Source organism: Pan paniscus, chromosome 15 (genome assembly GCF_029289425.2).
Source record: "Pan paniscus chromosome 15, NHGRI_mPanPan1-v2.0_pri, whole genome shotgun sequence".
NCBI lineage: Eukaryota > Metazoa > Chordata > Mammalia > Primates > Hominidae > Pan > Pan paniscus.
In genome coordinates this window covers 23421747-23493835 of record NC_073264.2, presented here as the reverse complement: position 1 = coordinate 23493835, position 72089 = coordinate 23421747, and the positions used below count along the sequence as shown (strand labels likewise).

General features: G+C 38.3%; 2 protein-coding genes, 1 pseudogene and 3 gene segments (V, D, J or C); all 6 read right to left on the bottom strand.

Annotated features, from left to right (window-relative positions):
- Positions 1–3966: 3966 nt before the first annotated feature.
- On the bottom strand, positions 3967–5242 carry LOC117975765 (T cell receptor alpha variable 20-like). The segment is given in 2 exon segments: positions 3967–5036; positions 5191–5242. Coding segments are annotated over 2 exon segments (399 nt in total).
- A 23848-nt stretch (positions 5243–29090) lies between these two features.
- LOC117975760 (sal-like protein 4) lies at positions 29091–34070 on the bottom strand (annotated as a pseudogene).
- Positions 34071–37593: 3523 nt separating this feature from the next.
- Positions 37594–38360, bottom strand: LOC130540821 (T cell receptor alpha variable 19-like). The segment is given in 2 exon segments: positions 37594–38102; positions 38306–38360. Coding segments are annotated over 2 exon segments (564 nt in total).
- Positions 38361–41996: 3636 nt separating this feature from the next.
- On the bottom strand, positions 41997–42931 carry LOC130540820 (uncharacterized). The gene is made up of 2 exons (XM_057299824.1): positions 42781–42931; positions 41997–42652 (listed from the first exon to the last, which is right to left on the bottom strand). Exons 1-2 carry the CDS (start codon positions 42824–42826, stop codon positions 41997–41999), a joined length of 702 nt encoding a protein of 233 aa, XP_057155807.1. The 5' UTR covers positions 42827–42931.
- Positions 42932–47835: 4904 nt separating this feature from the next.
- LOC130540819 (uncharacterized) lies at positions 47836–55650 on the bottom strand. Its single transcript, XM_057299823.1, has 3 exons — positions 55518–55650; positions 55047–55403; positions 47836–48179 (listed from the first exon to the last, which is right to left on the bottom strand). Exons 1-3 carry the CDS (start codon positions 55627–55629, stop codon positions 47836–47838), a joined length of 813 nt encoding a protein of 270 aa, XP_057155806.1. The 5' UTR covers positions 55630–55650.
- Positions 55651–66862: 11212 nt separating this feature from the next.
- On the bottom strand, positions 66863–67350 carry LOC130540818 (T cell receptor alpha variable 8-6-like). The segment is given in 2 exon segments: positions 66863–67217; positions 67301–67350. Coding segments are annotated over 2 exon segments (405 nt in total).
- Between the last annotated feature and the right edge of the window lie 4739 nt (positions 67351–72089).

Sequence of the window (72089 nt, the reverse complement as noted above, 5' to 3'; positions counted from 1 at the left end):
TTCAGTTGCTGCTTTTTACCTCTACAGAGAATGTCCAACTGTGGGTCATTCTTTTTTTAATTTTTTTATTTAAAAAAATTTTTTGAGATGTGCAGCTGTGCTTAAAATGTGAGCCATTCTTAATGAAAAATAGTGGCTGCCTAATGACTCTTGGTTCCTAGCTTTGGGTCCTATTTGCCAAATTCATAACAGAAAATGTCCCACAATATGTCCTATTGATCTCACGGGAAAAATAAGTCTGTTTGATTCCATAACAAATGCTCCAAAAGACAAAATAAAAATATATTCCAATAATTAGATGTCATATAACATATAAATAAATATAAATGTGTAATGTGTAACATATAGATTATAAATATATAAAAGTAAATAGACATATTTGTATTCCAATAATATTAGGAATATAATATTAGGTGAGCTTTGGGGACAAAAGCCAATTACAGTCCTCACACCAACCAAACTCATCATGGATTCAGGAAAAGGAAAGCCCGGCTATGAGGATGCAACAGAAGATTAACCATGGTCATTAAACAATTATGAGTATTAGCATGGTCTATACTGGAATTATATGAGCACGTTAAAGGTGGAGTTTAGAGCACTATCGTGCTATATTCTGTAATAAACAGAGCCTTAACAGTATTGGAACCAACTTTCTTTAATAGAAAGTTAAAATGTTGTAAAGAATCCAGGCAGAGTAAAAAGAGTAAATAAAATAATTAGATAAAACTTGTCTAAATTTTAGAACATTGAAGGAAACACTAAGATAATTGGTTCATGGCCTTTAAAATATATAGAAGTTTTATTTTTTAATTGACAATAAAGAATAAAAAAGTTTAACTCATAGTGGAGAATCTCATGTATTGTTTTAGCCTATTTTCTTCTTGGAAAGTCTGCAACTAAAAGGCTTGTCTATCCCCTAATCTCTCTGCTGCTTTTCAAATCATAGATAAATTTCTGTTGTTGAAACAAAAATCATTGCCTTCTTTATCATCAAAACAAAGTATCTTCTACTAATTATGATAGGATGTAGTTTAATCAGAATAGGCATAACCCACACTAAGGCATTCCCAGGTGTGTTTCCTGGTTCCCTAAGCCCTGTTATCTAAGTTAACACAAAATCACCTGCATGTCTATATCATCCATCCTCCTGAAATGCAGTACTCTCCCAGTTGCAGTGTTTTTCAAAGTAAGATCTCCAGATCTAATTATCAAAATCATTAGACAACTCACTAAAAAAAGCAGACTCCTGACCCCGTATCAGACCTGTAGAATCAGAATCTATGGAAATAAAGCATTTTTAAAATAAACTCTTCATGTGTTTCTTAAATGTACAGTAAAATTAGAGAAGTGCTGTCTAGTTGGTTAACCCTGAAGTTTTATGTGTTTTTCTTCGTCTTATTTTATGGTACCTGCAGCATTTACTTTATCTCAGAAATGCTTTCATCTCAAAACTTATGTAAGCCTCAGTTTCCCAATCTGAGAAATGGGTTAATATTACTTCATAGTTTTTGTGACGATAAAGATGATGATGAGAATGACAAAATTGGTACCAGGTAAAGCAGGAATCCTTCGGTGATTTTTGTATCGCTTCACCTGAACACATTGGGCAAACTGTAAGGCTGTAAACCCAAAGGGTTAAATACAACAAAACCAGATGACGTGGGTAAAATAACACTTGTGCCTCTCTTCCTAAATCAGGAAGCTTCTACTTCTGCTCCCTTTTTTCTAGGCCTCCCTGCATTTCTTCTACACAAAGCGGAGGTGGAAAGAGCCGATGCTGTTGTTTAGAGTCTATTTATAAGTAGGGCATTAGTCATTACTTTGACTCAATAGCTAGAACTCCATAAACCACTCGCTCACTTTATATCTTTTACATTTTTAAGTCCCTGCCTCCCTGGGATGATAAGCAGATCTAAATAGAGTGGCCAACTCTTCCACTAAGTCTGGCCAATAAGGAAGGACAGGAAAATAAATAAGATACAGAGATTATAATGCAAGAAACAAATTTTTCTTCATTTGCAGATGGCATGATTGTGGACTTAGAAAATCCAAAATAATGTATGACCAAATGATTAAAATTAGTAAGTGTAGCAAGTTCAATGAATATAAGGTCAATATGTAAAAACCAATTGTATTTTTATACACTAGCAACAATTAGAAAATAAAATTTTTAAATCTGCATGAAATGTCTATACATGGAAGTAAATCTGATACAGGATGTGCAAATCACTACATTGAGAACTAAAATCATTGCTTAAGACATTAGATGACCTTAGCAGGTAGATAGTCTATATTTTTGACACAATGACTCAATATTTTTGAGGTAGCAATTCTCCTCAAAGTTATCTATAAGCTTAATGCAATACCAATCAAAACTGCAAGGGCAATTTTGTAGATTTGAAAATGATTTAGAATTTAGAAACTAATTCTAAAATTTGTATGGATTCAGAAAGGACATAGAATGGATAAAATAATAAGGGGAAGAACACAGATGAAGAAAAAACACTGATGAGTTTCAAATTCTATTCTAAAGCTATATTAATAAGCACATTATGAGATAGCTGGGAGGCTGAACTAACAGATGAAACAAAATAGAGTGCAGAAATAGAGCTATACATGTAGGATCACCTGATTTGTGACCCAAACACCACTGCAATTCAGTGGGGGAACGGAAGATCTTTTCATTAAATGGTCATGGGGCAATAGGAACCTGGACACCTTTTGCATAGCATCACGAAAATTGATTTGAGGTGGCAAATGGACCTACATGAAAAAAAGTGCGTCTGTTACTTGAGGTAGGCAAAGATTTCTCAATAGGGCACAAAAACTACTAACCAATAAAGAAAAATAAATAGTTATTTGGACTTTATCAAAACTAGGAATTTCTGTATCTCAAAGAAAATCATTATGAAAGTGAAGAGTCAAGTAATGGATTAGTGGAGAATTCACAATAGATGGTTTTGACAGGGGCTTATAGCCAGAATCTATGAAGAATGCCTACATATGAACAATAAACAAATAAGCAAACGACTTGAACAGGTACTAGACAGAAAGGAATATCCAGATGGACAATGAGCACATGAAAAGGTGCTCAGGATCATTATTCTTCAGGAAAAGCAAATTAAAACCACAATTTTATGAGATACCACTGCATGTCACCATAATGGCTTAAATTAAAAAACAAACAAAAAGAAACCTGATACCATTTTTTGGTGAAGACACGGAGTAACTAAAACTCCCATACATTGTTCATAAGAGCATACAACTTGGTAGCCTTTTGAAATACATTTGATAATAACCACTAAAGCTAAATACATGCCTATTTTATGGCCTAGTTAAGTCCATTCAAGTCCATTCCAGTGGAATTACCCAAGAATAGTGAGTTTATATGTCCACCAAATAAAATTTAAATCAATGTTTATAGCAACCCTTTCCATAATGGCACAAAACTGTAAACAGTCTAAAAAACCCAAAAGTCTATTTCAAGAAGAATGGAAAAATAAATTATTACATATTTATACAGGGGAATTTTACATATAAATTTTAAAATAACATGCTTACAGAAACATTAATGAATTTCAAAGATATGATATTGAGAGAAGAAATTGAGACAGTAGAATATAGGCTGCACAATATAATTCCAGTCACACAAAGTGTAAGACCAAGTGATGAAAGGCAGAATCATGGTTACTCCAGGTGGAGAGTTGGGGAAGGGCCGTTGAATTGGAAGGGGCATGTGGAAATCTTCTGGAGTAATGGAAAATTTCAATATGTATGTCTGGATGGTGTTACCCAGATACAAAGAAGTGTAAAATTCCATTGAGCTGTAAGCTAAAGTTTTATTCACCTTATTATGTGTTGTACCTCAATTTCAAAAAGAAAGAGAAGAAAGCGAAGACACAGCATTTTTAAATGTTCAGATAAATGTGAGTACCATCACCTGAGAATGGGGAGACATGACTGGGGTGTGAGACAGTGCTGCTGAGTTTTGTAAATATATGTGAGTATTATTTTGATTAAAGTAACATTTATTTTAATGAGAAGGGAGGAAAGACTGCTGCAAATCTTAGACAAGATGAGTACTGAAAAATATCTGATAGCCTTATCAATACCAAAACCGCTGGTGTTAAAGTGAGAACTTCCCTTGGAGTGATGCTAACAGGGGCCAGGTTTGAATGAGACTGAAGAATGGAAATTAAGAGAATGAGTCCAGACAATTCTTTCAAGTAATGTGATGATGAAGGGATGAGAAATATAGAGATGTGGCTGGTGGAGATGTGGGTTTCAAGAAGACTATATTAAAATGAAAAAGATTTACTTATATTAATGTGACCAGATTATCGTGAGACAACACAGACACATACACACATTTTTTTTTTTTTTTCGGCAGGGAGTGTATGCACCTGTGCGGTCTTTTTCCAAGTAGTCCGCAACTGGAAACCAGGACTCTTCATATTGCATCTGGCCCATCTGAATTTATGTGAGGGACGTTCTGGGATGTTATTAAGAGTAGACTGACCCATGAACATGCACAAGGGACTGTCTAGGATGCCTGGACAGAATGAACAGTAGTCCCTGCCCTCTGGCTTTGTCTCATGACTTCATTCTCCAAAGGACCATTTGGAAAAAGGTCCTGGGCATTAAATAAATACTCCTTCAAGAGGAAGAACAGCAGAGATACCTCTGCCATCATTTCAGATCCCCAGCTGCAGGGTTTTGATACAAGTTGCAGGTGCCTGGGGAACACTGTGCCTGCACAGCACAGAGATAAGTGGCTGAGTCTTCAGGTTTAGGGGCTGTGATGTGCAGAAAGCTTTCCTTCTTTGTTAATGTGGCTTTTAGCCTTTCTTTCTCCTTTTCTTCCCCAGCTGAATACAGGGTGAAGAGGAATTCAGGGCCTTTCCCAGGATCTTGCCTATACCAGAACAGCCCTCTTAAACCGCTGACTGTGTAACTGCAGTTGAGACTGCTACTCTCTCCCTCCTGGAGTCTCAGGGCCTCGGGACTCTGCGTCACCTGGTCTTCTCCACTCAACCCTGTTCAGGAAAACAAAATCAGAAATTATACAAAGCTTTTAGTTTAGCAGCTTTGAAAAATTCCAACAGGAAAACTGAATGAGCTGAGATTAAATCTTCATCTCTCTTCCTCAGCTTTGCACGAATGGTTCTCATTTCTTAACCTCCAACTTACAGCCGAGCTGAAGCCACAAGACTATGAATGCACACTCCAACATTTTCTCCATGCTGGTATCTCAGCCTAGAGACAAATTACGATAATTCCAACCTTCTTTTCTCAGAGGCGCCACTTCTGTATCTTAGTTCATATTCTCTAATGCAGGAAAGAGCCTTTCTGTTGGCTGCTCAACCAATCAAATGCAAGTCCTCTAGTAATTTTCATGCTTTTGAAATTAAAGGCAGTTGTAGAATGAGAGTAAGTTGAACCACTGCCACCTCGTGGCCACAGTTCTGTCCCACAGTACCCACTTCATGCCACCTACAAAGAAAAATATTCTTCATACTTGGTGGGCATAGTGCATATGAGGTTTAAAGTGGCAATCAGAAAAGCCTTATTTTACTTGGACTCTTAATTCTCTAGATTGTTTTTTGAATGGTTTTTAAAGCTAAGCTGCAACCAGAAGTTACAAAGGAGTTGAATCCGACTGGTAGCTGTAATTATATTTCTCACTAAAATATATTTCTCACTAGAATACACAAGAACCTCAGCAGGGGAAACCTTAAAACCTTAAAACCTCAAAACCTCAGCAGGTGAAACCTTAAAAAGACTAGAGCTCTGAAAATAAAAGATGGAGTTGAGGGGATCAAATAGCTTGTGGATGTGTCTGGAAACCTCTCTGATGCAATGTGCAGAGAATTTGGAACATAAATTAAGAAATCCATGTCTTCAAATAATTTTCTGTGTGACTACAGGATTGAGACCAACTGTGACCAAAATTCAGGGTCACAAAATTGGTAGATATTAGAAGGAAGGAAGTTTTGAAAAAGCATAGCAGAGAGAAAAAAGAGGTCTCCATTTCTGGACCTCAGAGAGACCTGAAAGTCACTGTGTGTGTGTGTGTGTGTGTGTGTGTGTGTGTGTGTGTGTGTGTTGCGAGGGAGATTATTCCATGCAAATTATAAATATTTTACACAATATAAATAATACACAGCAAAAGTAAGTCTTTCCTCCTCATCTGTCCTTCAGTATCACAGTTCTCATTATAGAGGCATCTATGCATCTGTTCTTTCAAACACTCTCATACACGTACATACTCATTATTTTCAGACAAACATACATATCATTCTGTGCCTTGTTTTTTGTCCATGCAAAATGGCCACGTAGTATTCCATTGTTTGGCTGTACTATCTTATATTTAAACAGTTTTGCATTTTTGTATTTTCATTTCCAGTCTTTTACTACCAAAGATTATGCTGAAATGGTTATCCCCATAAAAAGATGTTTGCCAACATGAACAAATATATTTATAAAAATTATTGAAAATATGTAAATGATAACAGAGAACCCATGCATTTTTCATTTAATAAATATTGCCAAAATGCCTCTAACAAGCAGTAGCACTTTACGTATTTATAATGTGTGAGTGTCAGCTTCACTTCCTTGCCAACACAATGTATTATTAAACATTTTAATCTTTCTGAAGTTAATAGGTGAAAAATGCTAATTCAGAATACCACTTCAAAATTTTCTCTATTATTACTGAAGCCTGGGTTGAAAAAATAATTTTTAAATCCATTTGTATGTCTCTCTTTGAATAGTCTATTGAAAATTATGTTTAAGTGTTCATTTTGGAGACAGAATACCAGTGATCAAACTCTAGCTCTATGATTTATTTTCTATGAAAAAATTGCCCAGAGACTTTCTGTGACTTAGTTTTATCTTTGAACTTAGTTTTATCATTGGATGGTGGAGAAAGAACAGTACAAACCTTAAAGAATTACTGTGAGAATCACTTGAAATATGTATTGAAACCAACAGATATATATTGATTGATAATGATAGATACATAGGTAGATAGGTAGATTACACACTACCTAGATAAAAATTAAAATAGTGGCTACAACATAACAAATAAGTAACATTAGCTATTATAGTATTAGCACAATTTTCTTTTGGAGAGTTAATTTTTTGTTGGTTTACTAAAGCTCTTTATATATTAAAGTCACGTTTTATGTGACTTTATATTTTGAATTTTTGTTGGTTTACTAAAGCTCTTTATATATTAAAGTCACGTTTTATGTGACTTTATATTTTGAAGCTTTTTACTCCATTTTGTCATTTAGTTTTTGCTGTTTTATTGTATTTTTGCCACGTAGAAATATTTGCTTTCATATATCTCTTACTTATGGTATATTCAAACGCATTCATCTTTATAATGTCTCCTGAAATTTTGGTCTTACTTAGAAAACCTGACTCACTCTAAGCTTACTTTTTTAAATCCTGAAAATTTCTGGTATGTTTTATATTTAATCTTTTAAGCCTATCATTTGGAGTTATTTTGATCTAAGGAATAAGGTAAGGGGTTAATTTTTTTCAAGTGGCTAGACAATTGACTCAACATTATGCGCTCAAAAATCTATTATTTTCTCCCTGATTAGTAATATCTTTGCAGTATAGTAATTTTCTCTATGTAATTTGTTTCTGTCTTCTATCAATCTATCTAGTTATACTTTCACTATTGCCAACTATTTTTAATTATTTTAGCTTAATAATATTATTTAATGTATGATCGAACTTGTCTCCACCCTATTGCCCTTCTGTTTTAAGACTGTTTCTCATTTTCTACATGTTTAGTCTTCATTTAAGTTTTTGAGTGAGCATGTCTAGTTTCAAATAAATGTATAAACATTTCAAGGTAATCGTAATTTAGACAATACCCACTACTATAAAAATAAGAGTTGCTGAATTAAAAGAGTAGTTACCTAATGAAAATTAACCTCAATAATATTCTGACATAACTCCTAAACTGTTTTTCCAAGAACATTGAAATTAGCAATACTAGGCTAAGATATCATGGCAAAACTAGTATTGCCTAATTAGTTTGATTCTATGACACACCACTGGATTTTATAATTGAGATGTGCTTATCATACGCCAATAATTTTGTAGGTAAATTTTGTCATTAAATATGTGCTCATCTCGTTGAATTATCTATCACTTATACGAATTCTCTTTGGATTTGTGCCAATAGCAGTCTGCTCCTAGTCCCCATTAACTTTGATGCTCCTCCAACCCTTCTTCCATTCAGCAGAAAAAAAAGTTACCGAGCATATACTGTACTAACAGTATAAACACGTTGTTCATTGACTTTTTTTGAGAATAAGATAATTTCTCAGTTATCTACAAATCATTACACTAGCTTGCATATAATTCAGCATTCACTGATTTGATTTATTTTACCCACATTAGCAAACTCTGACTCTTACAAATCATTTTCAATAGGCAGTTTTTCTCTGTTTCTGAATATATGTACCTAAGAAAAAAGGCGAAAAAGACGAAAGATAAACGCAAGATTGGGGCAGGGTTATTTATAATGCAGAGACAATTTATATTTATATGTATTAGTGCAGGAACTAAGAGAACCTAGACTGAATGTGTGATAGATGGGTAACAGAGCCACAGAAGGTGATTTAGAATTGTGAGTTTTATGCAAAGTTTTGTTTAATTTTTAAAAATATTTTTATTTTTTATTTGAAATAATTATAGTATTAGAATTTCAAAAAATGTACAGAGAGTTCTCACGTATTCTTCACTTAGCATCCCCAATGATAACAACTTGTGTAGCTATAGAACAGTTTCTAAACCAAGACATTAACATAGGTATAATCTGTAGAGCTTATTTAGGTTTCTGAAGTTGTACATGCACTAATTTGTATGTGTATGGTTCTATGCAATTTTATCGTATGTATAGATTCATGTAACCACGGCCCCAATCAAGACTCACAATGGTTTCACAATCACAGCTTTCCTCATGCTACTCCTTCACACAGCCACACCCATCCCCTCCCCACATCATTAATCCCGACAATCACTAATCTGTTACTTACCCCTACTATTTAGTTATTGCAATAATGTCATATAAATGGAATTGTACAGTAGTAACCTTTTAAAATTGGCTTTTCTCACTCTGCATGAGGGATAAAAGCATGATATCTATGCAAGTTATTGTGTGTATAAATGCTTTTGTTCCTCTGTATTGCTATATAATAGACTATGTTATGAATGTGCCACTGTTTGCTTAACCATTCACCCACTGGAAGACATCTGGGTTGTTTCCAGATTTCGGCTGTGATGAATAAAGCTGCTATTAATATTCATGTACAGGTTTTGGTGTGAATATAAGCTTTTGTTTCTCTAGGATTAGTCCCAAAGAGTGTAATTGCTGGGTCATGGGGTAAGGCATGCATAATTTTATAAGAAATTGCTAAACTCTTTCCAGAGTGTTTGTATCATTTTATATCCCTACCAACAACATATTAGTGATCCAGTTTCCCTAAATTTTCAACAGCATTTGATGTTATCTTTATTTTTTATTTCAGCCATTCTGATAGGTATATAATAATATCTCATTGTGGTTTTAGTTTGCATTTCACTGATAGCTGATAATGTTGATCATCTTCTCATATGCTTATTTGCAATATGTATATCCTCAAAGTGAAATCTGTTTAATGCTTTTTGCTTATTTTCTAACTTTTTTTTTTTTTTACTGTTTCATTTTGGGAATTCTTTATATATTCTAGCTACAACTCTGTGTCAGATACCTGGTTTTTAAATATTTACTCCCAGTCTGTAGTTTATCATTTGATCTTCTTAACAGGATCTTTTACAGAGCAAAAGTTTTAAATTTTGATGAAATCCAATTTGTGTGTGTATATGTGTGTGTGTATTGTGCTTTTGGTGTCAAACCTAAGAACTCTTCGCTGGGCTCTGCATCTTGAAGATTTTCTTTATTTTTTCCAAAAGTTTCACAGTTTTACATTTTACATTTAATTTCATGATTCACTTTGAGTTTATTTTTTATGATGTTTATTTATAAATAGATTTTTTGGATAGGAGGAATAGGTCATTATTTTTATCTTAATAGCCACAGCTATTCCTTCTCCCCAGTCATAACCCCTGACAATCACTAGTCTGTTATTAATCCCTACAATTTTGTTATTTCATGAATGTTATATAAATGGAATTGTACAGTGGTTATTCTGCTTTGAATAATCAAAATGTATATCAAAGACTTTTAATAGATGACTTTAAAACCTTTTATATTTTGAGGCTGAAAAATTTCCTTTTTATCTCACTATGATTATTCTACCTGAAAATTTAATTTAGAAATATAGGGACCACATCACACCCTTTTCAACCCATCACCTTCGGAAATTTCCTGTCATTTATCACAGGGCAATTTTGTATTATAGATTTGGAAAATAGTTTTATATCTGTCTTATTATTGAGAATAACTGGAAACTTTTCCTAAAATTTATGTTCTTTTAAACCTTAATATTCCCCAGGAAAATTGCCCATCCATCTTTAAGTCATCAAAATGAACTGAAAACGAGATTTTCTTTCTTCTTCTATGACTTCTTTTCTGATATTTAGGCACATGTTTCCTGAAGAAAAGACTAATTCTCTCCAAATTGTCCCAAGAATAAGAAATCCCTCTTCTTGTCATTACTTTTTGTGAAAGTCATATGCTTTCATCTACGTCTTTTCACAATCACAGTTTCATGGCCAAATGGCCTGGCTCCCTGGGACGTAGTCATGCTTCTTCCCAGAACAGGGTCCTCATTTTGCTCTCATGGGTGAATTTTGAAAAGACCAATATTACAATTGAGGATAATACTTTCTAAAAGTCTCCTTAAGGGTTAAGAATCAAGAAGTTTTTATTCCAATGGAAATAATACGGCCTTTGGAACCAGAGTCAGGAAAGTAGAAAAGCAAGCTCATTTTCCTTAAGTCTTAGGCTAGGACTTGTAATGGAAGGAATATCCACCCAGAAATTAAATAAATCAAGTAGGTCACTCAATGGGAAAGAAAAAAATATAAAAAGAAGAAGAGCAAGTCATGGCAATATACAGACAAATCATCTAACAATTCGCATATGGATTTGGCCAAGTGTTTCTTAACTTTTTAAGAGTCAGTTTCACACTTTAATGTAGTCACCACAAATTTCTAAAAAAAAATCTTTTGTTGGCTTGGCGCGGTGGCTCACGCTTGTAATCCCAGAACTTTGGGAGGCTGAGGCTGGCAGATCACCTGAGGTCAGGAGTTCAAGACCAGCCTGGCCAACATGGTGAAACCCCACCTCTACTTAACAAAAAAATACAAAAATTAGCCGGGCATGGTGGCGTGCACCTGTATCCCAGCTACTTGGGAGGCTGAGGCAGGAGAATTGCTTGAACCCGGGAGGTGGAGGTTGCAGTGAGCTGAGATAGTGCCATTGCACTCCAGCCTGGGCGACAAGAGTGAAACTCCATCTTGGAAAAAAAAAAAAAAATATATATATATATATATATATACACACACACACACACATATATATATATATCTATTGCCGAATAATCTACTTCAAGATAAAGAACTGAAGATAAACACGCTTTTGATTAATGACAATTTAAGATATGTTCTCTGAGCCAGAGAGAACATTTTCCTTAGAGTGAAGTTTCTCCTAAATCTCCATCTCCATTGACAGTGCCTCCCTGCCTCTTCCTGTTCACACTGTGACTCTTGCCCAGGTGTTTATATCGGGGGACATTGAGATATGAATTTTTTAGGCCCCCCTCAGGTGAATATTTCACTGTAGTTTCACTCAGGGGATGAAAGAACATTGCCAAAACCTCAAGCTGTGAGGCTGTGAAAATACAGCTGATGGAACTGGCTGGTTTCTGCAAGTTCAGAGAATACCAACCCTTTCTTCCATTCTGCTCATTAAAAGACTCCTGATCTATAAGGAAAATAATTCTCCCACTTGGTGGATGTCTGTACCAGAGTAAATAATAATTAAGTTTTAGCTTCTTATACACAATCCAAGGTCACAGCCTCCTTCTGCAGCATAGAAATTGCAGCCTGGGTTTGAGTTACCTTCTGGGATTGGCTAGATCTTGAAAAAGAGAGAAAAGAGAGGAGAGGAGATGAGAGGAGAGGAGAGAGGAGAGGAGAAGAAGAGTGAGAAAATTATAGTGATTCTCCTGGTAGTATAGAAATTCCCATCAAGACACACAAGCAATGGGGAAACTATTCCCTATTTAACAAATGGTGTTGGGAAAACTGGCTAGCCATATGCAGAAAACTGAAACTGGACCCTTTCCGTACACCTGATACAAAAATCAGCTCAAGATGGCTCAAAGACTTAAACCTAAGACCTAGGACCGTAAAAATCCTAGAAGAAAACCTGAGCAATACCATTCAGGACATAGGCATGGGCAAAGATTTCATGACTAAAACACCAAAAGCAATGGCAACAAAAGCCAAAACTGACAAATGGGATCTAATTAAACTAAAAAGCTTCGGCAAAGCAAAAGAAACTATCATCAGAGTTAACAGGCAACCTACAGAATGGGAGAAAATTTTTGCAATCTATCCATCTGACAAAGGGCTAATATCCAGAATCTACAAAGAACTTAAACAAATTTACAAGAAAAAAGCAAACAACCCCATCAAATAATTAGGCAAAGGATATGAACAGACACTTCTCCAAAGAAGACATTTATGCAGCCAACAGACATATGAAAAAATGCTCATCATCACTGGTCATTAGAGAAATGCAAATCAAAACCACAATGAGATACCATCTCACACCAGTTGGAATGGTGATCATTAAAAAGTCAGGAAACAACAGATGCTGGAGAGGTTGTGGAAAAGTAGGAATGCTTTTACACTGTTGGTGGGACTGTAAAATAGTTCAACCATTGTGGAAGACAGTGTGGCGATTCCTCAAGGATCTAGAACTAGAAATACCATTTGGCCCAGTAATCCCATTACTGGGTATATACCCAGAGGATTATAAAACATGCTGCTATGAAGACATATACACACGTATGTTTATTGCGGCACTATTCACAATAGCAAAGACTTGGAACCAACCCAAATGTCCATCAATGATAGACTGAATTCAGAAAATGTGGCACTTATACACCATGGAATGCTATGCAGCCATAAAAAAGGATGAGTTAATGTCCTTTGCAGGGACATGGATGAAGCTGGAAACCATCATTCTCAGCAAACTATCACAAGATCAGAAAACCAAACACCGCATGTTCTCACTCGTAGGTGGGAGTTGAACAATAAGAACACATGGACTCAGGGAGGGGAACATCACACACTGGGGCCTGTTGGGGTTGGGGGGTAGGGGAGGGATAACATTGGAAGAGTGACAGGTTGATGTGTGCAGCAAACAACCAGGGCATGTGTATACCTATGTAACAAAACTGCAAGTTCTGCACATGTAACCCAGAACTTAAAGCATAAAAATAAATTTCGGTCAGGGCTTGAGTCACCCTCTGGAACTAGCTAGATCCTGAAAAAGAGAGAGAAAAGAGATGAGAGAGGGGGAAGGGAGAGAGAATTATGCTGATTCTCCTGGTGGTACCCATGAGGTTGTAAGGAAATAATGTAGGACGGGGCTGTGACTCCCTGTCCGTTACCTCTTTCCCCTAAACCCCATCAGGTTTAGGAGAAAATAACAACCTGCTGCTGCCCCCAGATTTTAAAGCTGAGAAAAGCCGGAGTCCTGCATTTGTGGCCATCTTTACCATCCTTTGTCAGAAAGAGGCTATGACTATCCTCAGTAGGCAGAGGAGCAGAATGTTGCAAGTTCTTCTGAGTACCGAGCTGTAAGGTGCTCCTCTGCCAGAAGAGAAAATGTGATCTGGTGATATCACTTTGCCTGTGTTAAGCCATAGCTTTTTGACACAGTTGGAGATTCTAACCTGCCTATTTGGTCTTATTTTAATTTAATAGACAGAAATTATATCTGCATATACATGAGTTAAATTAAATTGAAGGTTTTAATGATTCAACCATTTGCTACATTCAGCCAATGCATCAGAGATAGACTCATAAGTCTCATAAGAAATAACAATTTATTATGGGTTATGATGACTACTGAGAACAAGTTATCATCCATCTTTTTGCATGGTGTATGCTTTTTGGTCTCTGGCTGAAATCTACAGTGAAATATATTCCCAGATTTTTCTTCCAGACAGGGAGACAAAACTTTTCACTCTCAATCATTATAACTCTTTCTTCCTGTGCACCAAGCCATTGGATTCTGGGAAAATTTATATTAGATAAAGTTTCTTGTTTGCTTAATGGCATTACAGCAAGTTTCTTGATTGACAAAATTTGTCCCATTGCATGTGCCCAATAGCAATCAATAGTAAGTCTGTGCTAGGAAAAATCTGGCTTTCAAACATTGCACCCGATAGTCTAAATGAGTGCAGCCAAACTCATCAGAGCATGCATTCTTATTCTCTTATATCATAAATAAAGCAATTGGAACATTGCAAATCCCTCTGTCAGCCCATTGCTGTGGCAGATGTGGCTGAAAGACTTTTTTCACTGGGGGCAACTCTATAGTTTTACCTTTCAGCAGCATGAAAGTTGGTGACTGATTTGTGTGGTGTCAATGTGCAGATATGTGAGTGTGGTTCAGTTGACTGCAGCTTTTAATTGTCTGTTTATGCTCTCTTCTTTGAGTGAATATAATTGCATATAATATAATGACCTAAAGTCCCTCTTATGAGAAAATTAATTTTTTTTAAGTCCAGGATGATTTAACTAGTGATAAAATTATCAGAAAGTGGTTGTCTGTAGGAGGAAAAATTAGACTGGAAAGGGGCACAAGGGGACTTCACGGATGTAGGGAATGTTTTATATATTATCTTGTTACATGGGTGTATATGGTTCTCAAAACACATTAAACTAAACATGTAAGTGCATTTCATTGTAGAAAAAATTATACCTCATAAAAAAGAACCAAAATAAAATAATATATACACATAGAAAAATTAATATTTTTAGCTTTCTACAGTTGTTGCAGGAATTTGTCTATACTTTTCTAATTGCTAGAGCAGCTGTGGTCTGTCGTGATTATAGTCTACTCTGATAGCTCTCTGAGACTTGGAATCAACAAAGACTAGCTGGTCGTTAATATGCCCTGGGATGCTAAATATACACAAATGAAATGACCAAAGACAGTAAAATGCCCCAAAGCTCTGAGAATGAAGATTTATGGCTACACATAATAATACAAATACATCTCATAAAGTTATGATTGTGTAAAATTAGCTAGAAACCAGAGTACATACTAAATGATCCCATTTAATTAAAGTGCAAAACTAGTCTGTGCAGTTAGATGTCGGGATAATGGTTACTTGGGCTGGTAGAGACAGGAAGCAGGTACAAGAGTGGCCTGCCATGTGGGTAATGCCCTTTTTCTTGATATGGGTGCTGGTTACATGGGCTTTTCCAAATTGTGAAAACTTACCTAGCTCTACAATTGTGCAGGGGCACATTTCTTTCTATATAGGTTATTTTATTTTATTTTGGTTTCTTTTATATTGAAGAATGATTGACATAATAAAATGCACAGATACAATATATTCATTTCAATGAGTTTGAGAATTTTATACACCTGTGTAACTATCACCTAAAACAATATGTAGAACGTTTCCATGATCGCAGAAAAATCCCTTTGTGCCCCTTTTTAGTCAACTCCTCCTTCCCAGAGGAAACCACATTTTTACTTCTATCACCATAGTTTAGTTTTTGTTCTTGAATTTTATATAAAAGGTATCATGAAGTATTTTGGGGGAAGGACCTGGTTTCCATTGCTCAACATAAGGCTTTAGAGATCCATTAATATTGTTGTGTGTATCAGTCAGTAGTTCCTTTTTATCTCCTGTTGATGGACATTTAAATTGTTTCCAGTTACAACAAATATAAATGAGGTGCATACAAAATTTTTTGTATGGATCATTTATGGGCCTATGTTTTCACTTATCTTTGCTAAATATCTGTGAGTGTTCTTGCTGGGCCATTGCAAGACCCCAAAGTGATTGTGCTGTGCCATTTTACATTCTCACCAGCACTGCATGAACTGTCTAGTTGTTCCACATATTTGCCAATATTGGGGTTGTCAGATGGCTTGTTTTTAGTGCTTCTAGTGGGGATGAATGGCACCGGAATGTAGATTTTATTTGCATCCCCCTAATGACTTATGATGTTTAACATATTTTATGGATTTGTCTTAGTCTATTTGGGCCACTGTAACAAAATATCATAGATAGGTGGCTTATAAAAACAGAAACTCAAAGTTCTGGAGGAAGCATAGTCCAAGATCAAGTTCCCAGAAGATTCAGTGCCTAGTGAGGGCCTGTTTTTGGGTTGGTAGTCATCTTTGCGGTGTCCTCACATTGCCAAAAAAGCAAGGAAGCTCTCTGTGACATCTTTTATATGGACATTATTCTCATTACCTAATCACCTCTTAAAGGCCGCACCTCCAAATACAACCACACTGGTAATTCAGTTCTGTCATAAGTTTGTTTAATGTGGTTGCTGCCTTGGCGTCCATTTTCAGGCCTGACATAAGTCATACTTCATCTCCCTTGGCCTAGTTAGAACTTCCACTCCCTTTGTGGTTGTTCTTCATCTCACTGACCCAAAATCCAACACTTTCCACAGCTGCTAACCATGATAAATCTAACGGCCAACGCCAGAGTCGTGTACATAATTTCTCCCCTTTTTATGTGTTTTCTTTGAACTAGACAGTCCTCAATACCCATGGATAAGCCTAAGGGATAATACCCATGAACCTTAATAAACATATAATCCCACAGGCCTCTCTCTCCCTCTGTTTCTCTCTCTCTTCACCTACTGGTTGAGCTCCCTGCTGCCTCTGAACTTTCCATCAGCCTCCCACTGGCACCTATAACTTCTCTGGGACCTGTGAGAAATAAATTCCTTCTATTTTATGCCTTTTCGCTTCACGTCCTTATATAGCATGTTGGGAGGAGGGCCTGGTTTCTATTGCTCAACATGAAGTTTTAAAGATCCATTCCATTTTACCTGACCCACACACCTAAACCTAATTTTTCCCCTAGTCAAGGCTGTCCTAGGCAGTGGTTATCTTGGCTTATGGTCATTCTCAGGAGAGAGACTTCAAGTCCAAATTAAGAAGACACAACAAATTGGCCACGTGAGGTGGCTCAAACCTGTAATCCCAGCACTTTGGAAGGCTGAGGCAGGTGGATCACGAGGTCAGGAGATCGAGATCATCCTGGCCAACGTGATGAAACCGTCTCTATTAAAATACAAAAAATTAGCTGGGCATGGTGGCGCACACCTGTAGTCCCAGCTACTCGGAGGCTGAGGTAGGGGAATCGCTTGAACCCGGGAGGGAGAGGATGCAGTGAGCTGAGATCGCGTCACCGCACTCTAGCATGGCAGCAGAGCAAGACTCCGTCAAAAAAAAAAAAAGACATAAATTAAAATCACAACAGATTTCAACATATGAATTTGGGGGAACACAAACATTCAGTCTATAGCAGTACTCACTCGTTACACCATTAATGTATTTTATTATTGTGTAATTTTTAATTGTTAATTTATGGGAGGTTTTAAATATATTCTGGAAGTAATATTTTTTCAGCTGTATCTTCTTGAATATTTTTTCAGAATTTAGGTTGCTAATTGACTTTCTTAATACTGTCGTTGGATGAGCACCATTTTAAAATTGTATTCGTGTCCTATTTGTCAATCTTTCTTTTTGGTTAGCATATTTTGTATACATATTTTTAAATATACTGGTTAACCTATTCCCTATACATATGTTTGTTCTTCTCTCTCCAAAACTTACATATCTCAGCATGCATATTGTCTACAATTTCTATTAGATCCATTGGTATTTTATTATATTTATTTTAAAGTACATCCGATAAATCCAACACCTGGGTCATCTCTTTTTGGGTTTATTAACAGTTTTCTCTTTCGACCATGGGTTACATTTTTGTGTGTATGGTTGAATCTCCCAGTGATTCTTTGCACTTCTTGGATTTGGATAGACCATTTCTTCTAATTATTTTTGAACTTATTTTTTACTCATTTATGGGTTTTTTAATTTCTTTTTTGCCCCCTTGAGGATGTGACTTTGATTATAGTTTATTATAATCTGGTTTGGCTCTGGGTGCTTTCAGAGATGGATTCTGTATGAGCTCCTTGGTTATAGAGAGCCCTTGTATGACAGCTTTCTTGGATGCTTGTTGTAGTAGCAATGTTCCCAGTATGTGAGCAGGTTCATTGTCTCCTGTGGGGCTTGAATGGCAGAGGCGTCTTGACGCTTGTCTCATTCTCCAGTGGTGTGCACCCTTTTATTTATTTACTTTTTTTCCCCAGTATTTTATTCACTGGGTGGAACAGTTCAGGCTTCAGACCAGTAAGAGATGTCCAAGGGGAACAAAAAAACAACTGTGGCTAAAGCAGATGGGTAAATGCAATATTTAGAGGTGGGCAGAGGTCCCAGCCTTGACAGAAGCAGCTGGGGGAACTCTCAGGGTAATGCGCTGAGTCCTCTTCAAGGGGAAGGAGAGAGCCTCCTCAGCTACCCCGCCAGCCCAGCAGGAAAGTGATCCATCTCCCAGTCATACTGCTGGCCCAGTGTTCCAGCTATACAGATCATATAGGCACCGCTTCTCACCTGCAAGAGTGCTGATGTTCCATGTAGACAGGGATTGTGACTCTCCCCCTTGTGTAAGACTAAACCTGGAAGGCATTTTTCCTGTGGGGATGCAATTACCTTGAAGTGTTCCGGAAAGGTTGTCTATAGATGCACCCACACTGAGCTTCCGTGGGAGAAGTTCCAGCTGTGTCTGCAGTGGTGGATGAGGGGGAAAAAGAATTCTACTTTTCAAGACCCTTCACTAGCACCAGGGCTGACTGACTGTTTAGTTAGAGCCACAAGCTTTCCCTGCTGAGCCCAGCACTGCACCTGTGACTCTGTTGAAAGAAACTTCCCCAAAGCAGAAAATTCTGGGACTCAAGACCAGCCATCTGGGTTCTTTTGTTCCACAGGGTGCTCCCTTGATGTAGTGCACCCCCTTTACCCCTAGAAGTAGGAGTCCCTGAGAGCCAGACTACTGTGAATGCTGCTACTCCTCTGGATCTGGCCACCCAGTGGGACTGATACCTCCAGGCTGGTGCTGCAGAATGTCTGCAAGGGATCTAGTGACGTGACCTGTTCTCAAGTCTCCCAGAAGTGGCTACCAGCACTAGCTCTGATGGGAGTGGCAGGAGAGTGACTTAGACTCTGAGAGATTGCTTAGTTATGAATAGCTTTAGTGTGTTGGCTTCCTCAAATGCCAGTTATACTAGTAAACGAACTGATCATGTGGACACGCTGAGGACCTCCTGGTTAGCCAGGGTGCTGCAGGCAATTGTGATAGTTGAGATCACACTCAAGTTTCCTCTTTCTTGGTGCTGTTTTATTCTGTCTACAAATGCTGTGAAGGACTGTGTTGGTTGGCCTCCAGTCAGGAGATAGTGCTTGCAAAGGACTACCAACTGTGGTAATAATGGTGGGATTTGTGCTTGCCTTATGTTACTGGGAGAGGTACTTTGGTATCTCAGGCAATGGGAAGGGCGATATAGCTCCCAAAAGACTCAGACCTTTGTGTTAAGCTGGTGGAGGGGCAAAGCTAGGTGGGGCTAGGTCAGGGAAGTCCGTGTTCTGCGTGCTGGCACAAGTGGAGGCACAAGCTGGCATAAGCAGAGGAGTACAGCTGCCTCTATTGCACAGAAGGCACTTCCCCATGTGGACTCTTCCATATAGGGAGTGGGGTGTAGCAGGCAGCAGTAAGCCTCCCTCAGCCCCCACACACTTGGCAAGGCAGGTCTCACACCTGCAGTGTTTCACTATCAGCAGCTAGCTAGATTCCAAGCAGTCTGCACTCAGAACTCAAAGCTTCTCCAGGCCACAAGGCTTCCCCATAGAGACAGAAACTGTGGTTTTCAGGCCATGCCCCTCCTGATCCACCTGCAAGGCAGGGGCATTTAGCTCCTGTGCTCATGGTTATAGTACACTTTCTGCTTGTCCCTGAGTTTGGGCTAAAGGAGTTTATCCCCACTCGAGATTATATTGCAAATCTCAGTTGGGAGCTTCTCTCAACCACCACCTGAGCTAGCTGGCAGATGTCTGCGAGGTCCCCTGTGAGGATCAGAAATGGCTTCTCTCTGTCCCCACTGGAGACTGGGAATGCATGCAAAGCACATCCCAATGCTGCTCCTTCTCATGTACCCCCTGCAGCTCACTAAATCAGCTCTAGGGCTTGGTAGGATTAAGTCTTTCCCCGTAGCCTGGATTGCCAGGTTCCCCAGTGGGCATGTGTATCCCAGAAGCAGTTTCTAACCCTCTCACACTCTGGGTACTTAGAGTGTTCCAACTAGCTCACAGTGCAGGCTGCAACCTGCTGCTGCTTTTTGTTGTTGTTTGTTTGTTTGAGATGGAGTCTTGTTCTGTCACCAGGCTGGAGTGCAGTGGTGCAATCTCAGCTCGCTGCAACCTCCACCTCCCGGGTTCAAGCAATTCTTCTGCCTCAGCCTCCCTAGTAGCTGGGACTACAAGCACGCACCACAACGCCCAGCTAATTTGTGTATTTTTAGTAGAGATGGGGTTTCACCATGTTGGCCAGGATGGTCTCGATCTCTTGATCTCATGATCCGCCCACCTCGGCCTCCCAAAGTGCTGGGATTACAGGCGTGAGCCGCTGTGCCCAGCCAACCTGCTGCTTCATTCAAAGGGTATGTGGTTTCTTTCCATTTTATCGTTAAGTTCCTGTGTTGCTTCTTGGAAGAAAGTTCACAGTGTGAGTCTCTACACACTATTTTGTCTTCCCAAGTGGAAGAAGCATGTTGATGATGCCTCCAATCCACCATCTTGGAGAAAATAAAAACCAAAAAGAACCTTGACCCTGTTTTTAATAAAATAGCTTGAAGGGAAGGTAGATACCTAAGAAGAATGGAATAGGACTCTAAGAAGAAAGCACTAAACATTCATTTTTTATAGATTCACAGCAATAATTGGGGCAATGTTCAATTATTACTCGCATCATTTTCTCCTTGGGTACAGATAATAATCCCAAATAATTCCAGGCACAACTTTTAAGTGGAAAAATCTGAGGCCTCCTCCTTGCACATGTCTTTATAGTTCTCATGGGACAGAGAACATCTGCCTAGAAAGTCCTCTCTACTCTCCTTTATTCCTTTATCTGAATCAGTTCTATTAAGTCCCCAAGACACAATCAGCATGCCATCTTATAAACATGATAATGCATGTTAGAAACATTATCTAATGTGGCTCTTTTCAAATAATCTATGATAAAGAATCAGTGTTTTCACCAATTTATCATGGACCACTACAACTGTAAAATACAACACAAATAAATTACTTTGGCTTTTGTTTCCTTGATAAATGTACACTGCTACAGAAATTGATCTTCAAATTAAAAAGCTGGACAAAATAAAGGAAATTTTCAGACCTTGAACTACAGATAATGCAGAGATAATGAAAATAAATGAAGTGAGTCCTAACATTGCTTCCACTTATTTCCTGGAGGCAGTTTCTAGGCAACAGCACAGGGAGGATTAACCACAACACAGCACAGCTGCCTCGTTGTGTTGAGGAATAGAATAGGAGATTGGGGATCCTAAAGCATCTAGAATGTATGAATAAGTGTACCAGAGAGGAGGGATTTGGGGAGAGAGAAAAAGAGAGAGAGACAAAGAGAAAGAGGGGGAGAGAGAGATTCAGAAGAGAACTCTGGCTCTGGAGGGGTCACTCTTTGTCTTTGGCTGATCTGTACATACATGAGAGGCAACTCAGGCAAAGAGAAGCAACAGGCCAAATAATTTCCAGAGTTCACATAGTGCTGGGCATAGTTTGTATTACTAGGATCCAGGATTCAAGAGACATTGTAATGCACGGGGCAGGCACTAGAATCCTCAGAAAGGTGATAAATTAGTAGTGAGTTTAATTAGTCCCAGAATAGAGGCTGTTCAGATAAAAATTAAAAGAAGTCTCAAAAAATCAAAATGATAAGCAAATTATTTAATGATCAGTACAATGTCCAATGGTGTTTAAAGTAATATAACAAAATTGTGCATCCAACAATGTAAAATACATAATATCTAGCACCCAATCAAAATTATCAAGCTGGTGAAGAACCAGGAAAATAAAGTCTATAACCAGGAGAAAGATAAACAGAAACGGAATTTAAAATGACACAGATTATGTAATTATTATAAAAGGACTTTAAAACAGTGCATATACACTACATACATACAATAAAAATGAATTCAAAGATGTAAAAAAATATAGAAACGTAAGGAGGAGAAAAATGGAAGGCATAAAAAGATCCAAGTGGAACTTGTAGAAATAAAAAACAATTAAATAAATAAAATGAAAAATAAATTGGACAAGATTAACAGCAGATTAGAAATCACAGGAAAAAAGCTTAGAGAACTTGAAGAAAAAGCAGTAGAAATGATCTAAACTGAAGCAAAGAAAAAAGATTTTAAAAAAAGAAATAGTGCTCCTGAACTCTACAAAATCAAATAATCTAAAATAGGTGTAACTGAGGCCTCAGAAGAAGAGAGGGAGAGAAAGAAAGATACTTAAAGAAATAATGGCTGAAAGTTTTTCATAGATACAGAGAAGAAATGTAGAGAAAATTACCCCAAGGCTCATTGTAATCAAATTTCTGAGAACCAGTAATAAAAAGGAAAATTTTAACAGCAGTTGGGGTGACAGGATAGAAAAATGAGGAAAGACACTTTAGGTATGGGGAGTCAAAGCTAAGAATAACAGCCAGCTTTTCCTCAGAAACAATGTATGTCAGAACCAAACTTTAAAGTGCTAAAAAAAAAACTTTAAAAGATAATTTTTTAAAGGAAAAACCATAAAACTGCATTGTGGGGCTTTTAACTTATGTAGAATAAAAATGTGTTGACAACAATAGCACAAAGAATGGTGGTGAAATGCTGTAAATTTATTACACTGTGTGTGAAGTGGTAAAGTATTATTCAAAGTCATATTGTGATAAATTGAATTTGTAGCCTGTAAACCATCAGTTCTCAAACTTGTTGGTCTCAGGATCCCTTTATAGTTTCACTGAGAGATTCCAAGAAGACTCTAAAGAGGTTTTGTTTATGTGGCATAGAGATAGAGGTAGAGATATATTCCATTAACCATCAGAGTGATGACCTTATCACATATCATGTAGACTGGAAACCTTGCATATACACCTGCGAGACTTTGAAAGTAAAAAAGGCAAATAATGTCTTATTATCATTATAAAAATAGTTTTGGAATGCCAGACTCCCTAAAAGGTCTGTCTAGGGTTCCCTGGATCATACTTGGATGACAGCAGCCTTACACCTTTAGCCTTATGATAAATAGGTAAGCTTACTTTAGTGACTTGGTTTTCGAAACACCATCTTTTTACTTTTTGTTTCTTTTATAATGCCAGGTTTAGATGCTTACTATTACACACTTCTCTTCATCACAGAGGCATTTATTTTATTATAGCTGTCTCCTGTTTATTTGTTTTATTAGGGATTTCAGGAATCTCAGTTAAAGGTTCTGTTTGCTCGACATCTGTTGGCCTGTTTGTCTAGCGCTTTTAAAATTATTTGTGCTAATGAAACAAGACCAGCAGAATTCATAGCTCATAATTGCTCTAGGATTGGATTTACTTTATGCAAGTTATGGTTGTATTATAGTAAGAAGTTAAAGCATACTTCTCTGCCTACATAAACCATTTTAAAGCATTGGGACTTTTTTACTGAGGACCACTATATTATTTTTTTTACACGGGCTCTGATTGGAAGTGCTGTCAGTATAGTAACAATAGCTATGGCAAAAATAAAGTGAACATAAAAATAATCTTCAAATAATAAATATTTATCCTAAATGAATTTTCTCACCAATTAAAATTACCTACACACTTCAACTCTTAGTAAAATTATGGTCTTGAGTACAGTTACATGCTGACAAGATTCTCTGGCTAGACAGCTCACCTAGCCACTCTTAAATGTTTATGCATGCTCAGGAATCCCTAAGCTTAAGTACTCATTCCAGAAATTCAGACTTACATGACGTGTAAAGCTCTGCAAAAAACCACATAAACCAAAACAAAACATGATTCCTGCCTCAAATTGCTTTCACTTGAGTGAAGATCAGATAGTAAAGCAAATTCTATTTGCTCTCTATGCTCCCGTTAGCCCAGACACAGGCATTTGGAATGAAGGGTCAGACTAGAAGTAGACACTGGATGTATTTAGCACTAGGCAAATAAAGACTGTGTGAATACCTTCTTTACAATATTCAGATTTATTTTGGTCCCTCTATCTCCCTCTTCTTTTCTTAGTCTTCATATCTACCTGTTTAACTTCCAGTGCTCAGGTGTCTAACACCTGAGTTTGTGGAAGTCACGAATGTTAGGGTAGAAGGTAGCATTTACCTTCAGTTTGGGGTGTCCAGACATCCACCTAGTTTGTTCCCCATTCTTTCAATTTCATCACATTAGTTCTGTGGTTAGCTTCCAGAAAGATTTAGTATAATATAGCCTTTGGAATAAAGAAAATTAAGTTTTATATTAATATAGTTTAAATTCTGTTAAACTGGGCTTCAAAATCAAAAAGTTCTCCATTTTGCTTACTAGTTAAATTATTTGAGGAGTGGTTTCTGGAATGTGATCAATTTGAAACTTATTTCATTGTGATTCATTTGTAGTTCTTGAAGCCCATTGTCATTACCTCTGATAGACTTCTTTGAAACTTTTCAATATTGGAGCCTAGGATATAAAGGTAAAATTAAGGCTGCCCTGACCTTTAAAAGATTATTTTTCTTGTCTCTTTCTTACTTCCAAAAGCAGATTTTTTGCAGATGCAGTGATTTTTTTTCTACAATTCAGTTTTTGCTACAGTAGTCCCATAGAGCAGAGGTGGTACAGCTTTGTCAGTCCTTGAGCTTGCTGGGAACAATATTGAAATAAAATCACTCAGCTCTACATAGCCCCATAAATGTCTTGTCCAGTATTATGAGACATACAAACGTGTAAGAACATTTAGAAAAAAATGTATATTTGGGAGGAGATAACGTATATACTCATAATAAGGTAATTTTGTATAGAGAGCTTGGGTGAGAAGAGTGAGCTTTACCCTTGGCTGAGCACACTGGCTTAGGCCCCTTCACTTCTCTGAATCTCAGTTTTTAAGCTACAAAATGAGATTAATTCTTTGTACCTTGCCTTGTTCACAATGTTATTATAAAGAGTGAATGAGATAATGCTTATAAAAGTGCACTGTAAAATTAAGTGAACTATATTTTAAAAACATACATAAAATATATAAAAATACATTTCAAAAAGATTTTTTGAAAACAAGATTTTTTGAAATATATTTTTTAAAAATTTGGGGTAATTTATCAGAAGGAAGAGATCACTGTGAGCTGGGGTGACCAGAAAATTCTTCACAAGGTAATAATGGTCTGAGATAGTCTCTAGGATCGGGAGAAAGAATGATGGTAAGCATTCAGACAGGTGTAATCATGGGAGCAAAGGACTATGAGCAGAGCTGTTAATGGAGGACAGTAAATGTTTCCCAGCCTCATTCACAAGTTAGACTTAATCTGATGAAGCAGAAAGTTCATGACTACAGTAGAGGCCATCGAGAGCTACACCATGAGTTTTAATTAACCTTACTCCTACAGGACAAGGATGGTCATTGAAGGTTGTTAAACAGAGGACTGATGTGATTGATGCTGTGTTTCTTAAAAGAATAAGTCATTTGTAGGGTATGGGAGTGGATTATGGGGAGGAAATGCTGGAAGGAGGGAGGCCAGTTAAAAGCCTGTTACAGAAAACCATGTGTAACATACTTGTATTAGACCATTCTCACATTGCTATAAAGAACTATTTGAGATTGGGTATTATGAAGAAAAGATGTTTAATAGACTCACAGTTCTGTAGGCTATACTGGAGGCATGGCTGGGAGGCCTCAGGAAACTAAGAAATTCATGGCAGAAGGTGAAGGAGAAGCAAGTACATTTTCACATGCCCAGCAGGAGAGAGAGAGAGAGAGAGAGAGCAAAGGGGGAGGTGCCACACACCTTCAAACAACCAGATCTCTTGAGAACTCTATCACGAGAGAGCACTAGGGGGTCGGTGCTAAACCGTTAGAAGCCACCTCCATGATCCAATCACCTCCCGCCAGACCCCTCCTCCAACACTAGGAATTACAATTCAACATTAGATTTGAGTGGAGACAAAGAGAAAAACCACATCAATACCAAAGGTCTAAACTCAAAGCAGTAATTAGAAAGCTACACGGGGAAGTTCAAGTCCATCTAATAACATACTAGATCCTAGGACCTGGGACCAGAGCATCTTTTTAAACATGTAGCTCAGTCCTTTATTGAGAATACAATTATGAAGCATGTTTTAAATGAAGGCTAATGTGAAGGGCAGTGGGGCTATGAAGATGGATTGAATAAGAAGTATGTTCTCAAAATTTAGTCAATGGGATGGATAAGGTTTCTTTTAAAAACTTTTAAAGTATAATATAGATTCAGAATAGTGCACAAAACTTAAATGTAGAGCTTGGTGAATTTTCACGAAGTGAAATCGCCTATGTAACCAGCACCCAAATTGAGAAACAGCATTGCCAACATCCAGAAGCCTCCCTTGTACTCTTTCTGAGTCACTATCTCCTTGTAAAGATAGCCCCTATCCTCACTCTCCTGACTTACAACTTCATAGATTAGTCTTGCCTTTTCTTGAATTTCTTTTGCTTTCATTTTTCACTCAGTAATATTTGTGTGATTCAATCTGCCTTGAGCATATGGCAAGTTTATTCATTCTCATTGCTGGGTAGTATTTCATTATCGTACTTTATTTATCTTTGAAACTGCTGATGTGCATCTGAGTTGCTTTCCAGTTCTAGGATGTTATAATCAGTGATGTAATACATGTTCTTATTCTTGTACATGTTTTACAAATAAATACATGTAACTTCTTATTGGCCATATACGTAGAAATGGAATTTCTGCATTACAGGGAATGCACATGTTTAGCTGTAGTAAATATTGCCAAATGTTTTTGAAATTGTACCAGTTGACATTCCTTCCAGCCGAATATGTGAATTTCTGTTGCTCCATGTTCTTGTCAATATTTTGTGTAGTCTTTTTCACTTTAGCCATTCTGATCATGGTATAGTTATAGATATGAATTTTCAGAAATAAAATGCAACATATCAAGTGGCAAGTAGCAACAAAGGTTAAAGAGTGATTGAGAAGTTTAGAGAAGGAAAGATTACACACGTTGTATCTTTACATCAGGACAGCTATGTCTTGTGAGATAAGAATGGTGACTATACATTATCCAGGACCACTGGGCATTTTAATAGTTGTTCTTATAAATTATGAAATGACAATAATTCAATGTCTAGACCACATCTTCCAGACTATCAACCAGCAAAACAGATGTCTTTTCTCACCTACTGTGTTCCCCACTTTCCTTTCCAAAAGTACAGTCATAGGAGGTTGAGACAGAAGTTTAGCCTGTGGAGATGGAGAAAGGACATTTTGTGCAATGGGGACAATTTAAGCAGAGACATAGATCTGTGACCAGACACAGTGGCATCCATATTACTGTTAACAAGCAGAAGAGCGAGGAGGTGTCTGCGCTTTGGGGGTGGATGAAACCTTCTCCTAGCTTCCTGGAGAAGGTTATAAATCTCCTCTTAAATCTCTTTTTTGTATGACAGCTTGCATTTAAACTGAATACAGGATGAGAATATCTTCTTTGTCAATAATTACCTCATCTTACAAAATATATTAATTCAGCAATCAATAATATCTCAAATACATTTTAAAGTGTTTATGTACTCTTAGAGTAAGAGGGGAAAATCTCCATAACCTATATTTATTGCTTCACAAGTCATCTTTTAGGTGTATAGTTGCTCAAGGGAAAAATGCCATTTCTTTGTTGGCTTTTATCTTGATGTGTGGGACTTCACAGGGTTGTTTATTTCAACAGTGTGAAAGACTGAAATCAAATTGGTTTGAAGGCTGATGTGAATATTGATTACATCTTAGAGCATTTCTTCTTTGGTCTGTTGGCAAATATGAGAAAATATACCTTAAATTACCTAGTTAGGGGAATTAAAGCAGCCCTGCCTGCCCCCTAAAAACACTTTTATGTTAAACATCCGTCATGTGCTGCTTCTCTGACAGGGCCTGGGCCTTAGCAGCAGGGTAGGTACTGGTGGTGGAGCAGCTGCAAATGGGGATTTAGGGACATGTTGGGGTGATTTTCAAGCAGTGCCAAGATGTCCTTTCCTTGTCAATGAGTTTTGGCTCTTTCCTTTGAAAAACGTGTCAAGGAGCAGTGTGGTGTTATGAAACTAGCACATGATTGAAAATCTGATTTAGGCTCTGAACAAATTCCACCCTTTCCATTAACATTGGCTGTCACAGATTGAGTCTCTACTGCGTCGACATGCCATGCTATGTACCGTGGGAAAACTGTCTGTATAAAATCATGTGTAGTTTAATTTAAACATATAGGTGTATGTAAATATGTATAATTTTAATTCTCAACTCGACTTCACGAGGTAAATTCTATTATCACCATTTAATGGATGAGGAAACTGAGACATCAACAGGTTAAAGAATCAAAAGTCATGCTGCAATGGAGATGACAGGATTTGAATCTAGCCAATTTCTATTTTTAATTTTTTTAAGGAAAATTTCTCAAGCATATAGAAAAGTATACAGTATGGAACAATGAAACCCCATGTACCCATCACCCATGTTCATCAAATATTGATTCTTGGTCAATCTTGTTTTATTTATGCCCCAATTACATTTATGCATTCATTTATTTTTTTAAAGCCATTCATATATTTTTAAAATATCATATTATTTTGCTTTTGCTTATTTTAGTACTATCACTAAATTTTGACTTTTTTAAAACACAACCAAATTGGTAAATGTGTTTACATTTTCAATTATTTTACAGCTTATCTGATTCAGAATTCACCTAAGAGTCACATATTGTGATTTGTGGACATGTTTTCCAAAGAGAAAACATTCAAAATTTATTTTCCAACAGACAGACAGCATTAGCAGCACAGCTGTAGGAGTTTCTCCAAAGATCATACATTCACAAGGCATTATTAGCTCAACAGTGAAAAAGCCACTGGTGTGGTCTCTGTAACAATATCCGCTTCGCAGTATAAGCAGATACCATTATTGTGTTCACTTACAATTCCAGAAGGAAAGGCACAAATGGCAAAAAAAAAAAAAAGGCCTAAAATCAGGTGCAATAACCAAGAGGCAAAACATTAGCTAACAGTCTTGATCTACATTTCATTCAGGGCCTTCCACATAGAAGGGATAGACTTCTCCCAGAAGTTAGGGTTTTTCTTTCTCTTTTCTTGTTAAACCATTAGAGAGATGTTTCATTTGCTCAATATTATTACATATACAAAAGGAGATTACAAATAAAGGAATCACAAAACACCTTGAACATCCAACTCTTTCCACCAATACACTGACTTTTAGGTTTAAGACAGAACCTGGGAATACTTCAGTAGTCTTAAAATAGGAAAATAGAGACTATGGCTAAAAAACAAATAAATAAATAAGGGAGATAAATAAAAGCTTTCCTACCCAGGACTCACCTGTTCCAACTTCATAGCCTTCATAAAATCCTCAAGAAAAAATAATCTTCCTAAGTTGCACCAAATAAATTAAACAAAACAAAAAAATAGTGTGTGAACCTATGGCAGGAAACACACCCTTCCATGAGTTTCTTCTCAAGAATGAAAACCCGGTTTTTCAATAGGGTAGGCACTGACAAACTAAATTAAGTCACCTGAGATTCCCCATTCAGGTGTCCACCTCAGGTTCAGGAAGAAAAATGCATTTGGGAAGTATGAGGAGGACATTGGCACTCTTGCGGTTCTGACTGAACTGCATTTGAATAAACAGCAACACACACAATGAATCCCTAAGCACTAACATAAGTCCATCTGAGGGCATCCTACTTAAGGTTCTAAGGTTGAAGCAATTTTATAATTGTACAACCTTAGTTTTTTGTTCTTTTAAAAGTATATTTTTAGAAAGAAAAAGAAAGATGTTAACAGGATTGGGGGAATATAAAACAGTTCCCTAAATAGATGACAGATCTTGTCCGTTTACCTGCATACGGTTACCAATACCCTTCACCCCAATTAGGCTAAGTAGTTGTCTCTTCCACTGTGGTTCAATAAGTTCCAATGATTCCACCTTGAAATAGATAATGGTCTTAGAAAAAGTCACTGTAGGTTTTACGAAAGTCCTATGTATATAGTTTGTCACAAGTAACAAGGCTACTTTGCAAAACCTGCTGCTTAAAAAAAAAAAAATCCAGTGTATATTTGTTTTGGTATAATTTTTTATTCATTTTTTTCATTTTCATTTCAATCGTGCTTGAGGTGGTGGTCACAACCTTCATAAACGTCATTTGCATACCAGTAAGAAAAAGAAGGCTGAGCGCGGGTGGCTCACACCTGTAACTCCAGCACTTTGGGAGGCCGAGGTGGGTGGATCACGAGGTCAGGAATTCGAGATCAGCCTGGCCAACATGATGAAACCCTGTCTCTACTAAAAATACAAAAATTAGCTGCGTGCAGTGGCACATGCCTGTAGTCCCAGCTACTCAGGAGGCTGAAGCAGAAGAATTGCTTGAACCTGGGAGGTGGAGATTGCAGTGAGCTGAGATCACGCCACTGCACTCCAGCCTCCAGAGCAAGACTCCATCTCGAAAAAAATAAAAATAAAAAAGAAAGAAAACAGGAGGAGATGGGCCTTTACAAAAAAAAAAAAAAAAGGCAGATTCTAGAGATTTAACTCTGTCTGCATTTATCCTTCCATGCAAGTTAAGCTAAGCTGGAAAAAAAGAAAAAGAAAAAGAAAAGAAAAAAAAAGACTGCAACCTTGTTTTCTTCCAGGAAGTAAAGGAACTGGTGTTTGGGAATGCTGTCAATAGCACCTGGTTTTTCCACAACCGCAATGACACCTGATTGGGAGCCATCATCTTGGAGATGGTGGTGTTATTCATGATGGAGACAGCCTCCAGGGAAACCAGGAGGGTAGGAATACAGCTACGCTGGATCAGAGAGAGCTCACTGGTTTTCACTGCCAGACCACAGTCAAGTGTGGGGGTATACTGATTCCTTACAACAGTGTCCACATTCACCAAAGGGGCTGGGATTTCCTTAGGAAACATTTCTGAGACTCTTTTTCCTTTTGTACCTAACAGAGACATGGTGTTCTCCAGGACCAGCTTCCTCCCATGGTGTGCTGAGTTATTGTTCACCCCATGTGTCATATAGTAGACCCTCAAGTTGCCTTTGGTGGTAAAAGCTGTCCCACAAATGTTGCATACAAAAGGCTTCTCTCCAGTGTGAGTCTGTCTGTGAATCTTAAAAGACTAGTGGACAGGAAGTTCTTCCCACACTGGGTGCAGCCGTGTTGCTTGACCTGTCAGTGTAGCTGGGCCTCTAACAAAGGGGTCATCCCTGGAGACAAGATTGAGGGTCCTACAAATATACCTGGAACTTCAAGTTTGACATAGGTTGGCTGGGCTCAGATAAACGTTGAAGAGAGCCTGCTCCGACCTTCCATCCCTGCATCTGTTCTCAAAGCTCTCTGATTTGCCCCCAGCATCAGGAGACATTGACTTGATGATTTGTGCCTCACTATTGGCCAGAGAGTACCTGGAAGGACCTAGTTTCCATGGTGTCTGGACTTTGGTTCTCACACTCCTAGTCTCATTTCAGTGAGGATGAGTGGTTGGTCAAGCCATTGCTCTCCACTGAACCATTTTTCAGCTGCTCTGGCACTGCAGGCCAAAAGGGATAGGACCCACTCCCCCTACCTGGGGCATCTAAGGAAGCCGTCATGGAAAGAGGTACGGGGATCTTTGAGGAGCTGCTTGGGCCCTCCTGGGAGCTGACTTCTACATCGGTGCTTTTGGGGACATCATCATAGCAGATGGCACTTGTACTGCCATCCTCACTGACCATCATTGGATCAGGATCATAAGGTCACAGGGATCCTCTGGCAAGGGAATATTGGGAATCTGACTGCCCGTGTGCATCCGAATATACTGTTGCAATATCACGGCATTGGTAACTCTGGCAGATGAGGCATGAATGCTGCCTCTTTATGGGTGTGTTGGTTCAGTGAACCCCAAGGTGCATCTGCAAGTTGCCTTTGGTAGAAAAAGCTCAGCCACAAATCTTATACTGGAATAGTCTCTCCCTGGTGTGTGGGTGCATGTGCAGTAATACATTTTGAGAGAGCTTAGGAATCAGTAGAATCAGTAGAAAATGAAGCCAGTGGCGGCATTGTGGATGTTCTCAAACAGCTACAGCAATTTTAGGGTCTCTGGTCCTGGCCACCAATACTTGGTGAATTATTGTTTGTCCTTACCTCAAGGAGTGTAGGCCTGCCCTCACTTTCTGCAGAAGGACTGGGCTACAGGTAATTGGGCAACAGGCCATCCATGAGGTTCTTCGGGTTAGTCTCTGAAGAGAGATTCTGAGGTAGCCTTAGAGAGGAAGTTACAAGAACAAGTTTGCTGTTTAAAGAGAGACTCGATTCATTGATGGGGGCAGGTACAGAGTGCATATGGGTTGCCATTGCCTGTTGCCATTTTTTCCTGGAACTCAGCAAACAACTGGGGGTTCACCTTCTCTTGGAGATGTTTGTGAAACTGTACCCTGAGGTTTCCCTTGGTGGTGAAGTGATGACTACAGACATAGCACACGAAGGGTCTCTCTCCAGTGTGGGAGCAGAGGTGGATCCATGAGAAGCTATCAGTCCCAAAAACCTTGCTAGAGTACTTACACTTGTGCTTGGAGATGTTCCATAGCCTTCCTTTCCCTTTCTTGGACGGGTCTAATGCCATAGTGGAGAAAGTACCCTGGAAGAGCACCAAGCCCAGAGCCTGAGGGAGCAAAGCACTCAGTATGGGAGACATGATGTTTTCCCAAACAGGGAAAGGGAAGAGAGTACCCTTTCCCCATCTGGCTTCAGAGCAAAAGGCATCAGTCCTGGGGCAGAGTGCTGAAGGTAGAAGGGATGTTGGTGTGCAGTATCTTGGCTTGTTTCAAGGCATCCAGAGACAGACCTTGGCTTCCAGCCTTCTGGCTAAGCAAAACCACAGCTGCAGAAACCTGCTGGGACATGTGGCTGCTCAAAGTCTTCTGGGTGTCAGCCCCTGCCCTGCCACAGTGGAGGAGGTGGGAGGCCCACATGTTTATCTCAATGTAGATCTGCTTGGTGAGCTGGATCTGCTGTAGCTGCTGTTGCAGATACAAGATCTGCTCGAGGACCCATGGGATGCTGTGGGCACTGGGCACAGACTGGCAGTGCACCTGCACTCCACTGATTCACTGCCACCTTGGTGCCCCAGAGAGCCTGCATGGGCACATTAGTGTTGGCTACTTTGCCTGTGGGTAAATAGCCTATGTCCTTAGGTGTGGGTGGCAGGGCCATCTCTGTCTGTAAGTGCACTACAGACTCCACACCCAGCTTCTCTTTCATGTCCCCTGAGCTGCCACTGTTCTCCTTGTGGCCATCTTTATTACTTGGACTGGGTGGCTGGTATGGCTCAGTCCGGCTCCAGAGAGCTGTCATGGCCTCTCACTGTCATTCCTGAAGAGGACAGGGGGATTTTCAGTGCAATTTTTCTTATGTTCCAAGAACTCAGAGATGCTAAATAACTCTGCACAGTATTTCTCACAGGTGTCCGTCTCCTCCTGATGAAGCCATTTTACCACGTGGCTTTGTCCTCATTCGCTTCATCATCATTCCCTTGGTGATCCATTGGAGCACCCCGGGCCCCCACCACTGGTGCCATTCAGGCTGCATCTGTGAACTCTGGATTCAGTTGCTGCTCACCCTGGTCCTCCTCCAAGTTGGCATGCTGAGGTTTCGTCTGCTTGCACTTCTACATGGTGCGAGCATGGGGCACTGGGAAAGCCACAGTTCTGGTTGATATGTTTTTTAAAGGCTCTTCTAATCCATAGATCCCCTTACTCATTCTTTGTAGTTTATTGTGGGAAGAAAAAAAGACCCAGGGTGTTTGTCTTGCAGAGTTTTTCACACTATAGATTTTGCTTACTGTATATTTGTGATGGGTTTAATATGTTCTGCTGTCCTTTGTACTTACTATAAATTGGCGATTGGGTCTAGAGGGCAGTATTTTGTTTAATACAGTGAACAGAAAACAAAGCTATTTTTCACTAATGTGGGAAATCTATTGGATTGAGTTACTATTTCAAGTCCACCTAATTTTTCCCTCTGTTTGGAAATTCTGAAAGAGACTGGAGGTTGTGTAATAACGATGGTGGGAAACATCAAGAATTCCACTCTACTTCTGGGAGAGTACACATTTGACAATTTACTGTTCACTCCCAAGGGTGTCCAATTCTGATGGGGAAATTTCCTCTTTTCCAAAGAAAAGGAAACTTTAATTATGAAATCAGGTGGAAAGGCTCCTAATGCTACCATTTGGGGTTGGAGCAGCACTGAGCTGTTGAACTTGTGTCTTATTGTGTCGTAGAAGATGGAAATGAGGGCAAACACACAAAGGATGTAGATGGTAAGCAGGTTGTACTAGGGGTCAGGCAGAAGGCAACTACTACATGTAATAAAGAGGGATAAGAAGTAAGGTTCAGAGATTCTTTGTATCACACATAATATGTGCCTAATATATGCTTTCATTCTTTTAAAAAAAAATGCTTATGACAATGGATCATGTCCAGAAGTTATGTAAGCCAAGTGATTAAGGACCCTGGACAGCTCATTAGCTTAACCAGCTCTCTCTGTGTGTGATATGCTTTATTTGAACTCAGTCTAACTTTAGCCCAGGGATACTGGAACAATTCTGCAGTGAAGACATCCATCGTATGCAAGATCAGAGGCTCTGAGATGTGGGGTATGAGGGTGACTAATTTCAGGGAACACCTGAAGAGGTTCCCTGATGAGGATCATTAGGAAATAGCAGGGGCTGGAGCCTAATGGTCATTATCATTGACTTTATTCACAGAGGCTGGAATAAGCCTCAGCTGCCTTGCAGACTGTGATGGCTTCATCTCCCCAGCCCCTCATCCAGAAGCTTCCTGTATAAAAGCTCTTGTGCATTGGCCTGTCTACATCTAACAGCTTGTAGCCTGACTTTGACAGGACTCAGGAACAAACAACACAGCTTCAATCTCTGGATAACCTTTCAGGACACCCACTCTGCTTAGGAGAAGAATGGGAGGGTTTACTGCATCATTTTTGTTTATCGTCTGATGCGAAGGCCCAGTGCCTAGTGACACATTATCAGGCCTGTACCTTTTTAAACACTTGGACAACCACACTCATTTCATTCTACTCTAGGCACCTATGAGCATTTGCATTTGCTACTTAGCTCTAGACAGAACTCTAATATTGAAGGAACTTTTCCCAGTTACGATGTTCTTAGTTCCTTTAGGAACAGATGAATTATATTAATTTTACAAGGGACAACCAGAATTACTAGAAAATCTGTCTCTCAACCTGCCTTAGAACTTAACTGGAGGAGCTGTGTCCTCTGGAGTTTCAGCCAGCTAGTCCAAGTTCAGTGTGACCTCATGCTTGTCAAATAGGAATCTTCTAATTTTTCTCATTCTCTCATGCTGAGGAAAGAAAGTGTGTCTAATGCCTTGTGAAAGAAACAAAAACTTCGAATTCAAATAAAAATATTTACTTTTGAATTAGTACCTGTTCTGTGCTTTCCTCCTTCTTTCTTCCTTCCTTCATCTCTCCTTCTCTATCCCTCATTCTGCCTTCCTCCTCTCCCCTTCCTCCTTCTCCTCCTCATCCTTCTTTCTTCTCTCCTCTCCCTCCCTCTCGCCTTCTTCCTCTCCCTCTTCCTCTGCTGCCCGGCTACACAGAATAGTAGCTTCTGTGTATGGAAAGCAGATGACCTCCCAAGCCACTCTCCTCTCTGCCTGCTTCCTTTGGCTTCTTGTTATTACTGTTACATTATCATGCAACATGTGGAACAGTATGAATATGTCTATAACAACTAATTGTCCTTTCCCAAAAAAGAAGAGCAGCTAGTAAGTGTTAGGAACTCAAAAAGGCAGTGGACTATGTGCTTTTGTGAGGCTTGTAAAATTTTGGAAAATATTATTCAGTAGCAACTGCCTAATTAAATCTCTACATTTTACAAATGAGAGAACAGGTTCAGGGGAGTTATAACTTTCTTAAGGTCACATAGGTTGTTTGTGTAAAACTTTAGTTCCCTCTGCCTACCATTCTATAGTGGATATAGCCCCCTAGAACATGACCTCCATAAAGGCAGGAGCCATGTCTGTCTTATTAACTAATGTTTCTCCAATGCTTACTATAGCTACAAATGTCTCCTGAATTAAGAATAAACTATACTTAAGGTTCTCAAGCTGGGACACACCCATGATACATGAAATCATGGGGGGAAAACCAGGTATAGTTTCATGAAATGGTAATTCAGATTTGTTTGTCTTGCAGATTAGTTTGTCTTGTAACTAATAATTTAAATTTTTACTTTTAAATTAATTCATACTGTGAAATGAATGGTAAATTTGCATAAATTTTAAAAATAAAATACATATACATCAAAACCATTATGTGTCCAAACAGAACTTTTGACTTCTACCCCAGGGAGTGTAGTGTTTCCCAGCTCTTCCCATGTTTATAGGTAAGCTAGAAATCTGGTTTTTAATGTGATGTCTGTTTTCTTTTAATGTTAAAAACTCAGGTTTCTAAAAACTTGTGTGGAGCAAAAGAAATAAAAATCCTTGTTCCTGAGCGCCTGTCGTAACATCCAAGGAGAAATATGTGTTTAGACAGGAAGTAGACACTGGACACACCATGTGGGTTCTGGTTGCCATGGCAGCTGTAATTCTGGCCCTAACCACTTCTCAGCTTCAAACTGGCCAGAACTCAAAGGGGAAAGGGTGAAGGCAAGATATTCAATCCGTTAGGACAAATTCCCACCTTAGACATCTCTCTTAGTAGGCAGCCTCTAAATGACAGCAAAATATTTAGATACTTTTAAAATATCATAATCATGTCACAGAAAGAGAGGAGCCAGAGAAAGGAAATTTGAGAAACATTTCGCATCTATTCTGATATACAAGAGGTTGCTGGCATGATTATGGAAAGAAGTTTAAATTTAATTTTTTTACCTCATTGAGTATTGATACCATTCTTAAGAAAAATCAATGAAAGGCATTTCTATTACTCTTGGATTAAAGCATTCTACATAGTAATTAATGCATAAATGTATAAGTGATTCTAAAAACTTAACAGCTTATGAATGGAATCATCCATTTGGTCTGAAGATAATTGGATAGTTTCCCACCCTCAATAAAACCAACACAAGATTAATATATTTTGTTATTGCACTTTTTGTTGCATAATTCTATATGTGATATAAAAATATGTGCTATACATTCTGTCTTAATCTATTCTAAAGAATAGAAGATACACATGCTTCTAATAAATGTTATATCTAGACATTGTACATGAATTGAACTCAGGTTTCCTTGCCAAACCACCTGTGCTGACACAGACCCTCCTTGCTTCTTCCTGTCTGTGACGGAGTCTCTCCCCAGGAGCCCTGCCTCTTGTTGAGGTTTTTGTAGGGCTCCCACAGGCACCCGTCTCACTGTGGCCTCACTCAGAGCACAGAAGTATACTGCTGAGTCCACGACTTGTGAGGCTGTGATGGTGAAGTTGAAGGAACTGGTGGATTTCTGGAAGTTCCAAGAATACCGACCACTTATTTCATTTTGCTCATCAAAAGAGTTCCGACGAATAAGGAAAACCAATTCTCCACTTGGTGGTTGCTTGTACCAGAATAAGTAATAAGTAGTATCACGGGTTTCATACACACAGTCCAAGGTCACATCCTCCTTCTCCACCACAGAAATTTCAGTCTGCGCTTGAGTTACCTTCTGAGCCATGCTGGATCCTGCGAAAAAGAGGAAAAAATAGACTGATCCCTTATTTGTAACTCTGGGGATAAAATAGATTAAGTGGCTTCAGACCTAGTGCTCTGATTTCATTGCCCTTTGCCCCTTCTTTCTAAGCCTCATTAGACTAAAAAGATCTGCCTCTCTCCACATCCTTCTGAACTAACAGGAGCCTAAGTCCTGTGCTAGTGGTCACGCTTACCAACACAGATGGAGGCTATGACTGCCCTCAGCAGGCTGGCAGTCAGAATGTTCATAGCTCTTCCCCTGAGTGAAATGTTCCCTGCTCTGTCTCAAATCCAGATCTTAATTCTCCACCTTGCACTCAAGAGGTACTAGCAAAGTTACTGGGCTGTGTGAGGCTTCTGCCTTTTACAGGAAGTATAGTTAACAGATATATGATGAGTTTGACTGTGTCATGTCACATACTTCCTGTAGAGACGGAAGATGCTAGACTGTCCTAAGTACCAATTTTGTCTCAATATAACTTACTGGACTGTAAATATACAGTGGTAAAATTGAATCATGGTTAGTTAATTCATCTTTGGTGGAAAATGTGAGACTTACAATTTATTATGAGCTATAGTGAATACATGGGATGATACAGTTATGCACCTTTTGGTCTTACATATGTCTTTTTCTCCAGATAGAATCAAGGTACAAACTAACCATACGGAGTTTTCACTTTCTAGCAGGAAGGCAAGACTTTTAGTCTCAATCTTTGTTACTACTTTGCCAGTCGTGGAATCTAGCAAAAGTTACATAAGAAATAGTTTATTGTTTTCCTAATAGAATACTCTTTATTTCCTTCTCCTGCCTGATTGCCCTGGCCAGAACTTCCAACACTATGTTGAATAGGGGTGATGAGAGAGGGTATCCCTGTCTTGTGCCAGTTTTCAAAGGGAATGCTTCCAGTTTTTGCCCATTCAGTATGATACTGGCTGTGGGTTTGTCATAGATAGCTCTTATTATGCAAGTCAAATTGTCCCTGTTTGCAGATGACATGATTGTATATCTAGAAAACTCCATCGTCTCAGCCCAAAATCTCCTTAAGCTGATAGGCAATTTCAGCAAAGTCTCAGGATACAAAATCAGTGTGCAAAAATCACAAGCATTCTTATACACCAATAACAGACAGAGAGCCAAATCGTGCGTGAACTCCCATTCACAATAGCTTCAAAGAGAACAAAATACCTAGGAACCCAACTTACAAGGGACGTGAAGGACCTCTTCAAGGAGAACTACAAACCACTGCTCAATGAAATCAAAGAGGATACAAACAAATGGAAGAACATTCCATGCTCATGGATAGGAAGAATCAATATTGTGAAAATGGCCATACTGCCCAAGGTAATTTATAGATTCAATGCCATCCCCATCAAGCTACCAATGACTTTCTTCACACAATTGGAAAAAACTACTTTAAAGTTCATATGAAACCAAAAAAGGGCCTGCATTGCCAAGTCAATCCTAAGCCAAAAGAACAAAGCTGGAAGCATCACACTACCTGACTTCAAACTATACTACAAGGCTACAGTAACCAAAACAGCATGGTACTGGTACCAAAACAGAGATATAGATCAATGGAATGGAACAGAGCCCTCAGAAATAATGCCACACATCTACAACTATCTGATCTTTGACAAACCTGAGAAAAACAAGAAATGGGGAAAGGATTCCCTATTTAATAAATGGTGCTGGGAAAACTGAGTAGCCATATGTAGAAAGCTGAAACTGGATCCCTTCCTTACACCTTATATGAAAATTAATCCAAGATGGATTAAAGACGTACATGTTAGACCTAAAACCATAAAATCCCTAGAAGAAAACCTAGGCAATACCATTCAGGACATAGGCATGGGCAAGGACTTAGTGTCTAAAACACCAAAAGCAATGGCAGCAAAAGCCAAAATTGACAAATGAGATCTAATTAAACTCAAGAGCTTCTGCACAGCAAAAGAAACTACCATCAGAGTGAACAGGCAACCTACAGAATGGGAGAAAATTTTTGCAATCTACTCATTTGACAAAGGGCTAATATCCAGAATCTACAACGAACTCAAACAAATTTACAAGAAAAAAACAAAAAACCCCATCAAAAAGTGGGCAAAGTATATGAACAGACACTTCTCAAAAAAAGACATTTATGCAGCCAAAAGACATGAAAAAATGCTCATCATCACTGGCCATCAGAGAAATGCAAATCAAAACCACAATGAGATACCATCTCATGCCAGTTAGAATGGCGATCATTAAAAAGTCAGGAAACAACAGGTGCTGGAGAGGATGCGGAGAAATAGGAGCACTTTTACACTGTTGGTGGGACTGTAAACTAGTTCAACCATTGTGGAAGTCAGTATGGCGATTCCTCAGGGATCTAGAACTAGAAATACCATTTGACCCAGCCATCCCATTACTGGGTATATACCCAAAGGATTATAAAACATGCTGCTATGAAGACATATGCACACATATGTTTATTGCGGCACTATTCACAATAGCAAAGACTTGGAACCAACCCAAATGTCCAACAATGATAGACTGGATTAAGAAAATGTGGCACATATACACCATGGAATACTATGCAGCCATAAAAAATGATGAGTTCATATCCTTTGTAGGGACATGGATGAAGCTAGAAACCATCATTCTCAGCAAACTATCACAAGGAGAAAAAACCAAACACCGCATGTTCTCACTCATAGGTGGGAATTGAACAATGAGAGCACATGGACACGGGAAGGGGAACATCACACACCAGGGCCTGTTGTGGGGTGGGAGGAGGGGGGAGGGATAGCATTAGGAGGTATACCTAATGTTAAGTGATGAGTTAATGGGTGCAGCACACCAGCATGGCACATGTATACATATGTAACAAACCTGCACGTTGTGCACATGTACCCTAAAACTTAAAGTATAATAAAAAAAAGAAATAGTTTATTGTTAATAAATGATTTCACAACATACCTCCTGAGTCACCAAATCTGTTCAGTGTTTGCCATGTCGAGTAACACCAGAGAAAAATACCTACATGTTTATTTGCACACATATTTTTTTTTGTGTGTAAACAAAAATAAATTCCAGAAATTCTACTCACTGCTCAAAGACAGGAGTTTCTGTTATAACTCAATATGTGTGTTCTTGAAAATCCCCTTGCTATTCCAATCCATGCATATTAATTATGGTGGAGATTAGGATGGGAAACACCCAAAAATATATAATTTGTAACCAAAGCATTACCAAAAACAAGAGAAATCCTGTTAAAATACCAGCAGAGTTCAATCTCCACTGGCTTTTGTCCCCTGCATCACAGTCATTAAACTCTTTGCAGTCTTAAATGTTGGGACTTATGTTTCATCCCTCTAGATACAGGTTCATAAGAGGTCCTGTATTTACAATAAGACTGGGTACATCAAAATTTTGTGTTATTATTCCTCATAAATCAATATTTTTATTTGATTTATGGCTAGGGTAAGAAAAGAATGGGGGTGAGTGCTAGTGGGCACAGAGTTTCCTTATGAGGTGGTGAAAATGTTCTGGAATTAGATCACAATAATGATTGGATAACTGTGAATATACTAAAACCACTGAATTGTAGACTTAAAAGAATGAAGTTTAAGGTATGCAAATTATATCTCAATAAAGCTGTTATTTCTTTAAAGATAGAAGTGAAAATACTTATATTAATGATAGCTAAAGTGATTCTAGTACTGCCGTGGGAAAGAGGACTTGGAGTTAGGGAACCTCCCAGTATCAGGACAAACTAAGACTATTATAATATTTCAGTCTTAAAGAAGATCTTCTGTATGTAACCTCAAATGCAGATTTACTATGAAGTATATTCGGCTTTGATTTTAAGGCCCCTTTCTACCCCCGAACCTAGAAACTTAAATTTATAATTTAATTTTCTTTTTCTTAAAGAGAGCCCCGGAAATCAAAGAAGCACCAGGCCCTGCAAAACCTGCATTTTTATGTGTAAAACTCACAGAATCATGCAGGGTAGACAAAGGACAAACAAGGGTCACAGAGCTCCAGAATATTAGGAAAAGTTTCTCGTGGTGAGCTACATCCCATGTGTGAGGGGCCCACATTTCTGTTTTGTGCTCTTTGATGCAGAGAAATATGAGATTATTTTTTCCATTTGGGGTCCCAGTGAACAAGAGTCCATATTCATTCATCTCCCAAAGCGGCTCACACCCAGGCCCCACCTGCGTTCCCCAGGGTTTGTGCTGGGCTCTCGCTGCAGTCCCTCCCACTCTGTCTCTCAGAGCGCAGTAGTACATGGCAGAGTCCGACAGCTGCACCGCGGGCTTCTCCAGGTGGACGGAACTGTCACTCTTGATAGGACTGGCCTGAAAACCTCTGCTGTCCGTCTCCTGGTTTTCTGAACTTTTCAAGAGGAGCTCAGGCTCTTTGTTTAGATACTGGACATACCAGAATAGAAAAGTTGAATAGCTGGACTGATAAGTGCAGTTTAATGTCAGAGCTGCCCTCTCAGGGAGGGTAACTGGGCCTTCTGTCTGGGTAACCGAGTCTCCACTGGTCCTTCCTAAAAAAGGGAAAGACTTTATTATACTGGCAATAGAAGAGGCATGGTCTCCAGTTTGGAAGGGGTTAAAGGTCATCCTAAAGCTAAGGAATAGAACATCTCAGAAGTTTTGAGTAAACATTACTCACTGAATATCAACAAGATCACAAGTCCTGAGCAGGAAGCAGACAGCATGGCTGGCTGAGAAGCAGTAGAAGGTTTTGTTGAGAGATATCCAAACCGAGAGGTATATTTCTTTATGTTGTTGAGTCTTTGGCGGAATCTTCTACAAAATCTTGACTCACGTGTTAAGCAGAGTAAACTGCCCTACAAGATCAGGCCACAGGCTGGAACAAAGAGACGTGCGAAGGAAGGAAAGATGACATTTGTGTCAAACCACAAGCTGAAGGCAGCAGCGCCCTCTTGAGGCTCCTCTCTGTCCCTGACGCCTGCTCTGAGTCTCGGAATGATGTTCATTTTCACCCTGGGGTGCGGCTTAACCTGCAGACTCAGAAAGAAAACGGTGTCCGAGGTGAAGGGTGGGACTCAAGGAAGGAGCATCAAACACTCTGCTGACTTCATCGTGTGGGTGATTCCTGTCGCCTTCTTCAAGGCGCAGAGCAATATGATTCCCTTGAATCTCCCCATTCCCTGCATCTAATGTGTTCACAACAAGTGTTAATTTAGTTTTAGGCATCTCAGGATATCCTGAGAATATAAAAAAAAGAAAATGTGAGATTTTTTTCTCGACATATTTCCCACTGTTCCCCCAAAACCAGGGGGTGAGCACTTCTGCTTAGAATGCCCTTCCTTCTCTCCACTCCCTTTCACTTGGACGACTCCTGTTCATTCTTTGAAAACCAGTGCATCACCTCCATGTGAAAACATTCTGCCATCTCTCGAGCTGAGTTAGTGCTCTCCTTTTTCCCACCACATTTTCTGTCCTTATCACATCATATTAGAATCATTTCTGTCCTGTTTCTCAAGCTGCACTTAGTGCTCCTGCATCAGAAGTTGAATCCTATTACTCTCAGCAGCCCTTTTCCTAGGACCTTAGCTCATAGGAAATGCTCAAAAAAAAACCCTTAAAAATTGGTGAAAAAATGAATGAATGGCTGTATCTGGTGGGCAAAATTATCTTTGATGAAGGACAGTCTGTGGGAAGATGTGTCTAGTGTCTTAGGCCCCTGGTGTGACTGGCTTCATTTAGGAGTAGATCCAGGGCCTGGTAGCAGGTGCATTCCGTGTTCTTCAGAATTGAGTAAGGTGCAGGTCTTCTTATAAGGGGCCACTCTCATACTAACCATTTTTTTTAATATTATGGTGCTTTCATATACCCAACAATAAAATTGGGTATCAACTTTTTAGGCTCATAGGTTTTATACAATTACCAAATCAGACAAAAACTTCAAACAAAATATAAAATCGATAAAATTCAAATTAAAACATTAGTGTAAGAAATGATTTTTCACTGAAACTAAACGGTTAGTGTAGACTTATTAAAAGAAAGCTATGGATGTGTATAGTTGAATAACTGAATTGATTAATGTTATTTGGAGATTGATGTGCTGTTGTCTGAGTTATTGTGATTAGTGATTACTAGGATTTTTTCTTCACTTTTTCTATTTAGAAATACTCATGTCAGTCACCATTATACAATTTTTTTATTTAATGAAGCACCCAAGAATTCAGCACTGAAAAAAATGTTTTTTATTTCCTGCTACTTTTAGGTCTATTGAATTGCACGTTGATGCATACAAACAATGAAGGTTTGCAACACATCCTCTTTCAATGGAAAGATGCAGGTTCTTGGGAGTGTGCCCTATCTGTAGTACTATGTGATATATCTGTAGTGCTATGTGCTATGTTCTATATCATAACCAAAATTTTCCAAAAACTTTTCACCATTTAAACAGCTGCAATGTCTTCATTTGTAGAGTATTATTATCCCATTTATCCTTAATTTGGTAAAAGTGACAAAAAAATCAAATTCAAGGGGGTTATTCTATTAGTCATCTAGATTATTAGAAATATACCTTCATTATTTTACATTGTCCTAAGCACACATATCTAATAATTCTCATTTAATTTCTATACCTCAGGGATTGGTAAACTTTTCTCTATAAAAGGACAAATACTATATATTTGAAATCATACACTCTCTGTTGCAAGTACTAAACTCTGCTGTTATAGCATGGAAGACATCATAAGCAATGTGTAAATAGATGAGCATGGCTATTTTGCAATAAAACTTCATAAAAATAGGTGGCAGGTTGTTTTGAACACTAGGCCATAGTTTTCTGACCCCCATTATACACCAACAATTTGTTCATACAATTCCAAATACCCATGGACTATAGTTTGAAAAACTCAGCCCTATTTTCTTGTGTGTTCTTTCTTTTTTTTTTTTTTTTTTTTTTTTTTGAGACGGAGTCTCGCTCTGTCGCCCAGGCTGGAGTGCAGTGGCGCGATCTCAGCTCACTGCAAGCTCTGCCTCCCGGGTTCACGCCATTCTCCTGACTCAGCCTCCCGAATAGCTGGGACTACAGGTGCCCGCCATCACGCCCTGCCAATTTTTTTTTATTTTTAGTAGAGACGGGGTTTCACAATGTTAGCCAAGGTGGTCTCGATCTCCTGACCTCGTGATCCGCCCTCCTCGGCCTCCCAAAGTGCTGGGATTACAGGCGTGAGCCATTGCGCCCGACCTCTTGTGTGTTCTTTTACTACAACATTATTTTAACTCTTAGAGGAGGCTTAAAATAAAGATACTATATTAAATAAATTAATAGGAAGAAAGAAGAGGAAAAATTGATTATCTTAGTGCTTAAGTTACTTTGGTGTTACAGATTCAAGGCTGAGCTGCACAGATAATGGTCCCTGCCCTTAAGGAGCACATAGAGTAATAATAGAGACAATTATTAATTAAATAAAGAAATAAAAGGAGAAACTGCCCATTTAAAAAGGCAGTGGTCCACAATTCTAAGAAAGCGTATTGAGCTTTCTTCTATTACTGACTCTTGAACAGACATATGAGAACAAGTAAGCATTTACTGGGTTCTACTCTCGAGGAAAGAGAAAAGAATTTTTTAAAAAGAGTAAGAATGTATCCTAAAATTGCTTTGAGGGGGTTATATAAGATAAACAAAGTGCATTCAAGAAACGTAGATAGGACCAGTATTGAAGAAAAAGATAAAGTAGGAGCTTATTGTGGAAAGATACTGGAGAGGTATTAAGAGTCTAAATCACGGAGGGTTTTGTAAATCACATGAAGCAATTTTTTTTTCTACTCTAAGAACCAGTGAGGACCCAGGTGGTTGACATGGTCAAATTTGCACTCTGAAAAGGTCACCCTCACTGTGTACAAAGCACTATACTGAGAAGTGATGGGGTCTGTCAAGCTTGCTGGGGGCAGAGGAGCAAGCGATTAGGGAGAATTTTAAATTTGGGTGTGGAGGTGAATTAGGTTATAGAGGTTGTAATGTCTTCTGGAAAACTTAGTAGGTGGTACACTCAATAGAACTTGAAAATACATTGGATATGGTAATTCAAAAATAACTATGAACCAAAAATATTATGAGTCCTAATATGTCCTAAACTGAAGGTCTGGCAGAAACTTCTAATTGTCTGTAAAATGTCCATCATCGCCTATTTTTTTTACTAATAGAACCCGAATTTTGCTGTGAATAGAAATATACTCAGATAATAATCCTGATATTCTAGCCTCCCTTGCAGATAGGAGGAGGTGGAAACATCGAATAACACTCTAGCAAATGAGTGTAAGCAGAAGCCATTGGGCGGAGCTTCTGGAAAAGACTGACTTAGCCAGCATGTACATGTGCCCTTGACTTTCTCCTTCTTTCAGTCTGGAAGGTGTATAAAGTGGAAGGATCTCTATCAGTCTCTTGAAAGTGTAAAAACAAGAGTGACACATTGAGAGTGAAAAACAGTAAGCTAGAAAGACCCTAGTTCCTTTGTAACATGATGAAGCTACTGCACCAGCCCTGAATATTACAGAGCTCCTTTATGTGGAAAAAAACTCGTCAATCTTGTTAAAAACATTATTGTTTGGGTTTTTTAAATGTGAACCTGAGCCAATCTCTTACATATATAGAAGATATTCATTACAATTGAAATTCATCACTTTATCAGAGGCTGATTGAGTAAGCCAGAATTGAGCTTAATAGTCCAGATCTTCAAAGATACTCTAGTGATTCTGGTACAGCTAATATTAATGGGTCAAGGTCTGACTTGTGGGAACCACTGTCCTATACAACCTTTCCCTGCCCTCCCCCACTTTTCTCACCAAAGCATGCACCTAAATACAAATGCTCTAATTTTCTCCACAAACACATTTTCAGTAGTATCTAAACTGTGTCAAGAAAACTATAGTCAGTATTTATTTCTCAGTAGGAGCAAGAATAAATAGCTGAAAAACTGTTATGTATTTGGTACTAAAAATGCCTGCTTTCAAAACACAGCGTTTTAGGACCTGGTAGTGTCAAACACCTATCTCTCCTTTGGATGGGGAAAAGTTGTTACTTTCTTATAAACTCCCATTTTACCTAATAGAGACATTGAAGCTTGGGAATCATACAACTAATAAATGGTGAAATCAGATCCAGATATTTGTCACTATCACTCCAAAGATTCAGAAAATTGTCTGTCTTATTATGCAATGGTTTTACTCCTCAGCTCTAAAATGAAAAGCTTGGTTGAGAGTCCTAGGACCCCTTCCAATTCTAATGCCTAATGAATCTACTGCTTCTTATACAAGAATTAGAGGAATGTAAGAGCCACCTCATGCATCTTAAAGACCCGCTGATGTCTTGGGAGGGCTGCACATAAGACAAATGAGACCTTCTAAAACTGTGCAGCCTTCCTCCTCTTCCACAAGTGCCCAGTGATTTTTTTCCCTAATAAAATTAGGGATTAAGTAATATTTTGGGCTCATTGATCCATATCCTTTATTTCAAGTGAGGAAATTGAAGGCTGCTACACTGACAATGTCCCTATGTAGCCAGGATTAGCAGAACTGAGCCTGGCATTTCCATTTCCTGTTCCAAATTTCATGCCTTTTCCCCTAGTCCAAGATGCTTTTTAAAAAATCACAAATTTGAAAGAGTTCCCCTTTTACTTTGCCAGCTGTTTGTAGATTCTTCTTGACTGAAAGACATAACCACTAATTCTACCCACTGTTAGGGCTTCTAAGAAGCTGCTTTGGCAGGGTTTGCGTAGAGGCTGCAGGTTCCTGGGGAACACTGTGCGTCTGTAGCACAGAAGTAAGAAGCAGTGTCTGCTGCCCGGGAAGCCGTGATCAACAAGGAACTGCTTTTCTTGGAAGTGTCAAGCGTGACTCTTAATCTTCCACTGTGTTTCTCTCTTTCATTTGAACGTATTAAAATTAGGTGGACAAGGCCTCTACCTGAATTTTGTCTATACCACTGTAAATTGTTTATACTAGTTTTGTAACTGCAGTTCATGATGGCATTTTCACCCTCCTGGATGCTCAAGGCCTGAGGATCCTCTTCTCCCTGTTGACTGTTCACCCCTAGGCAGAAACACAGGTCCGGGACCAGGAGTCAGTCATTGCATTTTCAAATTACATTTCCAAATTAATAAGAACACTTCACCCCTCAGCCCTGTGGGCTCTAAAGTTTGGTCTTGCCATTCCCATCACCAAAATCCCCAACTCACTGGCCAGTTGAAGCCATAGAATCACCAAAGACACTCCCAGGAGAGTTTCCATTCTTCTTCCTTATTGAAATCACAGAAGACCTGAAATGGAGCCAGGCTCCTCAGTCACAGATGAGCTCTCTTTACTGGGTGAATCCCTAGTCTTTCTGTCCCCTAGTCTCAGGTTCCTCCCTAGCCAGTCACAGGCAAGCTCAGTCCTTTCCTTTCAATGCAGATAGGCTGATTTAAAGCCAAGTTAGTCTGAGGAGAGGGAGGCACTGCCCTCTTGTGATCGCAACATCATCCTGCTGCCATAAGGACGTGTGTTCAGAGCTGACTCAGAAGAAATTACAAAGCTATTCCAGTCTCTGCCTTTATTGAAATCTAGTTCTAACTTAGAATAGGAACAGATACATTTCAATTCAGGTAAGAACTCAACTACGAAAGACAGTTGGTGCTCAATATTTGCAGACTACCTCTGAGAAGCACTGTTAAATTCTCTGTAGTTACTATCACCTCTGATCATGTACCTACGAGCTTCCTTTTAAAAAATTTTCCCTGGAATGAGATTATATACAAGTCAGGGATTTTACTGATGGGCAACAGAAATGGACTCTGCCTAAATTAAGTAGAAAAGGAATAAATTAATGAATACTGGATTTGCCTCAGAATCTCCAATAGGGTCAGAGAACTGAACTCAAAAGCTATGAAGCCAGCAGCAGTACAGAAAATCACTCTGGAGAAGCACTCCTCTGAGTATCCCACTGGCTCCTCTCCTGAGCTCCAGATACTGCCCGTAGTTTATGCAAGACTGTTCACGCAGGACAATGTATGCAGCTACAATTCCACTGCCTTGTAGCTCTGTAAACTCTCATGTCCACCTTGTTGCAATTACCACCACTCTCAAAAAGGAAACTCTTACTTATTTTTTGTTTTTGTTTTTTTGCAAAAGTAACTCCTGAGTGAAAGTTAGGGAACAATTCATCTAATTGTTGGAGCCCAAGCCATGTGCCCACATCAAGCCTAACCAGTAGGCTGTATTAGTTTACCAGGGCTCCCATAACAAAGTATCACAGACTGCATGGCTTAAACAACAAACATTTATTTTCTCATGATTTTAGGGACTACAAGTTCAAGGTCAAAGTGCTGGCAAGTTTGGTTTCTTTTGAGGCCTTTCTCCATGACTCATAAATGGTTGCCTTCTTGTTGTGTCTTCACATGGTCATCCCTTTGCCTGTGCTATCTGTCTCAATCTCCTCTTAAGGATGCCAGTCTTATTAAATTAGTGGTTACCCTCAAGACCACCTTTTAACTTTACCTTTAAAAGTTCTGTCTCCAAATAGAGTCATGTTCTGAGGTACTGGGGGTTAGTGCTTCTACGTACACATTTTGTGGAAACACAGTTCAGCCCATAGCAGTGAATACCTAGAAGTTTTAGTTTCTATGGCAGGAGGCAGGCGGGTCCAGGAAGAGAGGAAGTTTTATAGTCAGGCCATCGAAGTCAGGTTTACATCTATCAATTCAGTAGCTGTTTCTGTCTTCTGTGCCTACATTATCTTGGCTGTAGAACATGGATCATGAGTAAATAATAATACTACCTTTTCAGAGCTGTTGAAGGTTAATGATGAGATCATAAAATGTCATTTAGCGCAGTGCCTGACATTCATTAGCGACTGAAAAATTATTATTGTTATAAGAAAATGGGTCCTGATGCAGAGCAGTCAAAAAGAATAGCAAGAATCTTCTAGAGTATTTTATAAATGTTCCCAAAAATTGATTTTAAGGTATTTTGTGTGTAAAACAGAGGGAGAGATGGGAAAGAGGAGAAGACAGGAGAACAGAGAAAGGAAAAAAATAAATGAAGAAAAGAAGAGATTGCTGGCTAGAGAAATATGTAGATTGGAGAGTTCCAAGACATAAGTCTAGAGGAAGGGTCTGGGTCAGATGACTGCCAAAATAAATCTTTATGTTTTTCAGTGCGAAATAAAGACATATGAAAGCTTTTTGAGCAAAGAACCAGTGTTATTTAACAAACTGAAATTTTAATCTGTCTGCTCTCTTCCAGATAATTTTGAAACAGTCTGTGAGGAAATTTAGAATAGTAGTTAAAAGATGTACCCTGGTTCAAAGAAATTAAATGATGTGTCTAATGTCTCACAATGAGGAGGTCAAGAATATAGTACTTTCAATATTTGTATGTATTTAGCTGTATCTGCAAAAAGTAACCAGAAATATTGCTGACCTCTTGGGAAAACTGTGAGATAGAGGTAAAACTGTGAGGTAGAATAAAACTGTTTTTATAATAGTGCTGATATTACTTGAGTCTTTCACTGTGTTGACATTTACACTGATGAAGCAAATGCAATTGCTGACGTTTTAACACAGGTAAAATAAATGAACCCAAAATATTCTAGTAGTCATTGTACATAATCATTACCACCACACTGGCGAGAGAAAAAGATTTTACTCAACAATGTCCTAGATGTAGAAGCAAAATTTTTTAAATTAAATCTTGACCCTTGAGAGTACACCGTTTAAATATTCTGTGTGATGACATAGGACGTATGCATAAAGTTCATCTGTGGTGTACTAACACGGTGGTGCCTCAAGAGAGAAAGACACTGGAGCATTGTTTGAGTTGTGAGGTAAACTAGCTGTTTTTCATAGAACTTTTTTTTTTTTTTTTTTTTTTTTACTTGAAGGCATGAGTGACAGAACAGCAGATTTGGGTAGTTGGAAGGTATGTTCTTGAAAATGATAAAATGTGAGCCTGCCATTTTGAGGAAAACAACTAATAGTGGTTGTTGCCCATGATAATATTTGAGCTTCCAAGTGAAAATTAGAATTTTGGAAAATTTGCGTCCACTACCATCGGCTTCACACCTTCCCAATTCTTAGCGGTTTTACTGATAAAATTGGTGGTGAGAGTAAAGAATGCAATTTTTGAAACTATAGTACTGTATTTGTTTTGAAATTATTATAAATCCATGGAAGTTGCCAAAATAGTTTATAGAACCCTATGTACTCTTCACATAGCCTCTTCCAGTGGTGACATCGTATATAACTGAAATGCAATATAAATACCAGGAAATTGACATTGTTCAAATACCACTAACTACACTACAGGTATTATTCAATTGTCACTATTTTCCTGCTTTTCTCCGTGTGTGTGCATGCATACTTGTGTGTGGTTCTTGATTTTATCTCATATAACCACCAACGTAATCAAGATTCAGACTGTTCCATCAACATAGAATTCTCTCATCCTAACCCTCTATATGCACAAACACCCTCCAATGCCCAGTCTCTGTCCCCTAGCAACCATCTCTTATAGTTCTGTTATTTTGAGAATGTTATATATATGGAATCAAACTGTATGTAACCTTTGGGAATTGACCCATACAGATTGTTCCATGTATCAATAGTTTGTTCTTTTTTTTCATATTATTCCATGGTATGAACTACGATAGTTTATTTAACCATTTACCCGTTGAAAAATATCTAGGTTGATTCCAGTTTTTGGCAATTATGAATAAAGCTACTATGAATGTTGTATAAGACTTTATGTGAATGTTACTGGGATAGATGTCCAATGCACAATGGTGTGGTCATATGATAAGTGCATGTTTAGTTTTATAAAAAAACTGCCAGATTATTTTCCAGAATGGCTGTACTATTTTACAATCCCACCAGCAATGTATAAAAGTGTCCATTTCTCTACATACTCACCAACATTTAGTATTATTACTGTTTTGTATTTTAGCTGTTCTAATATGTTTATAGTGATATCTCATTGTGATTTTTATTTTCATTTTGCTAGTGAAGAATGATATTGAATATCTTTTTATTTGCTTATTTTTCACCCATATTTCTACTTTGGTGAAATATCTATTTTATTTCTAATTGGATTATTTATTTGTTTCTTTTTTACATTGAGATTTGCGTGCTCTTTATTCATCGTAGATATAAGACTTCTGTCTGATGTGTGATTTATAAACATTTTCTCTCTGTCTATAGGCTGCCTTTTATTCTATTAACAAGGTCTTTCTACAATGCCAAAGGTTTTAATTTTATTTAAGGCTAATTTATCGTTTTTTTCTTTTATAGATTGCACTTTTTGTGTGCATGTCCAAGAACTCACTATCTAGCTCTAGTTCTCAGCTATTTTCTCTAGTTCATGATATACGAGTTTAGGATTGGTACAATGATGTGCCGAAGGTCTTGAGGTGAGTTTTATTGATAAAACTATTGTCTTCATAAGCAAGCTATTTTTCCAATTAAGAAAACTCTTAACCTGATTAGGCATCTGTTTGCCCAGATGAACATATTGTTTGCCTGTATCAATTGGTTTGACACGGTTCCCTGAAGAAACCAGTGAAATCACATTAGTGGAGGTTGACTCACATGCTCACAGGAGAGGATTGCTGATTTTTATATTTGCTTAAATGAATTTATTTAACATTCCTTCACTGTGTACATATTGTGTGCTCCATACTGTGTTAGAAGGTTAGATTAAAGCCAGAGAGAACATAATGGCCCTTCTCTGGGACATTCAGCTCAATAGGAAGAGGAGATAAGATGAAGTTTTAATATACCGTGATGGTTACCAGAACATGTTGCAAAGTTGTTAGGAAGGGGGCGAGTAGCTCCAGAAGCCATACAACACATGTAGAGAGAGCGACATCTAAAACCCGGGGGATTTTTTTAAGGAGCCTAATGGCACTTTCATGCCCAATAGTAAAAGTTAAGGGAACCCTACAGCAACAAATTAAAAGCCATGACTATTGAGAACTCAGACTCTTCGAGAATGAAGATTTTTGTCATTCCACCAGGTAAATAACTCCAATCCACCGACGATGTGGATGAGGGCAGAAGAATATAAAATACGTAGCAAGAGAAGGAAGCTGTCTATGTCAATTGAAGCCCAGGACCAAGTCTGGAATCAAGGAATGTGGTAGCTTTCTGTATTTTATCTTTGCTCATTATATGTAAGTGTTTCTTTGTATATGCTGCCATTTTATTCTCTCTTTCTTATCATAATTATTTTATATGTAAATTATTGGAGATTAACTTTATAATTTAATCTGTATATAACAGCATATTCAGTAGAACTTCCTCTGAACTTGAGATGTGGCTGATACAGTCAGGGATTCATACAGTGGTTGTTGGGACTATGGATCATCTCATTTGGGAGAAAGAATGAGAACTCCACTTGTTCAAGGACAGCTGTAGCTTATTAGGTAGAAACATAGTGTCATTTCACTGTTGTTTGGAAGTTGAAATGTGCATATAGGAATGCATATGGACCAGGTGCAGTGGCTCATGCCTGTAATACCAGCACTTCGGGAGGCTGAAGCGGGTGGATCACCTGAGGTCAGGAGTTCAAGGCCAGCCTGGCCAAAATGGTGAAACTCCGTCTCCACTAAAAATATAAAAATTAGCCAGGCATGGTGGCAGGCACCTGTAGTCCTAGCCACTCGAGAGGCTGAGGCAGAAGAATCACTTGAACCTGGGAGGTAGAGATTGCAGTGAGCGGAGATTGCGCCACTGCACTCCAGCCTGGGTGACAGAATGAGACTCCGTCTCAAAAAAAGAAAGAAGAAAGAAAAAAAGGAATGCATATGAAAGATCAGTAGCCCAAGGGATAGGGTGTGACAGTTATCAATGTATTACCTCTCAGCTCCAAATCCACCCTAATTACCCTATTTGTGAACTGGATCTGGACCCTCTAAATATTTGATATTAAGCTTTGTCAGTAGAGGGGGCTGGAAGGACCCCGCAGAAGGATGACGCTTCTCTTCCTGGTTCTGGTATGTTTTCCACACTTCTTGTCCACTATGCTTCGTTGGCCTGTAGGACACCAGTGGCACTCCCCTCCAGCAAGCCCGACAGGTGGTTTCTTGGCAAGTTTCACAGCCACCACAAGCAAGTTCAGCAGCACTCCTTTGCGGGCTTCCCATGAATTGTGTTGTAATCCTGGTAGGTATTTTTCTGCTTGTCAGTATTTTTCTCTGGCACCTCAGCAAACTACTCCACTATCCAGCAGGCTCCAGCTACACACTCCCAATGAGATCTGAATCATAGCCTTGGCAGGAGGGGTCATGCTTATGCCAATCTGTTCCTTTCCTGGGATTCTACCTTAGTCCTAGAGACAGGAACTTCTGCTTACATGTGCATTCCTATATTCCTTAGAGGTTTTTTTTTTTACCCATTAGTAGTTAATTACTTATTATTATTTAATAAATCTTTATATTAAACTTCATTGGGCTTCTTTTTTCCTGGCTGGACCCCAACTGAGATAGGAGGAGTCTACGAAACTCATGGAAAGAAAGGTAATAGATATAGAAAGATGAACAATCATAAGCCATGAAACAGCAGAGCACTTTAAGGAACTGTGCTCAGGTATGTGGTGACAACCACATGTGGGGATCATGTGGGGCAGCAGAGGAGTTGAAGAGATAGGACTGCACCATGGAAGCCTGGACAGTACCTCTGAACAAAGAAAAGAATACTTTTTATGCAGTGCAATATAGTTTTTATTTCAAAAGTATGTTTCCAGCACTACTAGACAAAATAAATACATTTACTATTTTTAAAATTAATTTAAGCAGGGTAAATAATGAGAATTTTTTGGACAAAATTATGAGGTTAATCTATAGCTAACTGACGACTGATGATATAATATCTAGGAGATAAACTCAATATTAATTTCTGGAGAAAGAATGCCCTGCTGTGGCCATACAGAGAGTTTGCAAAGAAATATTTCCTGTATTTAAAGGGTTTGTGTTCTGCTTCCTTGCAAAACCAGCTACTGTGCCACTTAGAGCACAGTAATACATGGCTGAGTCTTCCTCTTGAGCAAAGGGTTTCTTCAGGTGGAAAGATGTCTCGCCTTTGTTAAGGTCAGCAGTGAAGCCTTTGATGCTCTCTCTAGAGATGTGTCTCAAGAGTAACTGAAGGCGTTGTCTGGGGTACTGGACATACCAGAAGAGTTCAGGACTCCCAGAATAGGAATAGTTGCACTTCAGCTCCACTGGGGCCCCTTTAAAGACAGAGAGGAGCTTCTCGGGCTGAGTCACTCTCTGGGCTCTTGTTCCTCCTATAACACCAATTCTGGATCAGGAAAAGTCTTACAGACTGGGGATAATATTCATTAAAGTTATTCTGAATCAGAATACCATAGAAAAATAGAACAAAAAGAGGCTTTACTTACTGAGTATAAATATTATCACAAGCACTGAGATGAGGGTGGGCTTCATGTCTGACCTGTGGAGAAACAGGAAGCTATTTTCTGGAGGTCTTTTCTGGAAACGATTCAGCCACATAGACACTCTGACAGAGAGGTGGATGAGTTTACCCAGCATGTATAGCCAAAAGCTCTTCTTCAAAAAGATCAGGTTGCTTTTGGCTATCAAATTCAATTTGTGTAACATCTCTCTCTAGAGGCCAAATACAATACTGCAGCTAACTCAGGCTTCAGGAAGCCTTCAAATTCAGAGAATGAGAATTTCCTCCTCAGTAAAAGTGTGATGCTATACTAATTGCAATAGAATGTTATTTTTAAAGTCCACATATAGGGCTTAATGAAGTAGAATACAAAGTTCAAATATACGAATACTTTTGGAAACTTAGTTAAAATGGGGGAAAATGTGCAATCCTAACAATCATTTGGAAGTTAACAGATAAGTTAGGATGCCTACCTTAATACCTGTTATCAAATAAAGTTCCAAGGACATAACATTTAATATTTTAAGTAAAATAAAAAACTTTTAAAATAAATTTAGAATGATGATGGATTTTCTAAGCATGACAGTCAAAAAACATAAGAAAAAATATTGATCGATTACATTTCATAGAAATTTAAATTTCTACACAGATATTTTAGTGAAATGTTTAAACATTGCCAGATCAAGTTGTTTTATTTTCCGTCCACCATCATTGATTCTGACCTTCCCCACACAGGAAATGGCCCTTTGGGATTTTAGTTCTATACACTTTAAAAAAAAAAGAAAAAAGAAAAGAAAAGAAGGCCATAAAAAAAGGAACAATCATTTGGCTCAGAAAGACGGAAATTCTAGAAAAATGGTAGATTGAAAGAGTATCCAATCCCTGGTCCTTAACCAAAGATTTTCTCCGGCTCCCTGTCAAGCTGTGTTGAGAGAGCTCAAGTGAGGTGTCCCATTTTGGGGTCAGATATAAATCTGGGGTCAAGTAGGCAGAAGCTCCGGGATTAAGAGCAGAAAACTATGGGTCATGGAGATAGCGTCTCCTGCAGATATATTTTTTTCTAAAAAGAAAACTAATTCTCTTGAGAAAGTCTCTCCTCTGGCCTCCAAATAGCTGAGAAAAAGTAAGAGATATGCTGTTACTTAAATGAGGTGGAACACAATGAGATCAGGGAGCAAAGAGATTTTCCTCTAGTTTGTTTTCCTGCAGTGTACCGGCATAATTGCTGACGTCAGTACCCCGCTGAGTGCTGCACTGCTGACTAGAGACACAGAAATGTCTAGGTTTTTATGCTCTCAGGATTGCCTCCACTTAAAGTACCCAGTAATCGGACAAGTCAGGAGGGGAGTGAAGAAAGGGAAAAGATATCTCAGAGACAAATGGGAGCCTCATCTGGATCAAGTATAGCCTGAAAAAATTATCAGGGTCAGTGGCCCAATTTCCTTAGCCAAAAAAATCAGGACATGTGATTTGAAAAGTGATTGTGATTTTATTTATAAGAAAGCTCTCACAAAGAAAGAATGTCTCATCGAATGCATCGTTTATTTAATCACCCTTAAAGCAGTAAATACAATACAATTAAATTAAGAGAATTCTGTTAACATAGGACATATAGTCATCATGAACATATAAAATGTCTCCAATGAGACTTTGGTTGATAGAGAAATAGCACGTGTATATGATGGCCACCCCAGCTTATTTCCATCTCTCTTCTTCTATCCGACACTTTCTCCATTCACTTTGCAGCCCCACCTGGTCAATTCTGCTCTGTGAACAAGAGGTAGAGGTCACATTTTTTATTGTGGTAAAAAAACACATAACATTAAATTTACCATCTTGACTATTTAAAAATGTACAATTCAGTAGTGGTAAGTATCTTCACATTGTCGTGCATCAGATCTCTAGAACTTTTTAAACTTGCAACACAGAAACTATATGAGGCATAGACCACATTTTGAAATTCAATTAAATGTGTCATCTTTTTTTCCCCCAACCTCTTATTTCTTTTACTCTCTTTTATCCTCTCTCTGAATATTTTCATTATTTTTTTCTCATTTCTTCTCATTTCCTTTTTCTTGTTTTTCTAGTTTCAAAGGAGGTATAAAAGAAGGTGGAAATTATTGAAATAATTTCAAAGTCAGAATAGAGACTCATATTTTAGAAGTTTTAGTCATAAAAATTAAAGCTGTAAGGCTTCCAGCTTTATCATTTCCCTTGCTGATTTCTAAGATCAATCTTCTTGGGAGACCGTCTCTGTGACACCCATCACAGCCACAGAACATCTTTGCAGATGAATAAATGGAGACTCCCCCTGTCCGTTTCATATATGACTAGTTCAGATGCTTTGCTAACTGATGCTAACTCTCAGTTTTTCGCTGAGTCAGCTATCTCAGAACTTGAGGGAAAAGTTCATTTAGAGTAAAGCCTAGAGAGCCTCCTAGTGGTCTGAAACCATCAGGCCCACTAACTCATCTGTGGAGTCCCAGAGCCTTCATCCCAATTCTTTCCTGAGGAACCACCCAGATTGTCAAGAGCAAAAAATCTGTCAGGCTTATGGTGATTTTTTTTTTTTTAAAAAGGAAACTGGTTTCTTCCTCCAAATTCCATGTAAAAGAGATTACATATTAAAATATTTTATCAAATTGCTTCCTCAAGGTTTAATGTGATTTCTCCAATTTATTTCAAAGTAAGTCCTTAGTAATTTACTGAGGTCTACTGTAAGCTAGATCTTGTGCTAGGTCTTAAGAAATTAAAAAATTAGTAAGACATTTTCTCTACTCACAAGACATTGCGGTTTAGTGGGAAAGACAAACGTGCACATGTGTGTGTTTTCATATATATCAAGTAACACCTCAAAAAGTACAAAATGAACCCAGAAATAAGGAGCCATTTCTTAAAACAAAGGATGGTTAGACAAAGATTTAAGGAGAATATGATCATTGTTGTCTGTTCCTAGAAAAGATAAAACAGAATGCAATCAAGAAGCTAAATAAGCTTGCGAGTTGAATAGAGGCCCTTACTAAATGAAAATGAAAGAAGAGCAAATGGACAAAGATGTAGAAAGAAATTGGAGCCTATTTCTACAAAGATGTAGAAAGAAATTGGAGCCTATTTTTTATTATTAATTTAAAAGTATTGCAGAACACATGGATGAATACATACTCAATATATATACAGTTTAAATTTTTGTCTGACTATAACTTTCAAGCACACAGCAGTTTGCAATGTGTTTGGTACCCAATTATATGTCCTGATAACCTATTGATGTTAACATGTTTGCTTCCTAATATTCCATAGTAAAGATTTATTACAGTTTCTGTAGCCATTATCTGAGAAACATCTTGTGTTTTAATTTTCACTACTACAAAAATAATCTGCAGTAAATATTTTGTGCATGGCTATTTGGTGGAATAAAGTGTAGAAATAAGCCATGTGGTTACCTGGAGTACTAGTACACAAGGCAGAGAAATGAGCAGCTGCAAAGACCTTGAGGCAGGAAAATAATTGGTATGTTAGAGCAACAATAAGTGCATTGAGGCTGGAGAGTGGGAGTAAGTAGGAAGGTGGTAGCTGATGTCAAATGTCAAAGATATGGCAGGGAGCTAAATGGACTTGTATATTATAGTAAAGAATTTGGTTTTCCTTTGAGTGAGATGGTAAGACATTTCATAGTTGTGAGCACAGAAATGAAATTATCTGAATTATGTTTTAAAGAGATTGCTTCTCCTGCTGCATGGAGAACAGACAGAAGAGGAACAATGGCAAAAGAAAGAAGTTCAGTTAGGTTTCTTTCAATCAACTAGGCAAGAGATTACTGTGGCTTGGATCAGAGTGGTAGCAGTAAAGGTCATGAGAACTGGTTGATTATGGGGATATTTTGAAGAAATGGCTGATAGGAATTCCTAGTGGATCAAGTGGGGATGTGAGAAAAGTGATAAGACAATGATGATTTCAAAGTTTTTGGCTAAGGGGATTAGAAGATTTGGTAAATGGAGTTGTCTTTTACCAAAATGAAGAAATGTTCACAAGAAGCGAGTGGGATGTAAGGAAGGCTTAGTGAGTATAGAGGTCAAATTCAGTAGACTATTTTCAGATATATTAAGTGGAGGATGTCAAAAAGAAGATGTCAAATAGATTATTTGATACTCGAATCCAGAATCCAGATGAGTTATCTGGGATTCAGTTATAAATTTGGATATTTAAATGGGATTTAAAGCCAAGAGACTGAATAAAACCAGCTGTGAATAAAGTATTTATAGAGGAAAAAGATTTTCAAGGATAAATTTCTGAGGCTTGCCAATGTTTAAAGATTAGTTAAATGTGGGGAAAAAACAGCAAAAAAGACTGAGAAGGAACAACTGACAATACTGAAGCAGAGGGAAAAAAGAGTGGGATTTCTAAAAGCCAATAAAGAAAGCATTCCAGGAAGGAAGTGTTCTACAATGTCAAATGTCACTATGCCATGTAAGATAAGTCAAAATATTAGTTGTAGCCATAAATGCATGCATATATAAGTTTAAAAGGCTAAATTTTTCTATTAAGATATAGAAATTATCTGAATGGTTTTCATATCCAGCCTTCTACTGCTTAAGAGGCACAGCTAAAAGAAATATCAAGGAAAGTTTAAAGTGTATGATGGAGCTCTCATTGCAGGGTGGCCTGCTGGTACTCAGGCAGGACCACCATGCCCACAGTGAACACCACATTCAACTAGATGCCCAAGAGGAGGTCAGTTCTGGTGAAGGGCAAATAAAGAAGCCCATGAGAACAGGAAGAATTCTGTCCGTGAAAGGTGTAACATCAGAAAGATGGCAGAAAAGAAATCCCTGGACCCTCTTTTCCCCGATGGACACACCAATTCAATAGCAATAAATAAATCAATTCACTTGTGAAAAATCCAGTAACTAGTTCAGAGTCTCCAGTACCTTGAATGAGCAAGCATCCAGCCACATCAAAGATGACAGGAGGGTTTCTGACATTTTCCTACCCCCAGTACTGTGTCCCATAAATAAGAGGAAAGCCCCAGTTTCAGCCTCTCCCTGGGGAGAGAAAGACTTGGACATTACATCCAACATTCTAGCTTTGCCACAGGCTGCCTGAGAGACTGGCTTCCATCACACCTGTCAAGGAGCATTGATAGGACCCAGTGTATTCCTGATGCATAGGGTCACTGAAAACAAAGAGGGCAGTTTTCGTCGTTTCATTTTTTGAGACAGGATGTCACTGTGTTGTCCAGGCTGGAGTGCAATGACACCATCATGACTCACTGCAGCCTCAAACTGCTGGACTCAAGTGATCATCCCATCTCAGCCTCCTGAGTAGCTGAGACTACAGGTATCTGCACACTACCCCACTAGGTCAATATTTCTATTTTTTGTGTAGAAGGAGTCTCACTGTTACCCAGACTGGTCTCAAACTCTTGGCCTCAAGCATTCCCACCTCAGCCTCCTAAAGTGCTGAGATTACAGGTGGGAGCCACCATGCCCAGCCGCAAAACAAGTCTCAACAAATTTAAGAAAGTGAAATCATACCACGTATTTTTTCTAATGAGAATGGAATAATACTAGAAATAAATAGCAGACGCAAAACTAGAAAATTCCAAAATATATGGAAATTAAACATCATATTCTTGAGCAACAAATTGGTCAAAGAAATCAAAAGGCACATTAGAAAATGTTTTGAGATACAAACACAAAAACACAACATATCAAAATTTATAGAGTGAGCAAAAGCAGTACTAATAGGGAAGTTTATAGCAATAAATACCTGAATTCAAAAGGAAGATCTCAAACAAAAAACATAACTTTACATCTCAAAGAACTAGAAAAAAAGAACAAGTGAAGTCCAAATTTAGTAGAAAAAAGGAAATAATAAATATTAGAGCAGAAATAAATAAAACATAGAGTAGAAAATAACATAAAAATAAGCAAAACTAAGTTTTGAAAACATAAGCTAAATTGACAATCTTTTAATTAGACTGAAAAAGAAGAGAGAAGATTCAAATAAACCAAAAATGTAAGAGAAGACATTACAATGGATGCCACAGAAATAAGAAGAATCTTAAGAGACTATTACAAACAATTATACACCAACAAATTGGAAAACCTAGAAGAAATGCATAAATTTATACAAACATATAACCTACCAAGACTGAATCATGAAGAAATAAAAAAATCTAAACAGATTTATAACTGGTAAGGAAATTGATTCAGTAATCCAAAACCTCCTAATAAAGAAGACAAAAGACCTGACAACTTCATTAGTGAGTTCTATCAACCATTTAAAGAAGAATTAACTCTAATCCTTCTTAAATTCTTCCAAAAAATTGAAACGGGAATACCTCTAAACTTATTTTATGAAGCTATTATTACCCTGATATCAAAGCCAGACACTACAAGAAGGTATACAGACCAATATTCCCGATGAACATAGATGCAAAAATCCTCAATGAAATACTAGCAAACCAAATTCAATAGCTCACTAATAGGATCACATACAATAACCAAGTGGAAGTTATCCCTGGGATGCAAGGATGTTTTAACATATAAAAATGAATTAATGTGACACACTACATAACACAATGAGGGATAAAAATTACATGATCATCTCAATAGATGCAGAAAAAGAATCTGACAACATTCAACATCCTTTCATGCAGGATGGTTCTCTGGGTGGTCTTGGACCAACCCAGTTCTCTCCACTTTCTTGTTTGTGGTTCTCAAGAATAACTGTAGAATGGGCTGGGCGCGGTGGCTCATGCCTGTAATTCCAGCACTTTGGGAGGCCGAGGCGGGTGGATCACGAGGTCAGGAGATCCAGACCATCCTGGCTAACACGGTGAAATCCCGTCTCCACTAGAAAATACAAAAAAGAATTAGCCGGGCGTGGTGGCGGGCGCCTGTAGTCCCAGCTACTTGGGAGGCTGAGGCAGGAGAATGGCGTGAACCCAGGAGGCGGAGCTTGCAATGAGCCGAGATCGCGTCACTGCACTGCAGCCTGGGAGACAGAGCGAGACTCCTTCTCAAAAAAAAAAAAGAATAACTGTAGAATTTACTGGGAATGTAACATCTTCAGACAGGAATGAAATGACTGGAACAGGCTGGCTGTATTTCAGATACCCCCTAGAAACAGTGTCCTTCAGTACTTTTTGGCCCAGGGTATCATATTACCCAGGGGTCTAAAACCTAGGGCATGCTAATTTCTGGGGTCCCTGAGGTGTGGTACAACTGGGCCACATGCAGATGACACCCTATCCACCCTAGACAGCTTTCCTGAGCCTTGGGGGACCTGTTTGCAATGAAACCTAAGCTTCTGTTGTCCCTTGCTTATCTGTAATTAATAAACCTGTTTCATGTACCTTGTTGTATGCATGCGTATTCTGTCTCACTGGACTCAGACGAGTTGGTAACCAGTACACAGTGAACCTGCTTCACATTTTATGGTAAAAATATTCAACAAATTGGGAAATTATCCCAACATAATAAAGGCCATACATAAAAAGCCCACAGCTAACATCACACTCAATGGTGTGTGAAACACAAAAAAGCTTTTCCTCTAAGATCAGAACAAGATAAGGGTAACCAGCCTCACCACTTCCATTCAGGATAATACTAGAAATCCTAGCCAGAGTAAATAGACAGGAAAAAGAAATTAAAAGTACTCAAATCAGAAAAGAAGTAAAATTATTTCTGTTCGTAGATGACATAAATTCATTAAAAACCCTGAAGACTCCACCAAAAAAGCCTATTAGAAATAACAAATGAATCCAGTAAAGTTGTAGGGTATAAAAATCAACACACAAAAATCAGTGCCATTTCTTTTTTTTTTTTTTTTGAGACAGAGTCTCACACTGTCGCCTGGGCTGGAGTGCAGTGGCGCAATCTCGGCTCACTGCAACCTCCGCTTCCCGAGTTTAAGTGATTCTCCTGCCTCAGACTCCCAAGTAGCCGGGATTATAGGTTCCTGCCACCATGCCCAGATAATTTTTTACATTTTAGTAGAGACAGGGTTTCACCATGTTGGCCAGGCTGGTCTCAAACTCCTGACCTCGTGATTCGCCTGCCTCGGCCTCCCAAAGTGCTGGGATTACAGGCATAAGCCACCACACCAGGCCCATCAGTGCCATTTCTACACATTAACAATAAACTATCTGAAAAAAAATCCAGAAAACAATCCATTTATTATAGCTACAAAAGATTAAAATGTTTAGAAGTAAACTTAACTAATTAGTCTAAAGGCTTGTACACAGAAAACAACAAAACATTCATAAGAAAAATTAAAGAAGGCACAAATAAATGAAAGATAGTCTATGTTCATGAATTGGAAGATTTAATATTGTTAAGATGTTTATACGACCCAAAGCAATCTACAATGCTATCCCTATCAAAATCCCAATGAAATTTTTATGGAAATAGAAAAAACTAAAATTTTAATTCTAAAATTTCTGTGGAAACACAAAAGGCCCAGAATAGCTCAAACAATCCTGAGAAAGAAAAACAAAGCTAAAAGCACCCCACTTCTTGGTTTCAGAATATATTACAAAGCTACAGTAATTAAAACATCATAGTTCTATCATAAAGACAAACATACGAACCAATGGAACAGAATAGAGAGCTGAAAAATAGACCCACACATATGCACTCAGCTGATGTTTGACAAGGGCATCAAGAATACATAATGGGGAAGGAGTAGTTCTTCAACAAATTGTGCTGTGGAAACTGAATATCCACTTGCAACAGAATGAAATTGGACTTCTAGCTAACATAATACACAAAAATCAACTCAATATTAATTAAAAACGTAAAACCCAAAACTGTAAAACTATTGGAAAAATATATGGGAAACTCTCCATGACATGTGGTCTAAGCAACAGCCAATTCTTGTATGTGACACCACAGGCACTGGCAACAAAACCAAAAGTAGATAAGCAGGACTTTATAAAATTTAAAAGATTCTGCCCATCAAAGAAAATAGTCAATAGGAAAAAAAGCCAACATGTAGAGTGAAAGAAATATTTGCAAACTATATGTCTGATAAGGGGCTAATCTTCAAAATATATAGGGAACTCCTATAACTATCAATGTTTTAATAACTTGATTAAAACATTGGCAAAGGATTTGAGTAGATATTTCTCCAGAGAAGACATACAAATGGCTGAAGTTATATGAAAATCTGCTCAACATCATTAATCACCAGAGAAATTAGATATCGCAATGAGTTATTGCCTCTCACCTTTTAGGTTGGCTATTATAAAACAACAACAACAATGTGGATAAGAATGTGGAGAAGTTGGAACCCTTGCTGCAAAATGGTGCAGCAATTATGAAAAACAGTAAGGAGTTTCCCCCTGGAATTAAAAATGTACCATATGATTCAGCAATCCCACTACTGGTTATTTATCAAAAAAATTAAATTCAGGATATTGAAGAAACATTTTCTCTCCCATGGTCACTGCCGCATTATTCACATTAGCCAAGATATGGGAACAACCTAAATATCTACTGATGGATGAATGAATAAAGAAAATGTGATATATGCATAAAATGGAATATTCTTCAACCTTTAAAAAAGGAGATTCTGCCACATGCAAAAACATGGATGAACCCTAAGGACATTATGCTAAGTGAAATAAGCCAGTCATAGAAGGCCTGCATGAGATATCTAAAACTGTCAAACTAATAGAAGTAGAGAGTAGAATGGTGGTTACCATTCTTGGGGCTGGGGGAAGAAGAAGTGGGGAGGTGTTGATGAAGGGGTACAAAGTTTCTATCAGATAAGATGAAGAATTACTAGAGATCTGCTATTCAACATTGGGCCAATAGTTAACTGAGTTGTACACTTCAAAAATTTGTTAAAATAGACATCATGTTAAGTGTTCTTGGCCTGTAAAATTTGAACATAATCAAAATAACAGGCCATAAAAGGCACAATGAAAAGACAAATCTGTAAGAAAAACTATAAACGAAAATGAAATGAGGACAAAAGTAAAACTGGAAGAGGTGGCACCCTAAGAAGTAACTAAAGAATGTCAGCAGCCAAAGAAACCATAAGCAAGAACCTGAGTCTTTGGTGCAAGAGAAGAAGCCAAGTCTAAATATTTTTTATTATAAACCCTCTACCCTCTTTTAGCTCAATTCATAGGAATATTTTTAAACTACTTTAAACGCATGTTTTATAATAAGGGAAGAATACAACTTCATCTCATTTTAAAAGAGGAGATTTAGGCAATTGTAAATATTTTTAAAAGTGAGATGATTCATTTCATAATTTTTGTCATCAAAAATTATAAAATGTTGAATTAAGGAAGACAACTTCTGTATGTGTGAACATTTTATAATACTTTGAGAGGCATTTTTTAATTCTACCATGTGATCAAACTACAAATAAAAATTTGGAGTAATAATCATGTACATAAAATATCTTAAACATGTTGGTTTTTTGATATAATTATTTCAGAGTAAGTAATAGGGTACCCTGGTCTTGGATATGCCCATTAGAATTCATATACGCTCTGATAATGTAACTGGAATTTTTTGTTGTGTAATTTTATATAATAAATCTGTGTAATCTCTTAAAATAAAATGCCTCAGAGTTTTAAAGTAGTTTTTAAAGTAGTTGAATCTAGTGTATTTGATATCTTTATATTGGTTACATTTTTATCCCTCAAGTTTGTAACTTGGAAATCACTGGAATAGCTGTTTTAAAAAAGATCACAACTTGACGGCTTAGTTTTTCAATATTGTATTAAGATTTATGTTTAATTTCCTGTTTTGCATAATGCTCACAAGATTAAAAATCTTGATATTATGTCTAATTTACTTTAAATATGTCAACCACACAGTGGGATATTATGTATGTGCTAGAAGTTAAGCTTCAAATCTAGGTTGAGAATCTACAGCAACACTGATTGAGAATCTGTGCTGTATGGGTTACCCTAATTGAGAATCCATCCTGCACAGCTTTGAGCTAACATTCTAATCAATTACATCGGTTATTCACAAGTTAATACCTGAGGCAATACTAATCATAATGGATGCTAGAAATAATTTTGTATAAAAATGTTGTTGCCTTTTATCTCGGAGCTCTGACACCTTATGATGTGCTTTCTTCAGACTGTGGAGGAGGTCCCCACTGAAGAAATTCATCAGGGAACCTCCATGTGGGACAAAGCATATCTGAATGTGGCATGACATTGACATTGGAGCAATTATTCCGGAGACAAACCCTACCAAGGGCTCAGCCCACCCTGCCCTATGTGCCTTCAAAACGGGCACAGAAAAAAGGGACCCTCTTGAAAGCTCCACAGGTTGAGTTCTTGAGTCACAGAAAGTCTCAGCATCTCAGGAGGTTTGTGTTCAGCTCTCCTGCAGTCTCGGGCACTGTGTTACTCACAGCACAGAAGTACTCAGCCGCGTCGCTTATATGGACTGAGGGTTTCCTCAAGTGGAAGGAAGTTTCACTCTTCTTAAATTCAGCCTCAAAACCGTTGATGCCTTTAACCAGGGTGGATCCTGATAAATACTTCAGGAGAAGCTGGAGTCCTTGGTTGGGGTATTGCACATACCAGAAGAGATACACTGAAACAGACGATGAGTAGTTGCACCTCAGCTCCACAGGGGCTTCTTCAAAGACTTGGCTGTCAAGCTGGGTCACAGACTGGGCTCTGGTTCCTCCTGCAACGTCAATGCTGTTTGAGTAAAAAATGTGTCTCAATTTAGATTCAATTACAACACAGTCACTTCTGTGGAAGGAAAAAGAATGGAATGTTACTCACCCAGGGTAAAAATCACCTGGAACGCTGGGACGAGCAGCAGGAGCATGGCTGAGCAGTGGCAATGCTGCAGGACCTTGAGCTGGGCGGACAGAAGCCAAGGGCGCTGAGCCTCAGGAGCTAGGAGCTGTGAGGAGGTTGGATTGGACAAGTCCCTGGCTTTGAAAAGTTTCAGAAACAGAAAGAGGCTTTCCCTTAAGGAGCCTGGATGTGTTCTGACCTCTTGCTCTCGTCACAGCTCCCTATCTACACAGACATCAATGAGCTACATCAGCCAGCTGCAGGGAGGAGGCTCAGTGGATGAGGATGGTCTGCGATGAAAACAGATGCCTACTTGATGCAACATCGCCCTCTAGAGGCCACAGGCGGAACCACGGATCCAAGGGAGCAAGCTGTTTCCTTCTCATTTCAGACATGATATCAAAACTTCAACAGAAAGCGTTTCTTTCCTCCTGAATCTGTGATGATGTTACCTTCTGTTTGGTACATGGTATTAATCTCAAAATTAATGAGAAATTGCAGCCATAAAGCAAATCGCAATAAATTCAAAAATACCAAAATCATACCAAGCATACTCTTGGACCACAGTGTAATAAAAATAGAAATCATTACCAAGGAGATCTCTCAAAACCACACAGTTACACGGAAATTAAACAACTTGCTCCTGAATGACTTTTGGGTAAACAACAAAGTAGAGCAAAAATTAATGAAAACAGAAAGACAAAATTCCAGAGTCTTTGGTTTGCAGCTAAAGGTGTTAATAGGAAAGTTTATACTGCTAAATACCTATATCAAGAAATTAGAAAGATCTTAAGTGAACATTCTAGTATCACAATTAGAGGAACTAGAAAAAGAAGAACAAACGAAGCTAAAAGCTAGCAGAAGAAAATAAATAAACAAAATCAGAAAAGAACTGAACAAAATTGAGACTTGAAAATCCATACAGAGGATCAATAAAAGCAAAAGTTGTCTTTCTGGAGGAATAAACAAGATTGATACACCACTAAGTAGGTTAATGAAGAAAATAAGAGAGAAGTTCCAAATAAGCACAATCAATCAGAAATGACAAAGGAGACGTTACAATTGATCCCATAGAAATACAAAAGACCCTAAGAGAATACTAGGAACACCACTATTCATAAAAATGAGAAAACCTGGAGAAAACGAATGAATTCCTGGAAGCAAATAACCTCTATATATTCAATCAAGAAGAAATTGAAAACCTGAACAGACTAATAATGAGTTCTGGAAATGAGTCAGTAATAATAATTTTTTAAAACCTGCCAACCAAAAATAACCCCTGGACCGGATGGATTCACAACAGAATTCAGCCAGTTGTACAAAGAAGAACTGGTACCAATCCTACTGAAGCTATTCCCAAAACATTGAGGAGAAGGGTTCCTTCCTAACTCATTCAATGTAGTCTGCATCATTCTGATACTAAAATCCAGCAGAGACACAATGAAAAAAGAAAATATCAGTCAATATCCCTGACAAACTTAAACGTAAAAATCCTCAACAAAAATACTAGCAAACTGAATCCAGCAGTACATCAAAAAGTTAATTCAAGGTCAAGTAGGCTTCATTCCTGGGGTGCAAGTTTGGTTCAACATAGACGAATCAATAAATGTGATTCACCACAGAAACAGAATTAAAAGCAAAACCACATGATCATGTCAATAGATGCAGTCAGCTTTCAATAAAGTCCAACATCGCTTTATGATAAAAACCCTCAACAAACTAAGCATGGAAGGAATATACCACAAAATAATAAGAGCCACCTATGACAAACAGCCAACATCATACTCAATGGGAAAAAGCTGGAACCATTCCCCTTGAGAACTGGAACAAGAAAATAATGTATACTCTCAGTACTCCTATTCAGTATAGTATTGGAAGTCCTAGCCAGAGCACTCAAGAAAGAGAAAAAAATAAAATGTACCCAAATAGGGAAAGAAGCAGTCAAATTATCCGTCTTTGCTGACAGTATGATTTGATATCTAGAAAAACCCCCAAGGTTCTGCCAAAAGGCTCCTAGACTTGATAAAAGATTTCAGTGAAGTTTCAGGATGCAAAACAAATTTGCAAAAATCAGTAGCATTTCTATACACCAATAATGTTCAAGCTGACAGCTGGGACACTGGAGTGCTGGGACGAGCAGCAGGAGCATGGCTCAGCAGTGGCAATGCTGCAGGACCTTGAGCAGGGTCCTAAAGACTAAAGAACAAAATTACATTTACAATAGACACAAAAAGAATAGATACCTAGGAATACAGCTAACCAAGGATGTGAAAGATCTCTACAAAGAGAACTACAAAACACTGCTGAGAGAAATCAGAGATGGCACACAAAAAAGGAAAAACATTGCATACCCTGGATTAGGAGAATCAATATCTTTAAAATGTCCATACTACTCAAAGCAATTTGCAGATTCAACGCTATTCCTATCAAACTACTAATGCCATTTTTCACAGAATTAGGAAAAAACTATTCTAAAATTCATATGGAACCAAAAGAGCCTAAATAGTGAAAGCAATCTAAGCAACAAGCACAAAGCCAGAGGCATCACACTACCCAACTTCAAACTACACTACAAGGCTACAGTAACCAAAACAGCCTAGTACTGGTACAAAAATGGACACATAAACCAATGGAACAGAATAGCAAATTCTGAAATAAAGTAACACACCTACAACCATCTGATCTTTGACAAAGTCAACAAAAATAAGAAATTGGGAAAAACTCTCCAGTCAATAAATGATGCTGGGGATAACTGGCTAGCCACATACCAGTGTATGTGAATGAAGCTGGACCCCAACCCGTCACTATACACAAAAATTAATTCCAGATGGATTAAAGACTTAATTGTTATACCCAAAACTATAAAAATCTTAGGGGAAAAAAAAACAGAAAAATACCCTTTTGCCATCGGCATTGGCAAAGAATTTATGGTTAAGTCCTGGAAAGCAATTGCAACCAAAACAAAACTTGAAAAGTGTGACCTACGTAGTTTGTGCACAGGAAAATAAACTATCAATATAGTAAACAGACAACCTACAGAATGGGTGAAATTATTTGCAAACTATGTATCTGACAAAAGTCTTATATCCAGAATCTATAAGTAACAGGCTGGGTGAGATGGCTCATACCTGTAATCCCCACACTTTGTGTGGCTGAAGCTGGAAGATTGCTTGAAGCCAGGGGTTCAAGACCAGCCCGGGCAGCATAGCAAGAATCTGACTCAAAAAAAAAAGTGAGAGAAAGAAGGAAAGAAGGAAAGGAAGGAAGGAAGGAAGGAAGGAAGGAAGGAAGGAAGGAAGGAAGGAAAGAAGGAAGGAAGGAAAGAGAAAGAAAGAGAAGGAGAGAAAGAGAGGAAGGGAGGGAGGAAGGGAAGAAGGAAGGAAGGAAGGGAGGAAGGAAGGAAGGAAAAGAAAAAAATCAGCTGGCCATAGTGGCACGTGCCTGTAGTCCCAGCTACTCAGTAGGCTAAAGCAGGAGGATCCCTTGAGCCCTGGAGTTTAAGGATAGAGTGAGCTAGGATCATGCTACTGCACTCCAGTCTGGGCAACAGAGTGAGACCCTGTCTTTCCAAAAAAGAAAGAAACAAAAGTAACTTCAACAAATCAACAAGCAAAAAGCAACCCCATTAAAATGTAGGCAAAGGACATGAACAGAGACCTCTTAAAAGAAGACACATACAGCCAACAAACATGAAAAACTGCTCATCATCACTTAACATCAGAGAAATGTAAATCAAAACCACAATGAGATACCATCTCACACCAATCAGAATGGCTTTTGTTAAAAAGTCAAAGAATAATAGATGTTGGCTAGGCTGTGTAGAAAAGGGAACACTTACATACTGTTGGTGGAAATATAAATTAGTCCAGCTACTGTGGAGATTAGTTTTGAGATTTCTCAAAGAACTTAAAACAGAGCTAACATTCAACCCAGCAATCCCATTACTGGGTATATACCCAAAGGCAAATAAAATTTTCTACCAAAAAGACACATTCACCCATACATTCATCACAGCATTATTCACAATAGCAAAGAAATGGAATCAACTCAGGTGCCAATCGGTGGTGGATCGGATGAAGAAAATGTGGCACATATACACCATGGACTTCTATGCAACCATAGAAAAATGAAATCCTGTCCTTTGCAGCAACAAGTATGCAGCTAGAGGCCATTATCTGAAAGGAATTAATGCAGAAGCAGAAAACTAAATACTGCATGTTCTCACTTATAGGTGGGGGCTAAACACTAGCTACACATGAACATAAAGATAGTCACAATAGACACTGGGTACTACTAGAGTGGGAAGAGAGGGAAGGAGAAAAGGACTGAAAACTATTAGGAACTATGCTCACAACCTGAGTGACAATGCATTCATAGTCCAAACTTCAGCATCATGCAATATGCCTTTGTTAGAAGCCTGCACATGTACTCCTGATTCTAAAATAAAAGTTGAAAGAAATAAAATTTAAAAATTAGAAAATAAAAATGTTTTTCCCCTCAAAAAATAGACAAGAAATTGGAGTTATGTAAAACTAGAAAGTAATTTACTTCACTGAGAAATTAGTCACAGAAGGCAATATTCCAGATTTTGGAATACCATTAAGATGCTCTATGTTATTTTTTAGAGGCACTCAACAAGGAGAGGGGAGAAGATCAATTGCCTCAGGCTTAGCTAAGCTTCGTGTGGCACTGTGCTAGTGGATTCACATGAGCATTAGAGTGGATGGAAGAGATTTCTCTTTTATTAGGTGCTAAAGGAAAAAAAAT

What these genes read in the sequence shown, in the direction of transcription:
- LOC130540820 (XM_057299824.1), bottom strand. Translation starts at nt 42,826, where the DNA reads ATGCTGTCTGCTTCCTGCTCAGGACTTGTGATCTTGTTGATATTCA. An exon ending in TGTGATCTTGTTGATATTCA is followed by an intron (nt 42,653 to 42,780) that starts GTGAGTAATGTT and finishes TCCCTTTTTTAG; the next exon opens with GAAGGACCAGTGGAGACTCG.
- LOC130540819 (XM_057299823.1), bottom strand. Translation starts at nt 55,629, where the DNA reads ATGTGGCTGAATCGTTTCCAGAAAAGACCTCCAGAAAATAGCTTCCTG. An exon ending in TGTGATAATATTTATACTCA is followed by an intron (nt 55,404 to 55,517) that starts GTAAGTAAAGCC and finishes TTGGTGTTATAG; the next exon opens with GAGGAACAAGAGCCCAGAGA. An exon ending in TATTTCTTTGCAAACTCTCT is followed by an intron (nt 48,180 to 55,046) that starts GTATGGCCACAG and finishes GTTTCTGCCTAG; the next exon opens with GGGTGAACAGTCAACAGGGA.